The sequence below is a fragment of the Hemibagrus wyckioides genome, unplaced genomic scaffold (assembly GCF_019097595.1).
Source record: "Hemibagrus wyckioides isolate EC202008001 unplaced genomic scaffold, SWU_Hwy_1.0 Contig4, whole genome shotgun sequence".
NCBI lineage: Eukaryota > Metazoa > Chordata > Actinopteri > Siluriformes > Bagridae > Hemibagrus > Hemibagrus wyckioides.
In genome coordinates, this window is record NW_026690802.1 from 684,961 (window position 1) to 757,049 (window position 72,089).

General features: G+C 39.8%; 5 non-coding genes across 5 annotated transcripts; 1 reads left to right on the forward strand and 4 right to left on the reverse strand.

Annotated features, from left to right (window-relative positions):
* Nucleotides 1-4,779: 4,779 nt before the first annotated feature.
* trnap-ugg (transfer RNA proline (anticodon UGG)) lies at nt 4,780-4,851 on the forward strand. Its single transcript has one exon. It is a non-coding gene; the product is annotated as a tRNA-Pro (tRNA).
* Nucleotides 4,852-7,946: 3,095 nt separating this feature from the next.
* On the reverse strand, nt 7,947-8,028 carry trnas-gcu (transfer RNA serine (anticodon GCU)). Its single transcript has one exon. It is a non-coding gene; the product is annotated as a tRNA-Ser (tRNA).
* Nucleotides 8,029-8,350: 322 nt separating this feature from the next.
* Nucleotides 8,351-8,432, reverse strand: trnal-uag (transfer RNA leucine (anticodon UAG)). Its single transcript has one exon. It is a non-coding gene; the product is annotated as a tRNA-Leu (tRNA).
* Nucleotides 8,433-32,115: 23,683 nt separating this feature from the next.
* Nucleotides 32,116-32,188, reverse strand: trnav-aac (transfer RNA valine (anticodon AAC)). The gene has a single exon. It is a non-coding gene; the product is annotated as a tRNA-Val (tRNA).
* A 905-nt stretch (nt 32,189-33,093) lies between these two features.
* Nucleotides 33,094-33,166, reverse strand: trnav-aac (transfer RNA valine (anticodon AAC)). Its single transcript has one exon. It is a non-coding gene; the product is annotated as a tRNA-Val (tRNA).
* Between the last annotated feature and the right edge of the window lie 38,923 nt (nt 33,167-72,089).

The following is a 72,089-nucleotide window of genomic DNA, read 5'->3' on the forward strand; positions in this document are numbered from 1 at the left end:
TGGGGCGGCAGGAGGAAATGTACAGTACATCATCTTTTTTGGAGAACAGGACATGTTTAGGCTTACATCCTGCTTCGTGTTAAGGTGTAAATTAAGAAGCCATCTAGAACACCATAAGTGAATTACAGAGATTTTTTTGTTTTTTATGTTTTAACAGGATGCAGTTGGCGTACAGCTGGCCTCCGTGGCTCCGATTCGGTTCCTGAGGACTCCTTCTCATCGGGACTCCATCAAAGCAGAGCTCTCCGGGTCCTATGTAAGCTTATGAATGCCTGTGTAACATGACAGCTGTTTAAATCTGAAAGACTTTGATAATAGAGAACTCCATTAGGACTCCATTATGTAAAGTTAATTTCTTTTTGTAACTTTTCTGCTCTCTGCAGGCCTACCACTACAACCTCGTGGACGTGTTTTACGAGCTGCTTCTCTGCGGATACTTCACGAAGGGCTTAACGCCTCAGCTAGTAAGCGTCTTATCGGGAGATTTAAAAGCGATGCTTGAATGTAGTTTGAGAACAGGATCTATTTTATTTCATTTTGTTTTCGCATATTTTAAACCCTGGCATTAACAGAGCTTGTCGTCTCCCTTTCCTAAAGCTTCAGGGAGGACTCTCGGAGCGCCTGCTTGCGCTCATCAAGTGGGATGTAGACGTTCGGGAGCCTGGAGCAAAGATCTACTTCACAGTGCTTATTGTAAGTGTTCAAATATCTTCTGATGCCACGTTACACAAATGGTCAGCATTGTATCTCTAAGACAGTGACATTACACTGGATTTGTGTTTGTGTAATTTGTTGATAGGATCAGCTTACAGGCCTTTTTGTGGTACTGTTCTCTCAGCCCCTGGAGCTCTACACCGACCCGCCAGCTTTAGCCAGCACGGTTAGGCATCTCCTCGGGCAGCATGTCGAGAAGAAGATGGTGAAGACTTTGGAGAGGCTCTTGGCAATGTCCTTCCCTTACTTCTACACCTTCCCAGTACCCACCAACACAACACACACACACAAACACACAATTTATTGCACAAGTTCCCATTCCATACTTTGTTACAGTTCATATTTTGTCCCTACATTGCTCAAGCGCTCCACAGATGAGTATAAATTGATTTTGTAACATTTCAATTGTCACATTTTAAAATATCTCTCTTCTTTTTCCCCTTGACAGGTCTGCACAACGATCCCAGGACTTTAGGACCAGAATTGCACATTCTGCTTTATTGGTACAAACAATATCCTATAATTATATATCCTGTAATTTTTTTCCATTCATACATTTATTTATTCTTTCATGTGTTTATTATACCTGTGTGTATAAATGTATGTTACTTTACCAAATGTGAACTAAGATCCAGAACAAAATGTGAGCACTCCAGACCATAATTCCATTGTATAGTTACAAGTTAAAATGGATGAATAAGGAAAGTGTTAGTCAAATGTGCTTTCCTTTTATTGATCATAATGAAATTCATCAAGATTGAGTGAAAATGAAATGAAAATGGAAATTGTGTATTAACATTTGTATTTTCAGTTAAATGGATGTACAATGTCTGCCAAATTTTAAATGGATCAGCAAAAATCCATTCACAGTTGCATTTCCCAGGTCTTAAGTGTTACGACCCTGACCTGTGGAAACAGCACTTACTCTTCCCTGCACCACCTTCCATTCACAAACCTGTGCTCCACCTCAGTCCTGCCTCCACATATGGCTTTCATGGAGGAGGTGAGAGGAAGAAACCCTTTCTCTCCAAAAAAATGGCAGCATCTTAACAAATTCAGGAACAATATTTTTTTGTACTGATGGTTAATCATTATTCATAGTTTCATGTTTGGTGAAGGTCAAACAGAGTTTATCACAACAAACACCTCATACCAAGTGTCATGTTGGTGGAAGGGTGAGGATTTGGTTGTTTTGCAGCCACAGGCTCTAGAAAACTTTTAATCATTTGGACATTGATGATCTCCACTTTATATTAGAATATTCTTGAGACAAATGTAAGACTGTCCATGAGCTTATGTTGTGCTGAAACTGGGTCATATTAAAGGACAATAATCACAAGCACACCAGCAAATTTGTCTCTTTAAGGATGCTGAATCTGAGGACTTGTTTTTGTCTAGGTTAATGTCAGAAATACAGATAAAAAAGAAAAAGACGGGTTATTCTTGTGTTCTGATATGCTGAAATGCTGTAATGATTCCAAATGAATCTGTGAATTGAAACTGTGAACTATTCCCAGCGTGGTGAGCAATACTTTTGTTTTAAAATATATTGATGGTTCTTGATGTAAATAATGTATATGTCTATTTAAATTCAGCTCCTGCAGATGGCAGTACATGACATGAAAATACTCTAGAACTGAACCTGATTGGACCTGGACACAACAGAACCATGTGGAGTGTTAAAGTAGCCATGAACATTAAACCTGAACAAAGCTTCAGCACAGATACATGGTGTGTGGAGTGCAGTCCGACTGAAACACTTGAATTACTGCAGAATCTTGAGCTTAATACAAGATGCTTATGTATTTGTGCACATGCTCTCAAACACCACCTTGTTAGGGGTTTTATATTGTTATAATTTTATGGGGAATTTTTTAAAATCCTATCAATCACTACAGTACCTCTGATGTTTTGTTTAGACTTTAAGGGTGTACTATAAATCTGCTGAAGAATTTAATTTCACAATAAGAATTGTTTGTAATTGCAACAATATATTTTGTAGATTAGAAAAGGTTTAAGTTCATAGAAATAGGAAATACAGGAACTAAATATATGAATCTTTTGCTCATTAAATTCTTTTAGAACATGTGTGTGTATTTTACATAATGCGGCAAATCCTGCACTCTGATTGGTTAAAACAGAGGGAAGCTACAGTTGAGGCTTTGTACACAAGAAATGCTTAGATGCTTCACTGAAGACAGAGTAGAAGGAAACTTGACATTTACAATAACATAAAAAGGAAACTTTCAGAAGAACAGAGGAAATTAAAACATGATGGTTTTCTGTATGTTTCTGTTTTTTACCATGTTCATAGGTAAGCTTATATTTTATATATCCCCATATATCATGTTTAAATGTTTTATAACTAATAAAGAAATGTTTCCATGTGTGAGTGTTTTAGATTGTAAGCATGTACTGTATGTATACTGTATAATATAAAATGATAATATTCTGAAATAAATGTCCTCTTCAGGTGAGAGCACACAGGACAGCATTACTCCAACATCTTCTGCTGTCTATGGTAAAGAGGAGCAAGCAGTTACACTCTCCTGTGATTATAAATACACTGTTTCTATGAACAATCTACAGTGGTATGGACAATATTCCAATGCAGCACCAGAATTCCTCGTTCTGTTGACGGAATCGGGAGGGAATCAGACAGGTGATACTCCTCATCCTCATTTGTCTGCTAAAGTTCATAAGAGTCTGAAGCGTGTGGATTTGGAGATCTCGCCTGCTTCAGTATCAGACTCTGCACTGTACTACTGCGCCTTGCAGCCCACAGTGACAGGAAAGTCAACTTCACTGTCCAAAAATCTACAGAGACCTCAAACATGAAAGAGTTATTGATCCAGTAGAAATATATGTATATAACCATATATGAATACTTTATTTGAATTCAATAGACAAAACATTCTAAGTGAATCCAAATACTGATAGAAAAGTTAGGTGTGTGTTTGAAGAAGCCACATGTTCACTCCCTCTGCAGTATTAAGTGCAGTTCTCATAAACAATAGTGGCAGGTGTGATGGTTTATTTACTTAATGACAGTGTAAAGATCACATGCTGGAAAATTTGGATATTGTAAACTTTTTTGACAAGCAGCTGATTTGACTTTTTTTTTTTTTTTTAATTTATTTGTTTGTTTGTTTGCTTGTTTGTTTGTTTGTTTTACTGAGCATGAGATTTAATGTGTTCATCATGTGTGTCTTTGCAGGTTCTTTAATATATTTTTGAGAATTACAGGATACCTGAAAGTATGTATAACTAAGAATAAGAATTGTGGAAAATACAAACACAGTTTCCATCACACAATCAGGAAATAAATAAGCTCTACTGAAATAGTGCCCCATAATCAATTCTTGAGGTAGATGAGCTACAACAGCTAAAGACCACATGGGGTTTCATTCCTGTTCACCAAGAACAGAAATCTAAGACTACAGTAACAACCCTGTAAATGACATAAATCATACTAAAATATTTTTTAAAATCCATAGCTACCACATGGGACTCCATTACAGCTTCCTAGTGTCACCCTATCGAACAGATGAGACCTTGTCACAGTTACCAAACCATACCCCACCAGCCACCTGAGTTTCTTTAGCAACCAGCTAATTCAATTTTATTACCAACTGGAATCATTTTTAAACTTACTGCAAATATCACAGAAACTACTTGAAGCCTCATAATATTCACCAAGCTATACTGGAGCAACAGTACAGTTTCCAGCAAAGAAGCTACAATCCTGTAAACTTGACCTAAACTGAAACCTCCACCTGACACTAAAGCAAGCTTGTTCTACAAGAATTGATTTTGATCTTCATGTCCACCGAGATTAATGACATATTTGGCCCAATGGCAAGAGCTGCTTACTTGGTTCACACTTAGCATCTGCATTCCAAAAAGGTTCGAATCCCACAGGAGCCTCGCTTTATTGTTAACTTGACTTTGGGTAACCGAGTTCCTTTTACTCGGACCCCAGTCCATATGAACTGGAAGGTCACAGAGAGTTACAGAGTACAGTGAACCTCCATTGGCACACAGCAAGCTGAACAGGGACGACCTGGCTCGTTGGTCTAGGGGTATGATTCTCGCTTTGGGTGCGAGAGGTCCCGGGTTCAAATCCCGGACGAGCCCTGGTTTTACATGGAAGAGAGTGGGTGGGATAAAACTAATGGAAACTTGCACTGCCGGCTTGGTTCTCGCTTGGAAGCTTGTTTCTCCAGAGGTCCAAGGAGGTTCAAATCCCACTGTAATTACCTCTGAAAATTAAAGCTCCAACCTGGAGCCTATCTCTGGAATACAGGGAGCGGGATGGAGAGTGTCACACTTTGTGGAGACATGAACCTCTGAAATATTAATATAATAGAGTACAGAAAGACCTCAGAATATTGTCATTTTACTAACACCATTCATCATGTTCACTGTTATATTCATGTGTCTGTGGCTTTCATTAGGTAAGTTATCATTGATCTTTTCAGAAAGGAGGGTAAAAGGTAAATCCCTATGCCACCACGTCTGTCTGCTAAAGTTGATGATAAAACTAAACAAGTGGATCTGATCATCTCCTCGGCTGCTTTTAATGTTTGATAATATACAATTAGAAGGTAATTTATTCATAATCACACTCTCTGGTATCACCCAGATGAGGATGGGTTCACATTTGAGTCTTCCTCATATCGTCTCACAGAGTTTTTTCTTGCCGCTGTTGCCTCAGAGTTGCTCATTAGGGGTAAAGTTAATTTTCAACTTTGTAATTTCTATTCTGAATTTCTGTATTTCTGTAAAGCTGCTTTGAGACAATGTCCATTGTTAAAAGTGATGTACAAATAAAAATGAAGTGAACTGAATTGAATTGAACTGAATTTAATTACCTTTTGGTTATAGACACAGCAAATTTACTTATGAGAGATTTTGTTTAAATCTGGATCAGTTTCCTATGATTTTCCACAGCAAATTATCATAATTATTTATAAATGTACAAATAATTTAAAAACCACACAAACAGATAAAGGCTTATAGTATTGTATAGATGATGAATCTTGAAATACAACACCAGCCATAATGACTCTAGATTTCTGTCACTGACACTGTGTGAAGTGATCTGTCCAAAATAACACTAAAACTGCATCACTTCCTGGGTGTGTCCTTCTAGAGACGTGTAAAGTTCAGCACATACAGCACTATTATACAGAATCCTCACAGAGCTGTGTTCAGAAATGGATCAACTATACAACTTACTGTACATAGTGAGATACATACCACTGATTCTCACTCTAGTTACAGGTAATTCATTTTCATCAGTTTATCAATAGTTTTAACTATCACAATCATATTTAATCAGTTAATTAATTACATTAATTAATAACCATGTTTTTTTTTGGCGACGCTACCCATGCACTTGGAGGGTTGTGGGGCTGTGGTCAAGGGAGGCCTGCCAGGTCGGGAAAGAGAGGCACTCTGGCAGGCGGTCACAATGGTTGTACCACGCATGCTTCCATTACCAGACGTGATTCAAGATCCAAACCCAGGAAAGGTTTGAAAGGCTTAGGCTCTTGTTGACAAGGTTTGCTGATATGAACTTGCATCCCAGTCTGTTGCAATAAATTCAATTCAATTCAATTTTATTTGTATAGCGCTTTTAACAAAGAGCATTGTCTCAAAGCAGCTTTACATGAGAAACCACATCAAAAAACAACAAACATATGAACAGACAAACAGACAAACAGTCCTAGATGTTATCCCAAGTGAGCAAGCCTGAGGTGACTGAGGCGACTGTGGCAAGGAAAAACTCCCTTAGATGGTATGAGGAAGAAACCTTGAGAGGAACCAGACTCAAAAGGGAACCCATCCTCATTTGGGTGACAATTGTGTGATGTAGATACAGCATGTGTATAGTGTTATGTGAATCAATAAGGAGGTTGTTGTCCATGGCACTGCTTGAATATTCCAATCCTCACAAGCAGAACCCGGCTGGAGCTGGTCCATCTCCGGATGCCACTGGAGCCGGCACAGTCTCTGTATGCCTCGGGATGGGTAGAAGAAAGGAAACAATGGAACAGCATTAGCGTAGCTGCTGTTCATAATATTAGCAGTACTAGCTGAATGTGCATTTAATCAGATGTACTGGCGTGCAAGGTTATGGGAAGTGTTAGATGTATGCCTGGCTAAAGAGATAAGTCTTTAGTCTACTTTTAAACTGGGTGACTGTGTCTGAGCCCCGAACACAGTCAGGAAGACTATTCCAGAGTTTTGGAGCTAAATACGAAAACGCTCTACCTCCTTTTGTGGACTTTGATATTCTGGGAACTACTAGCAGTCCAGAATTTTGTGATCTTAAAGAGCGTGGTGGATTGTAATGTGTTAGAAGACTGGATAGATAGGTGGGAGCTAAACCATTTAGAGCCTTGTATGAGAGTAGAGCTAGTTTATAGTCAATTCTAAACTTAACAGGTAGCCAGTGCAGGGATGATAATATTGGGGTTATATGATCATATTTTCTTGATCTGTTAAGAACTCTGGCGGCTGCATTCTGGACTAACTGTAGCTTGTTTATTGAAGATGCAGGACAACCACCTAGTAATGCATTACAGTAGTCCAGTCTGGAGGTCATGAATGCATGAACTAGCTTTTCTGCATCAGATACAGATAAAATGTTCCTAAGCTTGGCAATATTTCTAAGATGGAAGAAGGCTGTTTTTGTGATATTGTAAATATGGTTTTCAAAGGATAAGTTGCTGTCTAATATTACACCCAGGTCTTTCACTGTTGAGCTAGTAGTAACAGTGCATCCTTCTAGGTGCAAGCTGAATTGTGAGAGCTTCTGTGTACTAGTTTTTGGGCCAATAAGTAATATCTCCGTTTTGTCAGAGTTTAATAATAGGAAATTTTCGGCCATCCAATTTCTAATATCTTTAACACACTCAGTTAATCTAGACTGAGTTTTAGATATCAATTTCAATTTCAATTAGATATTTCATCTGGTTTTGATGAGATATATAAAGGCGCACGATCTGGGCCGCTGACTTCGGGACTGTGCACTGCATTGATCTGCATGGATCTCCAGTGGCGACCCGTCAGCCTTACAGCATCTGTGTCCAACCAACATGGAAATACAGCCCACGGTTGCGAAACACCTAGACCCAGGGCTAGCTTTTCTTGATCCCCTCTAGCACTCCGATGCATTGCGCGTGCAAGAGTTGTGGTAAAGAGGAGATTAAAGGGCACACAAGCGACGAGGATGGGATTCGAACCCACGCGTGCAGAGCACAATGGATTAGCAGTCCATCGCCTTAACCACTCGGCCACCTCGTCAGATGCAGTTGTGGCACCCACGACCAAATGTCCACAGAGACCGCAACAATTCCGTAGAGGAGTGGTTGTTTGGACTTGCTGTTTGAAAAAGCAAGGTGTGAAACGAAGCAGCCAGCATTGACACCAGTTGCCAAACCCTGGGAGCTATTTCAGCACCTGGGTCTGGGGGCTCCGGTACAGTGTGAGCTCATTTTTTTTTTTGCAGCCAGACAGCCAGCTAATGGCAACTCTTAAGCACATTTGCAGAAGGCACAGGAGCCACAACCCCTGTAAAGCCTTTGTGGTGCCAGAGCCCACAACCACTGCCTTGAAAAGGCTCAGCTGGCAGCGGTGGGATTTGAACCCACGCCTCCGAAGAGACTGGAGCCTAAATCCAGCGCCTTAGACCACTCGGCCACACTACCCGAGGGCTCAGTACTTATAGACCTCTGTGGAGAGCACACTGACATACTGTCTGGGTGTGTGGTACACAGGCTGCACAGATGAGGACAGACAAACTGTGCAGAGGGTGAAAAACAGCTCAAAAAATCATCGGCTGCCCTCTGCCCTCCCTGGATGACATGTCCAGGTCCTGCTGCCTCAGCAAAATCAAGGCCATCACAGGAGACTCCTCACATCCTGCTCATCACTTGTTTGACCTGTTGCCATCTGGGAGGCACTTCAGGTCAACAAAGTCTCACACCACCAGACTTACAAACAGCTTCTTCCCCTGGGCCATTCGGACTGCAAACAATCACTGAACACACACACACATTCTACCTAATAAAATGTGCAATTCTACTGTGCACTTTAATCTGTCTGTGAATTGAGTACAAGTTATAACTTAATATTGGCTTTGCACAAATTAGATTTCAAGCAAATATATAACTGGGAACATTTTGTTGCAGCTTTATGAATGTTCTGCTTATATTGCAGTAGCCCTTTAAAAAAGGGTACAAGTATGCATATGTATGAAAGGAGAGTCCATAACCTGAGGTACTGAGATATTGAGAAGGGTTCAGTATTTATATTAACATATTTTTACATATGTTTCTTTATTGACATGCACAACCAGTTATTACAACATTATTACAACAATACTAATTCTAACAAAGTCCTGAATATGTACAATATGGCTATATTTGTGGACACCTAACCATCACACCAGTATGTGGGCATTCTCCAAACTGCTGCACAATTGTATAGGATGTTTTTATATTCTTACAAAAACATGTTCCAGCTCAATGAAGATGTTTATTACAAGTTTGGTGTGGAATAAAATGAGTTACCTGCACACAGCCCTGAACTCAAACCCACTCAACACTTTGGGATGAATTAGAATTCTGACTGCACCCCAAGCCACACATGCCTGATGTTTTATGGCTGTATGGACACATGGACATACAGTATCTCACAAAAGTAAGTACACCCCTCACGGTTTTGTAAATATTTTATTATATCATTTCATGTGACAACACTGAAGAAACGACACTCTGCTACAATGTAAAGTAGTGAGTGTACAGCCTGTATAACAGTGTAAATTTGCTGTCCCCTCAAAATAACTCAACACACAGCCATTAATGTCTAAACCGTTGGCAACAAAAGTGAATACACCCGTAAGTGGAAATGTCCAAATTGGGCCCAAAGTGTCAATATTTTGTGTGGCCACCATTATTTTCCAGCATTGCCTTAACCCTCTTGGGCATGGAGTTCACCAGAGCTACAGGTTGCCATATATTTACAAAAATGTGAGGGGTGTACTCACTTTTGTGAGATACTGTATATTGCCACTTACTGAACAATCATCTAATTTTTAATATTATTAGTGTATATTTTGCAACAAGTTTGAAGTAATATCTAAATAATGCTAGTCTTAGTAGATTGATTGATAATGTTAAATTGCCCCTAGGTGTGAATGGGTGAGCAAATGGCTGTGTGTGTGTGTGTGTGTGTGTGTGTGTGTGAAAGAGAGAGAGAGAAACAATTATTTTTTTTCAATTATATTTCTGCACATATTTGGTAAGTTCAAAAACAATTTTTCTGGTGTTAAGGTTTTTCTCTTCAGTGAACACAAGATGGCGCAGTCACTTATCTTAATGTTGGTCTAGAACTAGAGCACAACACAACCTGCTCACATTCTCTGAGACATAGAGTATACTTGTTCTTCTATCATACATACTGCTGATATAATATCCTAACCCCTGCCCTGGTTACTCTTAGTGCCTAAGCTAATTTCAGAGATACCATTCTGATTAAACAACACAACTGTCCACTTAACACTAAACTGTCATAAGAATGAATTCTCATCTAATGTCATTTCTTTGGCACCTGCTGTGTCAGAAACATTAAAAACTAGAAACTTATATGTGAATGTGCCTTTATTCTTCTTTCTCTTCTTCTGATGCTATTGTGAGTACAGGAACGTTTTATTTTTCAGATTTAACTGTTAGAGCTGAGAAATAAGGGATTAATTCAACCTTAATTACCAAGGGAAACTACTAATTTCTTCCTCATTCTGAAATAAATCATATTCTCTTCCACTTAGTGTTTCTAACATTAATCTGCCTGCTGGTGTTTACACAAACTTTCTCTAATTTAGAGATATCACTAACATATGTAAAATAACATAAATACATTATTTTCCTGCTTTCAGTATGTGTTTACTTAAATGTCCTCTGGACAGGTTTCCCATATGAGGCTGAATGTAAAGCCAGGATGTTTCAGTAAGAATCAACAATCTGACAACAACATTGGTGACACTGTCATGTGATGCTGTGGGGTGGAGCAATTTTGAAGCTTTATGGTGTTAACATATTAGATTACAGAAAGATCTCCACTATTTTCACTGAGCTAAGACCAGTCATCATGTTCACTGTTATATTCATGTATCTGTGGCTTTCACTAGGTGAGTTAACATTGACTTTTTGTTATTGCAGAAATATTAACTATATTATATTAAATATTAGTCTGTGTGGTGATGCAGTGTGAAAATGCAGAGTGTGGGTCTGACTTAAGTATTTCCTGTTGATTATTTAAAGTTTAAGAACATTATGTTCTCTTCTCTATGACAGGTGACTCCATGGCAGATTCAATAGAGCCAGATTTCCCTCATAAAGCTGTAGATGAAGGTGATGATGTTCTGTCCTGCAAATACAAACCAAGCTTTACTACAGGAAACTACCTGTACTGGTACAGGCAATATCCAAAATCTAAACCTGAGTTCCTTCTTATTGTTGACCAAAAAGGAGATCTAATTTCCAACACTGACCAAAGAATGTCTGCTAAAGTTGATGATAAAACTAAACAAGTGGATCTGATCATCTCCTCTGCTGCTGTATCAGACTCTGCTCTATACTACTGTGCTCTGGCGCCCACAGTGACAGGAAATCCAGCTGCACTGTACAAAAACTTTCACACAGTTTTGTTATATTGAAAGCAGTTCTGCTGATGATGTTGAGCTGCTATTTACATGCTATTTTTGGCGAATTCTGTCTCTCTTGCAATTTATAAAGGGTTCATAAATATATTATAGTTTGACAAATGTTGGATTATTAGGAGATAGCTAATTGTTTTTTAAGCTTCATTAACCACTTTATCCTGTTCAGAGATCTATAGCTTTTCTTGGCAACACTGGAAATGAGGGAAACCTGAGCTCAATCTCGAACTGGGGACCATGGAACTGTGAGGCAGCAATACTATCTGATGTCTTTGTCTGACAGTTCATCAGTGCCTGAAAAGTAAAAAATTAGTTAAATATTTTGCATTCATTAATGGTATAATATTTGGTTTAGAGAGGGATTATTAATATAACTTTTAAAAGTAGCTTTTCCTTATTTTGGTATTCAATCTTCTTGTGGATTTCTTTAGATGCTCTGATGAGTCTACATGCAGAAAGAAGAAGAAGAGGCTTAAAGCCATGTAAAAGCAACAATCCACAGGTTAAAAAAATACATGACTGTTGGCATCACAGTGATGACAGTTTTTATGGTGCATCACATAGAATCTTATCTGAGCCAGAAAATCCCAGAAGTGTCTCAATTTCATGTAGAGATAGGAGAGCAGACCCCTCTCTCCCATCCTCATCATTACATTCAGGGAAATATTGATAGCATCATGTGAAACTATTCAGCTGTTTAATATTAAACTGCACTCCGTGTCAGAGCAGAAGACTCTATGGAAGATAATGAAAACCACTAGAAAGATGATTAGGGTCTATCGATCCACCATTGAGGATCCTTACCAGAAAATATATACAACTTTGTGGATGTTGCCTCCGAGCCTCTTCCAGACACTTTACTCAGATAGTCAGGTATACATCTTTATACACTGATGATACTATTCCATATTCCTTGATAACCTGGAAATAAAAAGTAAAAGCTTGGTTCAATCATCACAGCAGAATTTTACAATATACAATATACCAGTATAGGCCGTGCATTTCAGACCTAGTCATTTGTATTGATGTGCTCTGTGTAGAAAAAAAGAGTAATGTAATTAACAAATGAATCAAATAGGAAAACGTTTTCATTATTTTCATTGTCTGTACCACTTATCCAATCTATCCTCAGGTCACAGGGAGCCTGTACCTAACTCAGGAATCAAGGCAGGATACACCCTGGATGGAGTGCCAGCCAATCGCAGGGCACACACACAACGGGCAATTTAGAGACTCCAATCAGCCTAGATAATAATAACTTTAGCTAGCTTAGTAAATGACAGTGTAAAGTTCACATGCCTGAAATACCCAAAAATGTTACACCATTCCATTTGATGAACAGTTATTTCTGTGTTTATTGTGCTTGAGATCTGACGTGTTTAACATATGTTTCTGTGCAGGTTTACTTTGGTCTTGAGTCTTGAATAATAAGAATGTCCACTAGTGTGATTTCCCAGTGTGTTTTTGACATTGATTGAATACTTCAGCACTTAATTGCTGTGGGTTTTGGGAATATGTCTGTTACCCTCTGAGACCCTGCATCTGTGGAACCTGTAAAAGAATGCAAGTCTGTTTAGGAAACTTCTAAGTGATATTTTTGTTTCAGGCCCCAAGACACAAATGAGCCTAATTATATTTGATAATAAATCTGTACTACTGTTAATAATTAGGGGTGAATCAATACTACACTGTGAACTCACAAACATTGCCCCAATGTATATATATTAAATTTACAAAAACATAACATTTAATTATTATTTAATGTTTATAGAATAGATTGATTGTTTTCATTAATAAAAATGATATGCTGTCAGTATTTGTTTACTATGTGCTTAGGACAGGTTCCTCATTCAAGGTTGACTAGAACTCATTCATTATTACAGTGCTTTTTTCTATTGTTTTGCACAGTGTTCAGTTTTGGCAAAATAAATAAAAACAGTAAAGCTGGCAAAATAAGTAAAAACAGTAAAGCTGCTTACAGACTTGGAAACCTTGCTATCTGAGGCAGAACACAAACTACAAGAATTAATCACTGACCCTTTCATTCTACACAATTCTACACATCTGACCACTTAAGACTAAACTGTAATAAAAATAAATACAAATCTAATGTCATTTCTGTGACAATCAAAAGCACCTGCTGTGTCAGAAACACTGAACTCATCTGAAACTCTGCCTTTATTGTTCTTTCACTTCTGATGCTATCTTGAGTACAGGAACATTTTATTTTTTCTATTTAACTCCCTGTAACATTGTGTGTTTGTTAGGACTGAGCATTAAGGGGTTAATTAAAGTAAAAACAAATACTTCTTCCTTATTCTCAAGTATAGTGGTTCTAACAATAAGCTCCCTTCTGCTGCACACATGACACACAGAGGAAGGAAAACAGACAAAACCAATTTCAACACAAAACCAATAAATACCACTGCAACATTTAATTCATTAAAACTATCTTAGATAGAATTTTACAGAATGATCAAGAAATGGAAAATGTAGGAACAAGCAAACTTTCACACAGTTTTGTTATATTGAAAGCAGCTTTACCAATGCTTTAGAGAAAGTTCAAGTTGTGCTTTTGTGGGATTCTCTCTTTCTCTCTTCTGGTGATTGTCATGTTTTTTGGAGGTGATGCAAAACTGCACACAAACTGACAGTGACCTGAACTCATCATCAAACTGGGGATCCTGAAGCTGTGATGCAGCAACACGACCTGCTGTGTCACTGTGCTATCACACTGTTAAAATCCTTCTGCTTAAAGTGTTTTCTTGTAGTGTGGTGTTGTGTCATTGTTATTATAAAGAAAGATTTCTACCCTCATGGTATAATTCCATATTGACTGATAACAAGTACACTAAAGACAAGGCTCAGGTCAATCCTCATAGCAGAATTCCACAGTGCCAGTGGACTCATGATCCTCTCTGTTCTGACTGGAGTAATTACACTGCAGATGAAGGGCATTTTATTGTCTAAGTGTCGTAACTTCACATATATAATAGTCAAACTAATCAGTAAACCAATTCCTTGTATTTTTAAACAAGTAACTAGAACCGTCTTATTCTTTAGTGCATTGTTGTCTTCTGCTCTTTTGCAGTGTTCAGTGTGAGAAAATGTGAAGAAGAGAAATGTTTCATAAAAGAATGTTAGTTTAAAATATAATGTTGTGATTCATGATCAAGCATAAGAAAATTTATCTAAAGGGAATTCTGTGTGTTGTGAATACAATTAAATTCTAAGGTCAAATATAAAAATATTAATCCAGAGCATACATGTGTGACTATATGACCTGTTTGCAGGGTTTTATTTATTTATTAGTGTGTTATGTTTTTTCTCTTCAGTGAACACAAGATGGCGCAGTCACTTATCTTATTGTGCCTCAACAACTAGAGCACCACACAACCTGCTCACATTATTTGAGATGATGAAAGCTACTTTTCACAGTAAAACCTTTCTGACATTCTTCAATCATACAAAAATCAACAAAAGTACCTGCTGTGTGAGAAACACTGAAAACTGGAAACTTATCTGTAAATCTGCCTTTACTCTTCTTTCTCTTCTTCTCTTGATATCATAAGTACAGGAAAGTTTTATTTTTTTAGATTTAACTGTTAGAGCTGAGCATTAAGGGAATACATTAATTTCCTGCTTTCAGTATGTGTTTACTTAAATGTGCTCTGGACAGGTTCTCCATATGAGGCTGAATGTAAAGCCAGGATGTTTCAGTAAGAATCAACAATCTGACAACAACATTGGTGACACTGTCATGTGATGCTGTGGGGTGGAGCAATTTTGAAGCTTTATGGTGTTAACATATTAGATTACAGAAAGATCTCCACTATTTTCACTGAGCTAAGACCAGTCATCATGTTCACTGTTATATTCATGTATCTGTGGCTTTCACTAGGTGAGTTAACATTGACTTTTTGTTATTGCAGAAATATTAACTATATTATATTAAATATTAGTCTGTGTGGTGATGCAGTGTGAAAATGCAGAGTGTGGGTCTGACTTAAGTATTTCCTGATGATTATTTAAAGGTTAAAAACATTATGTTCTCTTCTCTATGACAGGTGACTCCATGGCAGATTCAATAGAGTCAGATTTCCCTCATAAAGCTGTAGATGAAGGTGATGATGTTACTCTGTCCTGCACATATAAAAAAAGTGGTGTAACACACTACCTGTTCTGGTACAGACAATATCCAAAATCTAAACCTGAGTTCCTTCTTAATGTTGACCAAAAAGGAGATCTAATTTCCAACACTGACCCAAGAATGACTGCTAACGTTAAAGATGAACGAGTGGATCTGATCATCTCCTCTGTTGCTGTATCAGACTCTGCTCTATACTACTGTGCTCTGACGCCCACAGTGACAGGAAATCCAGCTGCACTGTACAAAAACTTCCACACAGTTTAACTACACTGAAGGCAAACATACTACTGTTTTTTCTTCTGTCGGCTGATCCTGTTAGGGTTTGCCACAGTGGATCATTGATCTGCATATTTTGATTTGATGCAGGTTTTACAGTGGATGACCTTCTTGATGCAACCCTCTGTGGAAAATATTTTTATCCAATACTTTAACGCTCTATTTAATACTACTCAATTAATCCTTTGCTATTATCTGTCTCCAGCTCCACATTGACCTGACAGTTCAGTCAAGCAAGGCTCTAACTAAAAAACGCCAAGCTGCCCAGACTGGATGAATGCAGATACAAGGTTTTATTTGCAATCAGCGCAGGTTACAAGAATTGAGCTGCTCACAAATGAACATCCCAACAACCTCCGAAATAATCATCACAAAACATAGTCTTTTTATTCTTTTCTCTTATCTTTTCATAATATTCAGACCAAACCTTCTTTGCTGAGAAAGTCACTCCTGAAATATCAGGTTCTTTTTTGGACACCATTATCTCTTACTTTTTAACTCTTTCACAATTCATTATAATCGGACTTCCGAGGTCAGTTATGAAAAATAGTGGACATCTGTGCATTTATCAATAGGACTTTTCCAGCTTGTTTTCACCAAACAGTTCATTTTGACCTCCGAGGACAGCATGGGTAAGTTTCAGGGCCACTGCTCTGTCTTTGATTGCTTAGTTTTAATTCATTGCAAACAATGTTTTCTTTCATTTCTACACCTGCTGTAGTTTTAATCACAGTTTCCCTCCAATTATTCCTAGCTCTATCTCCTGCTACCCTTGACTTCCTACGACGTGCTGCGCTTCTGCTCAGGACCTTGGGCACAGCTCCAACCCCAGCCATACCAAGACTTAAACTCCATCCAAGTTTCATCTACTGTCAACAAAGTTTGCCAGATAGACATTACTCCTACTGCTACTGATTCTACACAGGCCGTACAATCTCGCACCCAAACCTCGTAGTGTTAAACCCTTCATTGTTAAAACTGTAAATAGAGGTGCCCAATAAATGCTGTGTCTCCAGATTTAAACTCACACTCAGTAAAACTCTTCTTACTGGTTCCTCAATTCCTTTTTATTAGTCTACTTTAAACTAAAAATCTAAATAAAACCTCCAAAATTCAAAAGACCATCCTGTAAATGTAGCACAGACACACCACCTCAGACATTTCTCTCACACGCTTAACTTATTGTATGTTATGAACAATAATTAAATAATTTTGGTCTTTTATTTCTTACTATCAGCACCTTCAAAGTAGAATAGATATTTACTTCTCCTCCTAAACTGTGAACACACAGGTATATAAAGGGATTGTTTTGGATTTTTAGCAACTATGTCAATTTTGAGTACCAATATTTTATTACTTACCTTTGAAGAAAGGCTATATAAATTTAAAGATTAATCAATGATAGTAATTGTGAAAAAGCAATGACATGAAATTATTATTTAGATATAATTACACTAATCAGCTTTCCTAAACTTACCTATTGGGCAAATGTATGTGTAAAGAGAGATTTTGTACGAATCTGGTTCTGTTGTTCTATGATCATTATTATAAAAAGTTTGCATTTACTTTTCATACAAATATCTTGATGTAGTGGCCAATGAGCCTATTTATCACATTTACAGATTAACAGCAAAATATCATAATTGTTTATAGTTTTCAAATAATGTAAACACCAAAAAAAACAAGTAAAGGCTTATAGTATTGTATAGATGATAAATCTTAAAATACAACACAGCTACATTAATGACTCTATTTTCTGTCACTGAAACTGTGTGAAGTGATGATCTGTACAAAGTTACACTACTACAGCATCACTTCCTGGGTGTGTCCTTCTAGAGACGTGTAAAGTTCAGCACATACAGCACTATTATACAGAATCCTCACAGAGCTGTGTTCAGAAATGGATCAACTATACAACTTACTGTACATAGTGAGATACATACCACTGATTCTCACTCTAGTTACAGGTCATTCATTTTTATCACTTTGTATTATTTTAATATTTATGTTTTTAGAGTATATAGTAATTTTCTAATTTTCAGGTCAATATCTGTTTTTGTAAAATGCCTTACAGTTTTTTTCTTAATGTTCTTTACAACAGGTAGTTTTGCAGATAAAATTTGGCCAACAAATGAAGATACCATCATTAGGAAGGAAACAGAGACTGTTACTATGAAATGTTCATATGAGTCAAGCAGTGAATATATTCAGCTTTACTGGTACAAACAATATCCTAACAGCGCACCACAGTTTTTACTGTATAAAGGCGCAAGGTCAGTTAGTTTTACGAGCACTCCTACTGACACTCGATTAAAGACACAAACAAGCAGAGACTCTACTGAACTTACTATCAGAGGACTAAAGCTGTCAGATTCTGCACTCTATCTTTGTGCTCTAAGAGTAACAGCACAGTGATACAGAGTCACTGAAAGGCTTTACAAAAACGTATAAACCAGTATAAATGAAGATTCTAAAACCACATCAAAGATCCTTCCTTTACCAACCTGTTATCAGATAACCACAGACACAAACAATGTTTGTGGTAATTCTGTGGTATAAATGAATAAATAAAAAAGTAAGCACGCTAACAAACTAATATTTAAAATAAAATGTGTTTAAAAACCACATAAGCCGCACATTCATCACATTAAAGTCACAAATCTACATTGTTATGAACAAACAGTATTTTATAGACACAGATCCATTGTTTTGGATGTTTGGGTGCATATGACATGAAATTAAATTTATTGATCTTTTCTTTCCAGTTTTGTCCATGATTCACTGTAATTAATAGTCATTTGAAATCATCAAACAAACAAACAAACAAACAAACAAATAAATAAAATGGTAGATTCATTTATTCCTTCAGTCTTGTGTGTTTTATGTTTGTACAGATCACTGTTACTTTGTTGGATGTGAGCTAGAGCAATGACCTTTTACAAACCCCTCAGAACAGATGTGAGTTTGATTGTAGAACAATGAGATTCATTGTACAGATACAGTTGTACAAATGAAATGGATAAATAAAGAAACTCCTATAGAGAATAGAAAGTTCAGTAGAAAGTTCATTGTCACATTAACTGCATGTACATTTGATTAATAAAGCTTAATGTGTCTTTTACTGTATATATACTAAAACATGACTGTGGGATTATGGATGTCTCTGACATTTGAGTTAACTCTATTCTGTTCCCACTAGAACTGTGACATTCAGGATTTCCTGAACAGATTCTTATCAGCCAGTATTTGTTATGTTGCAGCTGCAGGACACTAAGCACCTGTTTATGATGTTTAGAAGGTAAAGTGGGTTTATATGTGATTATATAATATGTTTATGTAGTTCAGAAATGGATCAACTATACAACTTACTGTACATAGTGAGATACATACCACTGATTCTCACTCTAGTTACAGGTCATTTATTTTTATCTGTTTATTCATTTTTGATGATATTATGATATTTTTTCAGCTTTGTTAATGGTTTGCTCAACTTATTGCTGGCTATATATCATCATATTGTGTAACTTTAGTATGTACCTTGTTTTGTTTGTTTGTAATTGAAGCAAGAATTAAAAATATAATAATAATAATAATAATAATAATAATAATAATAATAATAATAATAATAATAATAATAATAATAATTGCTTTTCTCTATAAACAACAGTTTGTTGATTTGGGAAAAATATTGTTGTTTTAAAAGATACTGTATTTCCCTAGTTTACTCAGTTACATTAGACAGAAAGTTTTTCAGAAAAGTCCACAGAGCCAATTCTGAATTTAATGAAAGCAGCTGAAGCTCTGTACAGAAGTTCAGAAATTACTATTTGTTGTTCTAATTTGTGAATTTAAAGAAAAAAGATTTGTTTGTTAAAGTTTTTCTCTTTTCTCCAGAAGATGGCGTAGTGAGTTATCTTACTGTGGGCCAAATACAAGGACCCTGCTCACATCCCCAAGAATGTAGACTTCTGTGATTATAAATACTTCTTTGCAAAATAATATCGACTCTATCTGTTGTTTAATCCTACATACACAGTACTAGGCCTATAGGTACAGTAGACCTATACGTACAATTTCATTAAAAATGTGTGACCTACACTGATCAGGCATAACATTATGACCACCTGCGTACTATCGTGTTGGACCTCCTTTTTCTGCCAGAAAAGCCCATCATGCACTGTGTATTCTGACACCTTTCTATCAGAATCAGTATTAACTTCTTCAGCAACTTGAGTAACAGCAGCTCATCTGTTGGATCGGATCACACGGGCCAGACTTCGCTCCCCACGCGCATCAATAAGCCTTGGCCGCCTATGACACTGTCGCCAGTTTACCAACACTGCAGACCGGGAACACCCCACAAGAGCTGCAGTTTTGGAGATGCTCTAATCCAGTCGTCCAGCCATCACAATTTTCCTAACGCTTGCCCATTTTTCCTGCTTCTAACATATTAACTTGTTCAAAATGTTCACTTGGGGCCTAATATATCCAACCCACTAACAGGTGCCATGATGAGGAGATCATCAGTGACATTCTCTTCACCTGTCACTGGTCATAATGTTATGCCTGATTGGTGTAAATTAATATTATATTTTTATTATTATTACATCATATTACAGCTGCATTGAATAAAATGGGATCTGGACAGATTCTCTTATCATAGGATAAGGTAAATACTCCACCCTTTCTTTATAAACACAGTTTCATGTTTAAATGACCAATCAGCAGATATGAGATGAAGTCAACTAGTTTTACAAAGTGGTTTTATTAAGCAATGAGTTAAATGGCAATAAAGAATAATAGATAAGAGAAAGAAAAGAGGCTGGTTTGTTCCACACCTCATGAAATACCACCTCATGAAATGTAATTCTATTCAATAAACATGCTTTATCACAACAATCAAGTACCCTAATATCCAAATACCACTTATAAAATATATATATATTTAAAAAACAAAAATATTTACTCATTTTAATTATTACAACATTTTTATTAAGTAGAATTTTTTCCTGCTGTCAGTTTTTGTTTGTTTATTATGTAAAGAGTTTCAGCACAGTTTCCCAAACAAGACTTAATGTAAAGCCAGGATGTTTCACTGTCATCAACACTGGAGACACTGTCATGTGATGCTGGGGGGTGGAGCTTCCTGAACATTTATCATGGTAATATATTAGAGTACAGAAAGAGCTTTTTCATTCAGCTAAAACCAGTCATTATGTTCACTGTTATATTCATGTGTCTGTGGCTTTCACTAGGTGAGTTAACACCTTTTGTTAGTTTAGATATTATGTATTGTTTATTAATTGTCTGGTGTTATAGAAAGCATGATTTCTGTGTGTAATTCTGGCTTGATTGTGTAAAACTTTATGTTCTCTTCTCTATAACAGGTGACTCCATGGCAGATTCAATAAAGCCACTTTCCACTCAGAATGTTGTAGATGAAGGTGATGATGTTACTCTGTCCTGTGAATATGAAACAAGTGATACAAGATTCTCCCTGCACTGGTACAGACAATATCCAAAATCTAAACCTGAGTTCCTTCTTTATATTTACAAAACTGGAGATCTAAGTGAAAACCGTCCCCCAAGAATGAATGCTACACTTAAAGATAAGAAAGTGGATATGATCATCTCCTCTGCTGCTGTATCAGACTCTGCACTATATTACTGTGCTCTGGCGCCCACAGTGACAGGAAATCCAGCTGCACTGTACAAAAACATTGACACAGTTTTGTTATACTCAAGGCAGTTCTGCTGGTGACATTCCTTTACTCCTAAGTGCAATTTGTAATTAAATTAGAAGTGCATTAACGACAAGGCATGGCTCCACATTTATCACCTTGAACTGTATATATCATCTAACACCAATCACACAGACCAGCAACGAGGTAATGAGAAAAACCTCCAGAACTAAGGAATGAGTTTTAGGCTTCACAGGAAATAAGAATTAGACCTCACATGCTTTGTCACCTCTGCTGTGATGGAGTATATCTGAAATTTAACACTGCGATGTGTGTGATTTAAAGTTTTGTTGCTTCATTTTATGTGTGTACTTTAATCTGTTTGTGTTAAAGCATTACACAGGAAACCTGCTCTCCACATAGCATTATCTCTACAGATGGTATAACCACTACAGAACAATTCCTGGTATTTTTACACAAGTGACTAGAACTGCCTTATTTATTAGTGCATCATTAGTTTTCTGATCTTTTGCACAGTGTTCAGTGTGAGAAACATCAATTCAATTCAATCTGAACTCTGAACACTGTTCCAAACACAGAGACCACAGATTATCAGATATGCTCTTGTCATGTAATGGAGTGCAAGCAGAGACTCTGGTAAAAAGTGTGGAGTAAAGACAGAATTATCTTTTAAATGTTTTGAATGGTTTAAAGTAATATAAATTCTCAAAATAGACCTACACAAAGCAGAAAGAAAGAATAATAACATCAATAACATCAAATCCCCCAAACTGTTATTGTACAATAAAATAAAACTGAATTCTTAAAAAAGTTTTTCGTGTGCTAATGAGACAGGAGGAGCGCAGAAAGTCACGTGACACTTCCGCATGTCCTAATTAGCATATCACAACAATGACGGATTCTTATAGAAGAAAAAAGTCAGTGAAAAAGAGTCTTTGTTACATGACAGTTGTCTTCAAGCTACTTTGTTTCTGCTCACTCCCAATTTAAACTCACATGACACTGCATAATTGTTCATTTACTGAAAGCTTAATGCAGGCTAATTTATTCCAAATCAGAGTAACTGGTATGCATTGCATGCTCTGGTGTCTGCAAACACGGGTAGCTGCAAACGAGACCATATCACACCAATGTTACGCTCCCTGCACTGGCTGCCAGTCTGATATCGAATTGATTACAAAATTCTGTTATTTGTCTATAAAGCTCTTAACAACTTAGCTCCAAGATATCTCTCCGATTTACTCACCACTTACAATCCTGCTCGGTCACTTAGATCCCAAGATGGTCATCTTTTGTGAATACCATGGTCTCGCCTGTAACGCAGGGGAGACAGAGCCTTCGCAGTAGCTGGTCCTAAGCTGTGGAACAGCCTGCCATCACCCATTAGAACTGCTTCCACGTTAGCTGAATTCAAATCTATGTTAAAAACGCATCTCTTTTCTTCTGCTGTTAATTGTTTGTAATGTGTATGTGTTTTCCTGCTTTCATCCTTTTTATTTTTATTCCCTTTATTTTTGTACAGCACTTTGGCAAACTAAGGTTGAATTGAAATGTGCTTTAGAAATAAAATTGAATTGAAAATTGAATTAAATTGATGTATACAGATGTCGGCGCTTTGGTATTTAAATGCATGTGTTGTACTTCACAGAATGTCCACCAGGTGGCACATGGTACACCTCTGGCCTGAGCACATTATACAGTATAATCACTCAAAGTTTGCTATGTAGTCTTCATACTCTTGTTAAATACGCTTGTAATTTATCACGTTACATTAAAAAGTGTCCAGTAAATTTGTTAACTGCACATGTAATGTAGTGATTGTGAGAAAACATCCACAATAAATTCTGAAAGACATAAACACAGTTTCTAAAGTATATATTTTAATACTTTAATGCATATATAATAATATTTACATTTTAAATGAATATATATAAATTTACCCGTGACTGTGTGAGTGTAAAGCTGCGAAGTATTTTATGTGCTTTGTAAATACTTAATTGCGCTGGTGTTGTCCTGCCATTTGCACAGAACTTGTTTTTGTTCAACTTTAAAGATGCCTGTGCAAAGATAAAAATTAAAATGGAAAACCTCTTCAGATTAAAGTCATTATAATGCAAAATTTAACTGGTAGTTATTCCAGAAAAAAAGTCAAACTAAATAAAATTGTGACAAAGTAGTAATATTTCGCAAATAAAGTTAACACTATGAGAATAACGTAAAAATCACAAGATTCGTAGCAATACGGGATTAAATTCGTGATATTTTGAGAATAATGGCCTATTTGTGTGTAGTGAAATTAAGGTATGAATAAAACGACTTATGCATATGCATAAAAGTGCATAAAAATGAAACTTGACTCATTGCATGCACATCCATCTGTTTTAATAATAAGGTAGGTATAACTTATCTGCTTCGAACATTACTCCAAACACGTTGATGTATATGGCCTTATAAATAAAACATTACAACTTAATCCCTACAGTATATTGCATGAGTTTAATACTGTTGCATGAAGTCAAACACATTAAATGATGTGCTTGGAAACGGAATTTCTCTCAGAAGCAGATTAAAACAAGCAACAAAGAAAGTAAACGTGTGGAATTCATATTTAACATTTTCAGCTGTGAGTTTTCAATGTCATAACTTCATGGTTAAAAAGTTTAAAAAGTTAGTATGAAAGGTTAAAGTATTGTAAGTTATTGTGTCTTTTGAGACACAGCCCTGACCTCTAACTCCAAAAGATATGTTTAAGAGGTGAAGTCAGATGCACTGATTCTCACTCTAGTTACAGGTAATTCATTTTAATCAGTTTACCAAAAGTTTTAATTCTTACAATCATATTTAATGAGTTAATTAGTTGCATTAATTAATAACCATGTTTTTTATTATTCATCCAGTCATTTCTTTATTTCTTAAGTCAATATTAATAAAACGTATAAACCAGTATAAATGAAGATTCTAAAACCACATCAAAGATCCTTCCTTTACCAACCTGTTATCAGAAAACCACAGACACAAACAATGTTTGTGGTAATTCTGTGGCATAAATCAATAAATAAAAAAGTAGTAAAGTATATATATATATATATAATTACTTAAATGGTTTGAGGAAATCGATGGTCTTAAATGGTTTGAGTTGACAGAACACAAACTGATAAAGTTAGTCTTGATTAATTTGAGTTCAGTCAACTCAAACCATTTAAGGCAATCGGTTTCCTCAAACCATTTGTGTAGCTAAAAAGTTATTTGGACTTAATTACATCTGTTACCTGAACACAAACAGATTTAAAGACTAAGCAAAATCTAACTTTCCTTGGTTGCAGGAACCAAAAAAAAAAAAGTCAGCTTCTTGGGGTAGCTGATATGAAGGGCATAAAGCAGCCCAAAAAGCAGCATCAGAGCACTGACCCAGGATTTTGAAGACATCACCTTGTCATCTTCAAGGACAATCAAGACATACAAACAAAAAAACAAAGAGGCAAAACAAAATTAATACCAGTGGTTCCCATTAGAATGAACTAAACCTTATAATTACAACATAACAAGCCTCTGCAAATAGTGCAGATCATGTTCATGACTTTGGAGTATGAGCTTTACATATGACAATGATATAAACATACAGAAAACAATGCACATCAAATTTAGATATTATATTTAGATAATGTGTTTAATGTGTGTGTTGAACCATGTTAATATTTTAGTAAAGTCTAAATCAAAGTAATTTTTGAAGCTTGAAAATACAGATTGCCTTTAATTGGACAGACAAAAGGAGAGAAAAAGATTTAAACGTACCTTTAACAAAAATCTAATGGAATTACACGAGGGTGAGTAAATGAATTATATAATCATCATTTGAGTAAACCTTTCCTTTAAGATTACTGAAATGATCACCTGTACAGCTACTCTAGCTGTATTTTTTTCGATGTCGACAAAAAGATCAAAATGTTTCAGAAAGTAGTCCTGATGAGCCTTACCGTGTGTGTCTTGAAAACATCTGACGAGTCTTCCTTCAAGTAAAGCGGCAGTCCAGCCAGGACAAGAGTTCCAATGACACTGATGTCATCCTGATCCTTAAAGACAAAACAAAAAATGACCATACTTTTAATTCCCAACTAAGCAACATTTTGAATTTATTAACATGATTAATGATGAGACAACATTCTAACACTGCAAACCTAGCTACAACATGTAACAGCACTAGTTATTACCTGGCACTTTCTTACTAATCCACATAACAGGCAAATTCCTTTAGGCAGTTTAATAACAGCACAAGCACATTTTAAGGATTAGTTCATCCACACACAAAAATTGTCATCATTCACTTACTTGCATGTTATTCTACACTACTTTGTGTAATTTATTTATTTTGTTTGTATAGACTACTGTTTTAGAATGCCTTCATGTTTTTGTCTTTTCTGGCAACTGAAAACATTCATCATTATTATATTTAACTGATTTTATTTATTGATAATGTTTTTAACCTGTACAGCCCTTGAGTATGTTCAATGGGAATTCCACTTACTTGTTCATGATAGTCTTTTAATATTTTAGCCATCTGGTTGCCAATGGTACCATCCTTCGATGCCTTAGCTCTGAAAAGTGTCAGGAGTTGTGGAGTGTGCTTGTCCAGGGAAATGTAAAAGGTTTGCTGCGAATTACAGGACTTGGTTACAGATGTATGTTATCTAGCTAGCGAACCTCGCTAATCATTTCATTTACACAATATCATATAGAGTGTAAAGCTTGCTGAACTCGGGTGAAGGTTTTAATAATTATTCCGTATAATATTTAGATTTCGGATGATGGACTGGGACAGGAGGTTTTTGAGACTTTAATCAGTCACCGTGTACGGTGAATTTACACAAGCTAATGCTAATGCTAGATACTGCTAACTAATGCTAATATTTGTCTGTTTATTCTCAGCTTAACTAGTTTACAAACTCATAGGTTCATTAACGTTTCGGCGTTAAAAAAGAAATTTTTGTATTTTTATGTCTCCCTTTTTTTTAAATATCCTCTATTTCTGGGTGTGGGTGAAAAAAACACTGGTTTATCTACACTGTTAGCAAGCCTGGATAATTAACTTGGTAGCATCATTAAGATAAATATCGTAATGAGTAATGCAAACCTTTTAACCCGTAAACAAACCTTTCCTTTATTTTACTCAAGCTGTTTTTACTGTAAGGAACGTGACAGAATGTTAGATGTGTTATTATGAAACTGCGATGAGAAGAAGCACTTATGATGGGGCGGCGGGAGGAAATGTACAGTACATCATCTTTTTTGGAGAACAGGACATGTTTAGGCTTACATCCTGCTTCGTGTTAAGGTGTAAATTAAGTAGCCATCTAGAACACCATAAGTGAATTACAGAGATTTTTTTGTTTTTTACGTTTTTAACAGGATGCAGTTGGCGTACAGCTGGCCTCCGTGGCTCCGATTCGGTTCCTGAGGACTCCTTCTCATCGGGACTCCATCAAAGCAGAGCTCTCTGGGTCCTATGTAAGCTTATGAATGCCTGTGTAACATGACAGCTGTTTAAATCTGAAAGACTTTGATAATAGAGAACTCCATTAGGACTCCATTATGTAAAGTTAATTTCTTTTTGTAACTTTTCTGCTCTCTGCAGGCCTACCACTACAAAAGAGTTATTGATCCAATAGAAATGTATGTATATAACCATATATGAATACTTTATTTGAAGTGAATAGACAAAACATTCTAAGTGAATCCAAATACAGATAGAAAAGTTAGGTGTGTGTTTGAAGAAGCCACATGTTCACTCCCTCTGCAGTATTAAGTGCAGTTCTCATAAACAATAGTGGCAGGTTTGATGGTTTATTTACTTAATGACAGTGTAAAGATCACATGCTGGAAAATGTGGATATTGTAAACTCTTTTGACAAGCAGCTGATTTGTTTTATTTTTATTTATTTATTTGTTTGTTTGTTTGCTTGTTTGTTTGTTTATTTTACTGAGCATGAGATTTAATGTGTTCATCATGTGTGTCTTTGCAGGATCTTTAATATATTTTTGAGAATTACAGGATACCTGAAAGTATGTATAACTAAGAATAAGAACTCTGGAAAATAAAAACACAGTTTCCATCACACAATCAGGAAATAAATAAGCTCTACTGAAATAGTGCTCCATAATCAATTCTTGAGGTAGATGAGCTCCAACAGCTAAAGACCACATGGGGTTTCATTCCTGTTCACCAAGAACAGAAATCTAAGACTACAGTAACAACCCTGTAAATGACATAAATCATACTAAAATATTTTTTTAAAATCCATAGCAACCACATGGGACTCCATTACAGCTTCCTAGTGTCACCCTATCGAACAGATGAGACCTTGTAACAGTTACCAAACCATACCCCACCAGCCACCTGAGTTTCTTTAGCAACCAGCTAATTCAATTTTATTACCAACTGGAATCATTTTTAAACTTACTGCAAATATCACAGAAACTACTTGAAGCCTCATAATATTCACCAAGCTATACTGGAGCAACAGTACAGTTTCCAGCAAAGAAGCTACAATCCTGTAAACTTGACCTATACTGAAACCTCCACCTGACACTAAAGCAAGCTTGTTCTACAAGAATTGATTTTGATCTTCATGTCCACCGAGATTAATGACATATTTGGCCCAATGGCAAGAGCTGCTTACTTGGTTCACACTTAGCGTCTGCATTCCAAAACGGTTCAAATCCCACAGGAGCCCTCGCTTTATTGTTAACTTGACTTTGTGTAACCGAGTTCCTTTTACTCGGACCCCAGTCCATATGAACTGGAAGGTCATACAGTTACAGAGTACAGTGAACCTCCATTGGCACACAGCAAGCTGACTGGGACGACCTGGCTCGTTGGTCTAGGGGTATGATTCTTGCTTCGGGTGCGAGAGGTCCGGGGTTCAAATCCTGGATGAGCCCTGGTTTTACATGGAATAGAGTGGGTGGGACAAAACTAATGGAAACTTGCACTGCCGGCTTGGTTCTCGCTTGGAAGCTTGTTTCTCCAGAGGTCCAAGGAGGTTCAAATCCCACTGTAATTACCTCTGAAAATTAAAGCTCCAACCTGGAGCCTCTCTCTGGAATACAGGGAGTGGGATGTAGAATGTCACACTTTGTGGAGACATGAACCTCTGAAATATTAATATAATAGAGTACAGAAAGACCTCAGAATATTGTCATTTTACTAACACCATTCATCATGTTCACTGTTATATTCATGTGTCTGTGGCTTTCATTAGGTAAGTTAACATTGATCTTTTCAGAAAGGAGATAATAAATTAATGATTAATTAGCCTGTGTGATGTTAAGAAAAAATAGAATATGAGTTATATAACTCAAAACTAAAAAATTATTATGTTCTCTTCTCTATAACAGGTGACTCCATGGCAGATTTATTAGAACCACTTTTCACTCATAAAGTTGTAGATGAAGGTGATGATGTTACTCTGTCCTGCAGCAACAAAGACAGTGGTTCAGTAAACAGCCTACAATGGTACAAACAACATCCAAAATCTAAACCTGAGTTCCTTTTTTTCATCACTCCATGTGGAGGTAAATCCCTATGCCACCACGTCTGTCTGCTAAAGTTGATGATAAAACTAAAAAGTGGATCTGATCATCTCCTCTGCTGCTTTTAATGTTTGATAATATACAATTAGAAGGTAATTTATTCATAATCACACTCTCTGGTATCACCCAGATGAGGATGGGTTCACATTTGAGTCTTCCTCATATCGTCTCACAGAGTTTTTTCTTGCCGCTGTTGCCTCAGAGTTGCTCATTAGGGGTAAAGTTAATTTTCAACTTTGTAATTTCTATTCTGAATTTCTGTATTTCTGTAAAGCTGCTTTGAGACAATGTCCATTGTTAAAAGTGCTGTACAAATAAAAATGAAGTGAACTGAATTGAATTGAACTGAATTTAATTACCTTTTGGTTATAGACACAGCAAATTTACTTATGAGAGATTTTGTTTAAATCTGGATCAGTTTCCTATGATTTTCCACAGCAAATTATCATAATTATTTATAAATGTACAAATAATTTAAAAACCACACAAACAGATAAAGGCTTATAGTATTGTATAGATGATGAATCTTGAAATACGACACCAGCCATAATGACTCTAGATTTCTGTCACTGACACTGTGTGAAGTGATCTGTACAAAATAACACTAAAACTGCATCACTTCCTGGGTGTGTCCTTCTAGAGACGTGTAAAGTTCAGCACATACAGCACTATTATACAGAATCCTCACAGAGCTGTGTTCAGAAATGGATCAACTATACAACTTACTGTACATAGTGAGATACATACCACTGATTCTCACTCTAGTTACAGGTAATTCATTTTCATCAGTTTATCAATAGTTTTAACTATCACAATCATATTTAATCAGTTAATTAATTACATTAATTAATAACCATGTTTTTTTTGGCGACGCTACCCATGCACTTGGAGGGTTGTGGGGCTGTGGTCAAGGGAGGCCTGCCAGGTCTGGAACGAGAGGCACTCTGGCAGGCGGTCGCAATGGTTGTACCACGCATGCTTCCATTACCAGACGTGATTCAAAATCCAAACCCAGGAAAGGTTTGAAAGGCTTAAGCTCTTGTTGACAAGGTTTGCTGATATGAACTTGCATCCCAGTCTGTTGCAATAAATTCAATTCAATTCAATTTTATTTGTATAGCGCTTTTAACAAAGAGCATTGTCTCAAAGCAGCTTTACATGAGAAACCACATAAGAAAACAACAAACATATGAACAGACAAACAGACAAACAGTCCTAGATGTTATCCCAAGTGAGCAAGCCTGAGGTGACTGAGGCGACTGTGGCAAGGAAAACTCCCTTAGATGGTATGAGGAAGAAACCTTGAGAGGAACCAGACTCAAAAGGGAACCCATCCTCATTTGTGTGACAATTGTGTGATGTAGATACAGCATGTGTATAGTGTTATGTGAATCAATGAGGAGGTTGTTGTCCATGGCGCTGCTTGAATATCCCAATCCTCACAAGCAGAACCCGGCTGGAGCTGGTCCATCTCCGGATGCCACTGGAGCCGGCACAGTCTCTGGATGGGTAGAAGAAAGGAAACAATGGAACAGCATTAGCGTAGCTGCTGTTCATAATATTAGCAGTACTAGCTGAATGTGCATTTAATCAGATGTACTGGAGCACAAGGTTATGGGAAGTGTTAGATGTATGCCTGGCTAAAGAGATAAGTCTTTAGTCTATATTTAAACTGGGAGACTGTGTCTGAGCCCCGAACACAGTCAGGAAGACTATTCCAGAGTTTTGGAGCTAAATACGAAACGCTCTACCTCCTTTTGTGGATTTTGATATTTTGGGAACTACTAGAAGTCCAGAATTTTGTGATCTTAAAGAGCGTGGTGGATTGTAATGTGTTAGAAGACTGGATAGATAGGTGGGAGCTAAACCATTTAGAGCCTTGTATGTGAGTAGAGCTAGTTTATAGTCAATTCTAAACTTAACAGGTAGCCAGTGCAGGGATGATAATATTGGGGTTATATGATCATATTTTCTTGATCTGGTAAGAACTCTGGCGGCTGCATTCTGGACTAACTGTAGCTTGTTTATTGAAGATGCAGGACAACCACCTAGTAATGCATTACAGTAGTCCAGTCTGGAGGTCATGAATGCATGAACTAGCTTTTCTGCATCAGATACAGATAAAATGTTCCTAAGCTTGGCAATATTTCTAAGATGGAAGAAGGCTGTTTTTGTGATATTGTAAATATGGTTTTCAAAGGATAAGTTGCTGTCTAATATTACACCCAGGTCTTTCACTGTTGAGCTAGTAGTAAAAGTGCATCCTTCTAGGTGCAAGCTGAATTGTGAGAGCTTCTGTGTACTAGTTTTTGGGCCAATAAGTAATATCTCTGTTTTGTCAGAATTTAATAATAGGAAATTATCGGTCATCCAATCTCTAATATCTTTAACACACTCAGTTAATCTAGACCAATTAGATATTTCACCTGGTTTTGATGAGATATATAAAGGTGCACGATCCGGGCCGCTGTCTTCGGGACTGTGCACTGCATTGATCTGCATGGATCTCCAGTGGCGACCCGTCAGCCTTACAGCATCTGTGTCCAACCAACATGGAAATACAGCCCACGGTTGTGAAAAACATAGACCCAGGGCTAGCTTTTCTCGATCCCCTCTAGCACTCCGAAGCATTCCGCATGCAAGAGTTGTGGTAAAGAGGAGGTTAAAGGGCACACAAGCAATGAGGATGGGATTTGAACCCACACGTGCAGAGCACAATGGAATAGCAGTCCATCGCCTTAACCTCTCAGCCACCTCGTCAGGCGCAAGTGTGGCACCCATGACCAAATGTCCACAGAGAGCGCTGCTTGATTTGAAGTATACACTTGTTCATTTTCTATGCACTAAAGGGCATTTCAAACTAGGCATCCCATTGTGGAGAAACTGCTCCAGTCACCTTCAGGGTGCCGATTAGGACGAGTGGACGCATACTGAAGCAAAGCTCAAAAGCCTTGGGTTGTTTCTGCCCGGTTTCGAACCGGGGGCCTTTCGCGTGTTAGGCGAACGTGATAACCACTACACTACAGAAACTACAAAGAAGCTATTCGGGCTCTCATCTTCAAAATAAATCAATTAAACCAAAAAAGAAAACAAAAAAAAGACAATATCAAGACTTTTGTTCGCCAGTGCAAATGAGCAGACAACGTGAAAACAGTCACGCTACAGAAACTATGTGGTAGTGGGGCCGGATCTCAGTTTCAGCTTGTTCCCAAGGCACGGGTGCTACAGAGCGCAAAACTCGAGTCTAATTCGATTCCCGGCCAACGCACTACATTTAAGCCGCATGTTGGAGCGTGGCAAATGTACGAGGGCCGCCCTTGAAAAGGCAAACGGAACAGGAAAGTCCGCCAGCTGCGTTTAACAGGCTTTGGCAAGAGTGTGACGAAGGCTTCTCTGCTTGTGAGAGGTCTTTCCACAAGTGATTTCCACTTGTGTTCTAAGTGGTTGCTTGCTGCCTGAGGCCAAAAAAAAACAGCCCTACTTGTTGCTCGACTCGAACAAGCAAACACTTGTTCATACACTAAAGCCCATTTGAAGCTAGGCACCACATAGTGGAGAAACTGCTCTAGTCACCTTCAGGGTCCTGATTAGGACAAGTGGGCTCTTACTGGAGCAAAGCTCAAGGCTTGTTTCTGCCCGGTCTCGAAAGTCAAAACGGAACGGCAAAGTCCACCAGTTGCATTTGACAGGCTTTGGCCAGAGTTCTTTGGTGAGAGCTCTTTCCGATTTCCAAATGCGGTGTAAGTGATGGCTTGCGGCCTGCAGCAAAAGCCCCTAAGCGCTGCTTGATTTGAAGTATACACTTGTTCATTTTCTACGCACTAAAGCGCATTTCAAACTAGGCATCCCATTGTGGAGAAACTGCTCCAGTCACCTTCAGGGTGCCGATTAGGACGAGTGGACGCATACTGAAGCAAAGCTCAAAAGCCTTGGGTTGTTTCTGCCCGGTTTCGAACCGGGGGCCTTTCGCGTGTTAGGCGAACGTGATAACCACTACACTACAGAAATTACAAAGAAGCTATTCGGGCTCTCATCTTCAAAATAAATCAATTAAACCAAAAAAGAAAACAAAAAAAAGACAATATCAAGACTTTTGTTCGCCAGTGCAAATGAGCAGACAACGTGAAAACAGTCACGCTACAGAAACTATGTGGGAGTGGGGCCGGATCTCAGTTTCAGCTTGTTCCCAAGGCACGGGTGCTACAGAGCGCAAAACTCGAGTCTAATTCGATTCCCGGCCAACGCACTACATTTAAGCCGCATGTTGGAGCGTGGCAAATGTACGAGGGCCGCCCTTGAAAAGGCAAACGGAACAGGAAAGTCCGCCAGCTGCGTTTAACAGGCTTTGGCAAGAGTGTGACGAAGGCTTCTCTGCTTGTGAGAGGTCTTTCCACAAGTGATTTCCACTTGTGTTCTAAGTGGTTGCTTGCTGCCTGAGGCCAAAAAAAAACAGCCCTACTTGTTGCTCGACTCGAACAAGCAAACACTTGTTCATACACTAAAGCCCATTTGAAGCTAGGCACCACATAGTGGAGAAACTGCTCTAGTCACCTTCAGGGTCCTGATTAGGACAAGTGGGCTCTTACTGGAGCAAAGCTCAAGGCTTGTTTCTGCCCGGTCTCGAAAGTCAAAACGGAACGGCAAAGTCCACCAGTTGCATTTGACAGGCTTTGGCCAGAGTTCTTTGGTGAGAGCTCTTTCCGATTTCCAATTGCGGTGTAAGTGATGGCTTGCGGCCTGCAGCAAAAGCCCCTAAGCGCTGCTTGATTTGAAGTATACACTTGTTCATTTTCTACGCACTAAAGCGCATTTCAAACTAGGCATCCCATTGACAGGACTGGACACATGAGAAGAGACTGCCCACATATGTATCAGCCCCAGATAGGCCCGGGACTGGGGCCCGCACCAAATTGGAGTTGAAACGGCCCTGAGAAGCCAGAGGGGGAGAATATGCAGTATGCCACTACACTGCATCCGCAACAGGAACCAACTGTCATGGTAACACTCAATAATGAGCGTCCTTTTCCATTCATGATCGAAATGGGTGCCACATATTCATGTATAGGGCGCGAAGGCTCGAATCTCCCTCTAGCTCGGAAGACCATCAAAACAACAGGCTTCTCAGGGATCTCACAGATCTTACATTTCACAGAGCCTCAGATACTAACATTAGAAGACACCACCATTGTGGCACCACTTTTGTATTCACCCTCCACACCAGTCAATTTATTGGGACGAGATCTTTTGTGTAAATTTAAGGCTAGAATTCAGTGCAGCCCTACAGGCCTCTGGGTAACATTCCCAGACAGAACCACAGCAGAACAATATCTCATGGCTGGGACGCAGGCAGACACAGAGTGTAGCACAGTGTATTGGCTACAGAACGACAATCCCTCATTATCAGAGTTGCAGGCCAGCTATTTACAGTGGAAGCCATGGATACAGGCTATGCGGCCGGATTACACCGAACCTAAGAGCCCGTTGCACTGTACTATGTGTTTTGACCCTGACAGCACCAATGAAGAATATGCAACACTATGGTCAGACATGTTGGAAGGAAAACTGTTTGATGTGGTGACAACAGACATCTTCGTGGGCCCTCAAGGAGTGGCAGCGGCAGTTCAGTTACCCAATAACTTAAAGAGCTGGTACCAGATTACAAACTCAATACCACACATCACACTGATGGTAGCAGGGGGATATGAATCGAAAGACCTGGGACCAATGCTCAAAGAAACTAGCCAGGTGCTGGAATGGAAGCCAACCATCAATCAGTACATGCACACCTCACCGGATGGAAAATTTATGCGCATTTCTCAAAAAGGCACAGACACTTTAAGAGCCACACAAACCTTGATAGAAAAGAAAATGTCGCCTATCTATCAGTTACCACTTTCAGACGACAAAGACATCGCACCAGATAAACAATCGGATACAGAAACTGAAGGGCTGTTAGCCACCATCCCAAGTGTGCTCTGGACTCAGCACTCTACGGACGTAGGACTCATAAAGTCAGCAGGACAGGTTTTGATAAAACTTAAACCTAATGTCAGGTACCCGTATCAGAAACAATATCCACTAACACCACAGGCTCAGGCAGGGATAGGGCCTACACTCGAGGGGTTATTGGAGGCAGGGGTTTTAATACCAACACATAGCCGCTGCAACACTCCAATATTCCCAGTTAGAAAACCAAACTCAGATAAGTGGCGACTTGTGCATGATTTACGTGCCATTAACCATATAGTTGAGGCAGAAGCGCCCATAGTCCCAGATCCACATACGTTACTCTCCAACATCCCAGGCAATACTAAATGGTACACGGTTATTGATTTGTGTTCAGCATTTTTCAGTATTCCACTGCATCCAGATTCACAACATTTGTTTGCGTTCACGTATAACGGCCAACAGTACACATACACGAGATTGCCCCAGGGCTATTGTGAAAGCCCATCAATTTTCAATCGCATTGTGGCTAGGGATCTAGCTTCATTGGATATTGATAGTCTTCTCCTGACATATGTTGATGACATCTTGATTTGTAGCCCAACTAAAGAACAGTGCCAGGCAGACTCCCTAAAAGTATTGAGACTCTTAGCAGAAAACGGACACAAGGTGAGCAAGGAAAAGTTACAGTTCTGCAAACAGGAAGTAGAGTATCTAGGAAGAGTTTTGCATGGCACTAGTCGTAAGCTGTCGCCTACGCATCTAGAGGCGGTCCGTAAAGCCCCGAAACCGCAAACGGTTGGGCAGATGTTGTCTTTCTTGGGTATGGTGGGTTATAGCAGACAGTGGATAGTAGATTTTGCATTGAAGGTAGCTCCACTACGTGCGTTGATAAAAGCAGCTGATCAAAAGAAAGCTGCATTGGTTTGGACGACGGAGGCCATTGCAGCTTTCGAAATGCTGAAGGAGGATCTTTGTACAGCACCAGTGCTAGCGAGTCCTGATTATGGTAAGCCATTCTTCCTGTATGTATCAGAGAAACGAGGCTTCGCTAATGCCGTGTTAACTCAGCAACAGGGACCAGGCAAGCAGCCTGTTGCTTACTTTAGCTGCAGGCTAGACAACATTGAGAGTGGTATGCCGCCATGTTATCGTGGATTAGCAGCAGCAGCCTTTGCGTATCAAAAGGCGTCAACCATTACAATGGGCCATCCTACTATATTGTACACTACACATGCGTTACATGCCCTGCTTACCAGTCCGACATTTGTGATAACTCATGCGCGGAAGACGGGTTACGACGTAATTCTCTCTTCACCAGAATTGACTATTCAAAGATGCCAGACAGTTAATCCAGCTGATAGAATGATGACCCCATTGGATGGTGAACCGCACGATTGTCAGCAAGTTTCAGCCACATACTCTAAAGCGCGTCAAGACCTTGAAAATCAACCTTTGCCACATTCGGATGTAACCTTTTTTGTTGACGGCTCGTGCTTTAGAGGCCTAGACGGGAACTTGGCGGGTTACGCCATAGTAGCGCCCAGTAATGATTTGACTAGCTTTGTTACTGTTCAGTCTATGGCTGTTTCTCAACCATGTTCCGCACAATTGGCTGAGTTAAAAGCGCTTGCCGCAGCTTGTAAGCTAGCTGCAGGGAAATCTTGTACTATTTTCACGGATTCTCAGTATGCTTATGGTGTGTGTCATTACTTCGGCCCTACATGGGCCCAGAGAGGGTTATTGAGAGCAGATGGCTCTCCTGTGACGCATGGAATGGCCATAACTGATTTGTTACATGCTATTACTCTGCCAGCTAAACTAGCCATCGTCAAATGTTTAGCGCATAAAACAGATGGCTCTTTTGTTACCAGTGGAAACACTACAGCAGATGAGGCAGCAAAATCAGCAGCTTTAGGACATACCAACATTATGCTTGTGACCGACTCTGAAGGCGATGACTACCCAGAAACGGACTTAACCTCCTTAGCCGCAGCGCAAAACTCGGCCTCAGTGTATGAGATATCTAAGTGGATAAAAAGGGGGGCGGTTAAGAATGCACGGACAAGCGTATGGCGGGGTCCTCAGGGACATTTTGTGGCTCCTCTCTCAGTTCTCACATCGTTGATTAATGATGCGCATGGCTTGAGCCATTGCGCAAGGGGGGAAGTGATCAAACAGATTCAAAGAGCATGGTGGTCTCCGTATTTAGCTCAGATGGTTGATCACAGGTTAGCACATTGTGAAATATGCGCAGAATACAACAACAGGAAAAGTTTTACTGCCCCAATAGGTCACATACCAGAGCCAGACGGACCATTCAGGCATCTGATCATTGACTTCATGGATATGGCTGAGGTGAAGGAGAAGAAAAGGTATGTTTTGGTGGTGGAGGATAGGTTTAGTAGATGGGTGGAGGCGCACCCAACAGCTAAAGCAGATGCAGATTCAGTGGCTAAATTTTTGTGTCGTGAGGTGATTCCAAGGTTTGGTATTCCTGATAAGATCAGCTCAGACAGCGGTACTCACTTTGTGAACAATGTGATTCGAAGAGTGTTCCAGTATTTAAGAATACGACACAGATTGGGCTGTGTCTATCACCCACAGTCGCAGGGAATGGTGGAAAGGGCCAATGGAACATTAAAAGCGAAGCTGGCAAAAATTTGTGAAGCTGGAAAAATGAATTGGGTGCAAGCTTTGCCATTAGCACTGATGAGCATGAGAATGCAAACTAACCGAATGACGCATCTAACCCCACATGAAATGCTTACAGGACGACCTATGCCTGTGCCTTATCTACGAGGGCCCTATAAGGGCCCTTCGCTGGAGCAGCTTGAAAGTGAGCTTGGCAATTATGTGAAGCACTTGACTGAAATACACCGAGCTATATTCCAACAGGTGAAAGGTGCTACGGAGGGAAGGACGAGCGAAATTGACGAGGAGCTGAGGACTGTGAAACCAGGAGACTGGGTGTATGTCAAGGTCTTCAAGAGAAGATGGAATGAGCCCAGACGAGTTGTACCACTAAAAGTTGTCTTAGCTACTCCAACAGCCGTAAAGGTCGAAGGTAAGACTGCTTGGTTTCATCTAAATCACTGTTGCAGAGCACCAGATCCAGGGGCTGGAGCGAGACGTGAAAGAGCGCAGGAGCAGGATCCACTGATAAGGGAATTCGAGACGCGAAGGCGTGATCCAGCTGTTCCCGCCTCACAACCCCCTTCGGTACAAGCGCCCCACCCGCAGAGCCAGGAGTATCAACCGTGGGAGAGTCCAGCAGAACAAGAAGAAGAAGACCCAAGGGAAGGGCCTTCACAACACAATGTGGGAGATACAGGACCTGCCTATAGAACTAGAGCCCGTGCACTGCGAGAACACTGAAAGAGAAGGGAGAGAGAGGAACGATGAGCAAGAAATAAATGAAGAGGAGGGAAACGGTGATCGAATCAACAGAACGGACTGGGGCTTATTGGTACTTGTAATAATAGCACTGCTGTGTATAGGACTATGGACATACACACTTATGCGAGTCTTTGGTGATGATGAACAAATGAATGATGAAACTAGGGGAATATATTATATTGAGCAATCACCAACAACACTGCCCAGAGTACGCAGAGACACTGCACAGTCAATGAGCCTTATGAGTAGATTAGATCAGGAGTTGTGGACAAACAACTTGTTTTACCAATGGCTAAGTTACACAGCACACGAAGCAGGAAACACCTCGTGCATAGTGTGCCATGACAGGACATCGCGAGCTCCCAGGGTTTTTCCAACGAGAGGACCAGAAGGTTGTAACAGCACCAAGCACAACCTACGCCACCTATGCCCATTCGTTTGTCTTATGCATTCTATCTCATGTGCTTACGGCCCAACCAGGTTGAAGAAGTTGAATAGCACCTGTGAGTATGAGGAGATCGGGACTGAGGGACATCCGCCCATCAGAGTGAGTGAGCGTCAGGGACAGAGATACCCATTCTGTGTATGTTCAAACGGATCACAGGTGTTCGTCGGCAACATTTCTAAAGACTGTGACATGACGGCAGATACAAAAGGATTGAAGATTAACGTGTGGAGACAGTGGAAAAAGGACTATATTGATCTGAACCAGCCTGACCTATCTAATGGGACTAGGCCGCTGGCTGATGTATTCTGGTATTGTGGATATAGTGTTGCTAGGCAGACCCTGCCACCCGGATGGGGAGGATGCTGTGCAACAGTGGTGCTGACAGGAAAACTAACTGTGCTGCAAGAAAAGAAGATTAATGCATCAGGTTGACGAATTAAGCTCGACCTGGGACGATTTGACAGGAGCAGTGGGGTTTATGTGGATTGGAGAGGGGTTCCGGTGGGAGTCCCTGATGAACATGCTGCCATTGGTCGACCAGGAGCAGGAGCACTGACCTTTTTCTTGCCATGGGCACAGATTGGTAAAAACGTGAGATGGATTAACTACATTTGGTACAATCAACAAAGGTTCATGAACTACACAATACAAGCATTGGATTTGATTCAAGAACAACTACATGCAACATCTACCATGGCCTTACAGAACAGGCTTATCCTGGACACCATGAGAGCCCCGGAAGAAGGAGTGTGTACCATTTTTGGAGACCAATGTTGTACTTACATTCCAATGCACACTGGTCCAGAGGGTTACCTGAGTAAAATATTGAGGCAGATGAAAGATCTTAGAGATGAGCACATAGAAAACACATATAAACCAACAAATGATTGGCTGGCATGGTTGTTCTCCTCAAATTGGAGAGCCGTCATACTTAGGATAGGAACAGTTGTGGGTGTGGTTTTGGTGATACTTGCAGTTCTGTTGTGTTGTGTAGTTCCACTACTGCGTTCCATGATTACACAGATGACGCACACATTGTTTGGCCAATATGTTCAGATGACACATGAGATTGAGTCTCCGTCTAAACCCAGCAATGGCAGTGATGAATTGGACTTAATAAAGATGATTGCATAATGGAGGGGGATTGGAGGCATATATGGAGGTATTTATGGGGTAGGTTGTTGAAAAACGATTTGGGGGAGTGGGAGCCAAATGTAGGATTACTAGAGTACCCTTTTATAGACAGACGTACATCGGTGAGGGAGATTTACGCAGACAGGATATACATCACAGAGATACAAACATTCGCATACACTCCGAGGCAGACAGCGCAGTTACCTATTGTGGGAGAACATGCACATTATAGTGTAGAACGGTTACTTAATCTAGCGTACAGGAGGAAGAGAAGGTTCGGAATATGGATAGGCGTTCCTCTTAGAAAGAGAATAGAGGTCATTACAGTCAAGTTAGGAGAAGATGTATTGTGGACCAATGTTCCTAGATGAATGATGGAGCTGCTGAGATCCTTGCCGTTCCAATCATCGGGCGGGGGCTAAGTGATGTGCTAGTAACCTCTCCTTAGCCCCCCAATGGCCCCTCTACGTGGCACAAAGTCACATGGGCAGAAGAACAACAGGGGACATCATGAAAGGATGTGGGATGTGTTATGTTGGCGTGTCATATTATATTGTGTTTTAAGTCACTAATGTTTATGCATGCAACACTATTATCATTTACGTGTGTTTTGAAATACTACTGATGAAAAAGCGTAATCAGCTTCTTATATGCATCTATCCGTATGCCGAGTGTCAAATGTGCCGGGATCACTGGAGAAGTCTTATAATGACTACTGAATGATTGAATGTTACTCATTTATGCATCTTAATGACAACTGCTGATTTATGGTTAAAGGGAATAATGATTCAGGCTTATTGGTCGTGTGGGAACGAGTGGTAGACATTACTGAATGTGTTATAAACATAGAGTTAGTTGATACTTAATGTTTGCACACTTGAAGCTCTCTGCAGGTACAGTGGCTGGGTAGGTAAGGTGATGAGATCTCGAGAGTGACTGAGGACAGAGTGACTGAGGTTCCAATCTGGCTCATGGTACAGATCCCAATAATGCCCTACTGAAGAATCAAGAGAAGACAGACCAGCAACACAAAAGCCGCACCAGAGTCAGAGGTGTTGGGCAACGGGAAAGCTGCTACCCAAAAAAAACAGGGGGCAGCCGGTGACCAGAGAAGAAGGCCAGTTAGCCAAAGACGGGTAAGGTCTCACTGGGTGGGACAACCTAAGGCAGGCACGGTCGTGCTGCTGGTCACCGGGCGTGAAACGGAAACAACGGAGATTGCGTGTAACCAGGGGAATACCTGGTGAGTAGGGTTGGGATCCAGGTAGGTATGAAATTGACTGGCAAATGTGAGAGAACGGGTGAGGTGGGCGATAGCAAGACTGAGAAGAACTACATGCAGTGGTACCTGCACAGAGCTTGGAGTACTTATTACATTCCTTAACGAGTATATAATTCAAATGCAATTGTTTACTAGCACCATGATAGTAGTGAAACACTGAAAACGAATCATACGAGTATATAATCCTTGTGCTGATTTATGTACGTGTATAAGGCATGTATGCATAGCGTCTGAACAAGTTGAGTGTGTTGTGACTTGAGTCACAAAAGGGGGGAATGTGGGAGATAATTTTGTAAATGAGGATATATGTATGCGGTGTGTGATTGATGTAGTGTGAAATAATCGGGGGACAGCAGGAGTGAGTTCTCAGGTAAGGTTTATTCGTTAGGTCGTTTGAGCTTAAGAACAATATAAGGTTTAACACGGCATGTTGGCCTGTCACGGGCCTTGCACACAGGCTGCAAGGGCTTTGAAGAACAAATAGTTGTATGAATGATGTCAGTCTGGCAGGCCTTCTCTGCGGTACCAGGCTTTCCAAACTTGGACCAATCAATGGCAGAGATGCACCCTAGATTATTATGGTCAATCTTCGCTCCGCTGGTACCTAGAGCGGCAGTGATCTCATCATGAAGTAAACGCAGCGCGTGCTGGATGGCAATGGTGGTACCAGGCGAAATATCTAGAGTACATATGTAGAAGACAGTGGATAAATCAGAAAAGCCGTGAAGTGTAGAGTGTAATAAAAGAAAGGGTGTTGGCCCCTGAAGGACTGAGAACTTACCCATGCTGTCTCCTGAAGAAGAATGAGGTGTTGGCAAGAGTGAGGCCGAAGACAATCCCACTGGTGGGGGCGGAAACGCCCAATTTGTTAATATAATGATGTAGGGAAGTTTTAATTATAATGGTATTTGAAAAGTTGTAAATTCAAAGATAATGGTGTAAAAAAGAGTCTAAAAGGTCTAAAAAAGAAAGATGGGTGGGATTGTCTAGGCAAAGAACCAGTGACGTGTTGCATTGGGAAGATAAGGGAAATGTATATAAAGGCTGTAGTTGGAGTTCCCCGAAGAGAGGTTGTTGGGACATTCATGCGTGAGCATCTCAATTCTTGTGTCAGCGCTGATTACAAAATAAAATCTCTTATCTGCATTCATCTAGTCTGTTTGATTGGCTTATTTAGTTTTGAGGCCTTACTAACTATGAGTCTCACTTAGACTGAGCTGTCGGGTCAGTGTGGAGCTGGAGTCAGATTTTAGTAGTGAGTACAGTAGAATTTTTATTCCACAGTAGCTACAACCTGTATTCTCTAATGAGTTAAAGTCATAAAGTTTCTTCCTCATGTCATCTCAAAGGTTTCCTCCATGTAACTGTTTCCTTTCGGTTACTCATGATTGATTTAAATCAACAATTGCAAAGTATTTCATTAAATTAAAGTTTCTGACTCTGTTCACGTTCATTACATTAAAGTATCTATAATTATGTTATGAACCTGTTTACCCAAATACGTAGCTAAAAAAATTTAACAACCATGAAACCAGGACAACAGAGAAAGTAGTTTCACCAAGAAAAGATAACATGGGACATGCCAAAGAAATGAACAAGTGGGCCAGAAATAAAACCAGACCAAAAAACACATTTCCTCTTGAATCCGTTCATTTATCAGCATCTACATACTATATTCTGATTGTACACATGGATATATCGCCAACATACTGCATAATCTATTGAAAGACATACTGCAAAGAAATATACATTTTTAAGTGCTTATATATTTTTTTCACATTTTGTACTGTTACAACCTGGACCTGAAATGAACTTAACTGGGATTACACAGTATATCATGATTATATATATAATACTGTATATTAAATCATGTTTGTTGACTTATTTTGCCACCTATTGGGATAATAGAGATAAGATAGTGTTTTTCCCCCTGAATGTTTTCATCCAATTACTTTCAGAAATGATCATGATTTATAACAAAATTAATTTTTGTGGGCCATATTAGCCAATATCAAGCTATGAACATGGACTTCGAGCAGTGACAGACTGTAAAATTACATCCAAATTCTAACAGCAACATACTGTTTTTCCAAACAGTACGATACAGTAACATACTTGTAAAATCTTAAGCAGGTTACCATAGAATTTAACAGTAATATACAGTATTTTCTTTTTGTGGTATAGACCAGTCAAACACATGCACTGTAAAAAGTAATTGTTGAATCTACTCAAGAAAAACTTGTAAATTTAACTGACTTTAGAAAATTTGTTGATTTAAATTGATTAGACTGTGTAGTGTGAACTAAACTTAAGAGTACTTAAGAGTATTTATTTATTTATTTATAGGTTCTGGGTCTTTTTCCCCTTTGCGCTATAAAATAACCTGGAAACCAGTAAGATTTAAGCTTATTGCCAATCAGCTGCTGCTACATCACAATCCACCATATTTGTATGAACAGAGCTTGATATATTTACTGGCCTTTGGTTAAGTTTCAGCATAGGACGAAACAATTACTATTACAATTATTATTACTATCACAGTTAGAATTACTCTTCTAATTTCTTAAACACGCTTTTGTCTCATGCATGCGCAATGTGACAGAACACAGGTGTTTGGAGAAGACATTGACGAAGAAGAACTCAAAGAACAGCACGTTTTAGGGATGTAGTAGAATGACTAGGTATGCTCACAATGATCTGTTTATAAACATCAGTGTCTCTTACAACTTAAATACAATTTTATTTGCTAGTTGTGTGGAAAGAGGAAAAGACATAAAAAGGCACACTGAAGTAGTTTTATGTCAAATGCGACCAGTGCTACGTTGCAAAAATTGACTTTTACTGAACACTTGTTTTATTACATTTCTAAGCTATTTTAATCGGTTGTAAGTTCATGGTTTATCATTAATGATATGTAAAAACCTGTGCGGCCTTTATGAACATTCTTTCTAGAACGTTTGATCTGCACGTGTGGTTCACATGGAAATGAACAACATGATGCCTGAATTAAGATAGCTTAATTAACAAGCATGTACCATATTTTGTGTTTTTTATTTAGTGTGTGCTTATTTTGGGGACTTAAATTCATGCAGTGGAAGTGTAGGTTTTGCTTGTTTTCGTGTGAAAAGTGGGCTCAGCTGTTGAAACACTACAGAATAAAACATGGAAGCTACACTAGAAGTACTCCAATTCCATGTCTCTACACAGATTGTCTGTGCTCATTCAAATCATTTAATGCAATAAGTGTACACTTAACAAAACATCATTCACATCAGGCACATGGTAGCCTATCCAGTCCATGTGATAACATCCCTTTGATATTTCACTGCCCACTTTGCAGTTTTGAGGCGCCCTGCACAGAGTCTATTTTTTTTCTCATTTGCGGCAGCATCTCAAAAATCATAGAACTGTGCAGTTTCCCTACAACAATTGCAATTTTGAGAGCAATATCTACTCTACATTTAATTCCCATAAATGTAGAGAGCATGGAGCATTTGATCAGAGGCAGTTAAAATCTGACGTTCTCTTGTATGTTGCTACACACAGTGTAGATAATGTGCAACAAGAATAGCCCTTGAGCGCTGATCCTGTAGATGAACTTTTGGAGATAAATGATATAGAGATTGAAAACTTTGATGAATTGCGTCCTCAGTTGGAGCCTCACTCTTTCTCAAATTATAGCCTCACTCTCTCAAAATGCAGGTGATTTTGCATGTTTCTGATTTGGCTGCACAGGAAATAATTCAACATATAAATCAAATTTTACTTCTTTCATCTTGACAATGACCAAAGATGGTGAGCCTCTTTCCACAATAAGCAGAGGAGCATCATATTTTCAGAGTGAATTTCTGATTGCCATGCCAGTTGAATACAAGCTTGATTCAGAGTCAGTCTCTTATGTGCCAGTTCTGCAAATGTTGCAGAAAATGCTAAACTGGGCTGACATTCTATATAGGGTTCTTTGCAATGATCGATTAGTTAATGAATTTAAGACTTACAGAGATGGCACTCAAGATTCAAGATTCAAGAAGCTTTATTGTCATTTCAACCACATATAGCTGACGCAGTACATAGTGAAATGAAATAACGTTTCACCAGGACCTGGTGCTACAGAAACATACAACATAAAGATCAAACACAAAAAAAACACAGAGCTAGGACAGAAGTTTGTCTTAGCCACATAAAGTGCACAGTGTGCAGCTAGGTGCAAACAGATCGAAGACAAGACAGTGCAAAAATAATAAATACAAACAAAAGGCAACACAAAAACACAGGACACTTAGTGCCGAAAAGAAAGAAAAGAACATGTGTAATGGAATATAAGTGAAATAAAATAAGATAAAAAGAAATGATGTAAAAAATATTGTGCAAAATAAATTCAACAGCAGCAGTTGAGGTAGTGCAAATAGAAATAAACATAAGTATAACTATAGCAGCGTATGACAGGTAGTGGTAGTGCCACAAGTAATGAACAATTTAAATTATGTGTGTGTGTATGTGTGTGTGTGAGTGTATCCATCCAGGTGAGAGAGAGAGAGTGTGTGTGTGTGTGTATGTGTGTGAGACAGACAGAGAGTTTTGTACAGTTCAGTCTTGAGTGTGTGTGTGTGTTTATGTGTGTGTGTGAGAGAGAGTTGTTCTACAGTTCAGTCCTGGGTGTTGAGGAGGCTGATGGCTTGAGGAAAGAAACTGTTCAACAGTCTGGTTGTGAGGGCCCGAATGCTCCGGTACCTCTTTCCAGATGGCAGGAGGGTGAAGAGTGTGTGTGAGGGGTGTGTGGGGTCATCCACAATGCAGTTAGCTTTGCAGATGCAGCGTGTGGTGTAAATGTCCGTGATAGAGGGGAGAGAGATTCCGATGATCTTCTCAGCTGTCCTTACTATCCGCTGAAGGGTCTTGCGATCCGAGACGGTGCAGTTCCCAAACCAGGCAGTGATGCAGCTGCTCAGGACGCTCTCGATGGTCCCTCTGTAGAACACAGTCAGGATGAGGGGAGGGAGATGGGCTTAACTCAGCCTCCTCAGGAAGTAGAGGCGCTGCTGGGCTTTCTTGGTGATGGAGCTGGTGTTGAGTGACCAGGTGAAGTTCTCTGCCAGATGAACACCAAGGAATTTGGTGCTCTTGACGATCTCCACCGAGGATCCATCGATGAACAGCGAAGAATGGTCACTCTGTGCTCTCCTGAAGTCAACCACCATCTCTTTAGTCTTGTCAACGTTCAGGGAGAGGTTATTGGCTCTGCACCAGGCTGTTAGATGTTGCACCTCCTCTCTGTAAGCAGACTCATTGCTCTTACTGATGAGACCCACCACAGTTGTGTCATCGGCGAACTTGACAGTGTGGTTGGATCTGTGCATTGCTGCACAGTCGTGAGTCAGCAGAGTGAACAGCAGTGGACTGAGCACACAGCCCTGAGGAGCTCCAGTGCTCAGTGTGGTGGTGCTGGAGATGCTGTTCCTGATCCGGACAGACTGAGGTCTCCCAGTCAGGAAATCCAGGATCCAGTTGCAGAGAGAGGTGTTCAGGCCCAGCAGGCTCAGCTTCTCAATCAGCCACTGAGGGATGATTGTGTTGAATGCTGAACTGAAATTTATGAACAGCATTCGAACGTAGGAGTCTTTACAGTCCAGGTGTGTGAGGGCAAGATGGAGGGTTGTGGTGATGGTGTCATCCGTGGAGCGGTTAGGACGATACGCAAACTGCAAGGGGTCCAGTGAGGGTGGTAGCTGTGACTTGATGTGCCTCAGGACGAGCCTCTCGAAGCATTTCATCACAATTGGTGTGAGTGCGACGGGATGATAGTCATTGAGGCAGGAAACCGTAGACTTCTTAGGCACAGGGACGATGGTCGTTGTCTTGAGGCACATTGGGATGATGGAGCTGCTCAGCAAGATGTTGAAGATGTCAGTGAAGACATATGCCAGCTGCTCCTCACACTCCCTCAGCACTCTGCCAGGAATGTTGTCTGGTCCAGCAGACTTCCGTGGGTTAACTCTGCATAGAGTTCTCTTCACATCAGCTGTGGTGAGACAGAGCACCTGGTCGTTTGGAGGAGGGATGGTCTTCCTCGCTGTTGTGTTGTTCTGTGCCTCAAACCGAGCGTAGAAGTCGTTCAGCGCATCTGGAAGGGAGTCGTCACTGTCACAGGCAGGTGGTGATGTTCTGTAGTTGGTGATCGCCTGGATGCCCTGCCACATGTGCCGGGAGTCTCCGCTGTTCTGGAAGTGGCCATGGATTCTCTCAGTATCAAGAAAATGACTTTTTCAACACTGAGACCTTCAGGATTGTCCTAGGTCTTTATTTTGATGAATTTGAGCTTGCCAATCCCCTTGGCACTTCTCAAAAGAAACATAAAATATTTGCTCTCTATTGGGTTCTAGCCAACCTTTCCTCAAAAGATCTTTCATCACTTCAGTCAATTCAGCTAGCATTTTTATGCAGAGCTAGTGCAATTTAACATCATGGTTACAAAGACATCTTGCACCCACTTGTTAGGGACCTTGAAACTCTTGAAAAGCATGGTGTATATATTGAACAGTTAGGAGACTGTTTGAAAGGAAGTTTGCTTTTTGTTTCATCTGATAATCTGGGTGCACATTCTTTTGCAGGACTACAGGAGAGTTTCAGTGTTGAGCACCCATGTCGGTTCTGCTTTGCAAAGAGGAGTGAAATCCAGGAGAAGGAGGTCTGGTCGGGAACATGGTGTGAAAGGTGGCTGTGTGTTAAGTGAAAGGTTGGAACATTTTCACACAGTTGGTGGTTTTCCACCTGACATAATGCACAACCTTATGGAGGGTGTCATCCCTATTGAAATGTCCTTGTGCATTAATGATTTGGTATCAAGGAAATTAATATCTCTTGAATCCCTGACTCAAGCTATCAAGCAGTTACCTTACAAATTCTCAGACAAAGTTTATCAGCCTCAGATCATCCCAGGCACATTTGCCTCATAAGGTACCACTGGGGGTAATGCCCATGAGAATTGGGCATTTATTAGACTTCTGCCCCTCATGGTGGCCCTTGATATTCTGTCCTCACAGCATCATCTGTGAGCAATGATGGAATCAAGTATAATCCAGATATGGTTGTATCTGTTGGTACTTTTCCAGGCCTGTCTGATTTCAGACAGTTTTTTCAAAATTCTTGTCATCAACAGTGCTGTTCTGTTTGTGTGTAAAGATCTGACATGTTGGTACATTCAGCACCTGCGTTCTTTTGAACTTTGCTGTCATGTGCTATCACTGACAATCACCAAACTCTCAGAACTCTTATAAACTTCGGGGAAGGACCTGTGTTACACTCCAACATTATATCATATGCTGAATGAATGATAATTCAGGCTTAAAGAGACTTGAAATTATTGAAAAATTATTTACTCTCATTCTTACTTGGAAGACAAAAAGGCTTATTTTTGAAATGATTTCTGATTGCTGATGTCTGACTACTATGTAAGAAGATAGCAAGCATTGCTTCTCAAACTTCAGGAGGACACAAAAGCATCATATAATTTCATTCAACTTCAAGTGTTTGAATAGTATCAATGGGTTTATTAAGAAACAAACTGAAATGTAATTCATTTTCTTTAAATGGTCATATCCTGCATGCACTCCTGAGAGAGCAGCAGTTAAATGCTATTCTATGTGAAGGGTTGATCCAGTGAAATGGATTATATATTGAAGTTGATTTCTCAACAAACCAATTAATTTGCCTTAAATGCTTGGACTGTATGGCAGATGTCACATTAAATTATTAATTATTTTGTGTACTTTTTAAAGTACATTTAAACAAGGGTGAGTGAAACTTTTCAAATCATTTTTTTCAAAGGATGGGTTTAGAATTATGCAATTGGACAACTGTTTTTCTGTTGAAGCTATTACTTTAATTTAAGAAAACCAACCCAATTCTTTAACCTTTGTAGAGAGAATAAATATGGAGACAAGGACTGTACTCTGAGTTATAGTTTGTGTAAATGACATCAGAAAAATCATACTTCCTGCGAAACCACAGACAGTTGACTCCCTGATGGAGCAACTTGAAGAAAAGCTTCAGTATGAAGATCCAGAATTCAGCAATTCCCTTGTGAATCTTACCTACATTGCTGACTTGCCAGATAAGCCCACCCAACCCCTAACACAGCTGACACTGAAGTCCTGTCTGTGGCTTCTGATGATCATTCATCTCATAGTCTATGGACTGCATGGCCAGAATATTTTGAGATCCCTACTTTTCCTGTTGAATACAGATTACATCAGGGAAATCTACAATACATGCGAGATAAAACATATCTACAAGTGTCAGGAGAGCTCATCTAAGGGGCGGAATAGGTGGTATGATAGCCTAAGATGGAAAATGGGTAACTACCACTCAAAACTGCATCAAGCTGGATGTTTGGAGATATCCATAAATGGTTGGAAAAGAAGGGGACAGCAGCCTCAGAGAAACATCACAAGTCCCAAGAGGTTTGAAATCAACTTTCTACCGAACTTCCCTGATGGTGAAGATGAAGCCAGCATGGAGTCTAAAAGGAAGGAGATGGTGGAAGACATGAAGAAACGTCATGTTAATTCTGCACTAGCCCAGAACATGAATTCTACATTTGCCTTGTGTAGAAAGGAACTGATAGAGAAGGAACCTGCAGTGAAGAATACAGTGGAAAGGTGGCCAGCCCTTTTCACACAGAGTCAGGTGAATAAATATTCTTGGTTTTATGGATCATTAAAGAAATAGTTCTACTGTCTAATAGTAAACTGTCATTTACTCAGATAGTTTCAAACCTGTATAAATGTTTTAGTTCTGCTGAACACAAAAGAACGTATTTGTAAGAATTTCAGTAACCAAACAGATCTCATCCCCCATTTACTTCCATAGTATTTATTTTTCCTATTATGGTAGTAAATGGGAGATGAGATCTGTTTGGTTACTGACATTCTCACAAACATCTTCCTTTGCGTTCGGCTGGACAAAGACATTTATACAGGTTTGGAAAAACCAGAGGGCAAGTGAATGATGACAGAATTTTATCCAAACTTAAGAAGATTTTGCACCAGATTAAAAATGATGTAAGCTCCTCACACACATCACAATTTTTTTTTATATTAAAACAACTGTTGCTTTTGCTGTTGTTCTTTGCTTTGTGTTGTGTTAGTGCCATGAGCGCTATTAAATAATAATTTTCATAACTTTGCAGAAATCCAACATCAACGTGAGACGAACCACCGTTCTCTATGGATTACCATTCCTTCTTGGAGAGGACCCCACCGATTTTTACAAGACCTGTTTTGTAAGTAGTTTCGACAGGCAAACTGCTCTTTAAACAGTTTTGAGATCTAAACAGTACGGAAACTGAAACACAGAAGGGGTAGAGCAGGGGTAGGTCCTAGAGAGCCGCAATCCTGCAGAGTTCAGCTCCAACCCTAATCAAACACATCTGAACAAGCTAATCAAGGTTTTCAGGATTACTAAGGCTACAGGCAAGCAAATCTTTTTTTCAGGGTTGGAGCTGAAATCTGCAGGACTGCTCTCTAGGACCGAACTTGCCTACACCTGGGGTAGAGAAAAGAAAGCAAAGATAAATTAAGAAAAAAAGACAGTAAGAAGACATTTTATAATACATAAAGAAAAGAAAGAAAAACAATAGTAAGAAGGACAATAAACAGGAGGTTGGAAATTTAGACAGGTAGGAAGAATAAAGGACAGATGCAACAGAGATGAAGTCAGTAAAAGAGGTAAGAAAGTACAGTAAAATAAATATAAAATACAGAAAGGAGATTAGATTGAAAGAAAGAAAAATTTTTTAAAAATTCAGTCAATTCTCCTCCATAATTATGTATTTTGATAACTTTTCAAATATCAAACTGTGAGTTTTAGAATAGGTTTTAGTTTATATAGCTGGCCTTCCGTTTGATTTATTGTCTTTTCATGCAGTGGTTTGAATGTCTGTATTCATTCCTGCATCCACTGCTGTGTCCTGATTGAAAAGGCCTGTACATTTAGACATATTGTAGTGTTATTAATTTTGTTTCACATTTTACTGTGAGTATATGCTCTTAAAAGATGTTTTGTGTCTTACTTTGACCTTATTTTTGCTATATGCCCTGTTTTTAGGACTGTGATGACAATGAAGAAATGTCCGAAATTGCAATTGGAATTTTGACTGGTGATTCCCGAGCACTCTGCAACTGCAACATTACCCTACTCCCTGCATCTTGATGCCAAAACAACAGCTATTATTTTGGAAGGTACCATGGTTGTGGATGATGTGGAAAATCTTCCACAAGCAATGTGTCTGCTCTTTGGACTGATTTATGATCTAAACTTAGAGTATCCTGCAGCTCTGAAGAGCACATTTGATTTCATACAGAGAGTGATTTTGTCTCTTGGCCACAAGTCACTCAAACCTAAAATCCAATCACTAAAAAATCGCCTGATGCAGTAATAGTAAAATCATTGCTATGATGTGATTTTTTCCCCCATGGTAAACCATTCCTGAGTTGAGGTAGAATAAATAGAGCTGTCTTTAAGAGAACTCTAAAGGAATTTTTTCAGTACTACATTGATAGTTCAGTGATTTCCAATTGTTGAAAAAGAAAAATATCTATAAGGATGTTTTGAACAATGTCAAGTTTACCTAATGTTAAATTGGTCTTAGAATAGTTTTATTAGAAGACAATTTTAAAGAGAACTGAATTAGGAAAGCTGTACTAAACTTACAGACAATGTTCAGTGTTTGCAAGCTCTGCTTTTGACCACTTTGTAAAGAATTTTATTGTCCTTTATTTTATGAGTGCAGTATGTGCTTTTATTGTCTAAAATGTTTTAACTATGAGAGATATTAAACAATATAAAAACAAAAGGGAATGCTGTTATATCAGCACCCTGAGATCTGGTCGGAGGTAATCACAGCCGATATGTGTTTTGAGCAGAGTTGTGGTAAAAAATCTTGGTTTTAAATGTTTGATTTTATAGTGGAAAATTTATGGGAAGTAGCTAAGTAGAGTTTGGTCACATTATACCATTATACTCCCAAAGCAACTGCACTGTAAAAAATACAACGTTGACTCAACTTAAAATTTTAAGGCAACTTGCTGCACAGCATTTTTGAGTTAACTCAACTTTTAACCCAAGTAGTTGACTTAACTCAATTTACTAAGTAAGGTCACAGGTCTCCTAACTAATATTCTTTTGTTAAGTTGATAGAGTTTTGATAGTTTAAAAGGTTTAGTAATTTAATAAATGTGAACTTATGTTTTTTGACATCCCTGATTTAAAAAATGTATTTGGATTTACTGAAGCAGGTACTTTGTTTTTAATTAACATTTAACATAAGGTTATGAAAAAAGCTATAACTGCATGCTTGAAAATTTGAAAATTTCAGCTCAGTGGCTAGCTAAGACCTGAAGCAACAGATTTGATCAGATTCACCAGCTTTAGCATGATTAACTGTATACATTAAAAAATGCTGGGTTATTTTTTCTACCCAAATGCTGGGTTGCCTCTGTTGGGTCATTTTTCTGGGTTATTTACAGAGAATTGGGTACTTTTTGTGTAACCCAGCCGCTGGGTTTGGGTTGGGTTAGCTAGTGACTGCTGACACATCACAGACAAGACCGCCCCTCCCCCAAAGTTCAGCGGTGTATTCAACAGCTGTGTCAACTTCGTGTCTTCTCTTTTGGGCTCCAACACCGCTGACGGTTCATCTCCCTCATGCATTTAAGCGAAAATAATGCTAAATACAAGGTCTGTATACACATTTTCTCCCACTTAAGTCACATATGACAGAAAAAATTATCATTGTGTTTGTAACATTTATTACTGTTACCGTGTTAACGTTACACTCGAACTTTCAGCCTGGTCTGAGCTATATAGCTTGATAGTTTAGCTGACTCTAGCTGACAATAGCTATTAACGTTACCCTCTCCCCATTTACTCCGTGATCAAAATTCTCCTGCATTTCTCCCGAGTTATGACAATATTATTATAACTATTATTATTATTATTATTATTATTAATATAACTAGCTTCCATGATTTTAATGTTGACAAGATGTCTTTGTGTTCTGTGTCGTTTTGTCTTTCAGATCAGGCAATAGATGAAGAAAGCTTTCTGCTTTTAGATGAGGGGACCATCAACTGCATAATCCCAAAAATTGGCCCAAGGCTAAAGTTCATGAAATACTTCAGAGAATTTGTAAGTAGTTACGGTCACTGCAGATGGAAAGGGCTTAATTTTCCCCACTTTTTGCACTATTATTTTAGCAGATCATTTTTTAAACGTTCCCAAGGCATATGTTTGCTTTTGGTGTAAAAGGCAAATTCCTGGGGATGTCAGGAGTATCTTTAAACATTTACAAGCAGTACACCATATAAACAGTTCATCAACATATTTCCAATGTAGTGAAAATGGTTGTGGCAGAACTTTTTCTTACATCAGGTCTTACAGAAGACACCTAGTGAGCAGCATGAAAACCAAGTTGAACAGATTCTTGATGAGCCTCTCGAACAGCTGGCCCAGCCTGATGATGAACTTAATGCCGAAGAGGAGTTAGGACAGGAAGTTGAGGATGAATGGGATGAACTACAGCAAGAGGACATTATCGAATGGGTGACCCTTTTTTTTTTTAGCTAATCTGAAGTCTAGATCTGCCCAGACATTTTCTAACTTAAACTTTGTGGTACAACAGACCTCTAGTTTAATCTTCGATATTGTGAGCAGACTACAATTGCAGACTATGTCGTTATTTAGTCAGTTTGGTCTTGATCAAAGCCCAAAAGTAGAAGAGCTCATGCTCTTGCAGCTGAGCCTTTCAGAGAACTGGAAACAGACTATAAACAGATGCAGTATTTTGCTAAATCAGGAAACTTTATTCAGCCAGTTGAGGAGTTTTTGCCTGGGGTTTCCTATGTACAGCAATGGGATTCCACCACTGGCACTGTCCGACAATTTGCAGTTCCTGATTCCTATCAGCGTATTCCACTACAGTGCCTTCTTGTCAAGCTACTTGAAATTCCTGGTATTTTGAAGGCCATGATAGAATGGCAGCAGAGAGAGGGTGATGCACTTCAGGATGTCTTTGATGGGAAGTTTTGTAAAACGTATCCACTATTCTTGAGGTTTCAGTTCTGCTACTGCTGTATAGTGATGACTGTGAAACTGTCAATCCCCTTGGATCGAAGACTGGGATTCACAAGTTAGGATTTATATATTTCATCATGAAGAGCTTGCCACCAGACCTGCTATCAAGTTTACGGTCACACTTCCTTCTAGCAGTTTTCAAATCAGATAATGCAATTCAACCTATGGTCTTGATGCAGTGCTGTGCCCTATTGTTGAAGAGATCATGTGTCTTGAGAGGGATGGCATCACTGTTGATACCCCCGAATTTCATGGTGTTGTTAAGTTCACAGTTGTCCAGGTAGTCGGAGACAATCTGGGCTTGAATGCCATTCTTGGCTAAACTGAAAGCTTCCATGGAAATTATGTATGTCGGTGGTGCAGAGCAAATAAAGATGTCTTGAGGGTGCAGACACAGGAAGATACTAGATTATTACATGATGTCCATAGTCACAAAGCAGATTTGCATACAGCCAACCCCTCCAAGACAGGCTTGAAAAGAGACAGCATCCTGAACAGCTTGTCTTTTTTTCATGTAACACACAACATTGCACCAGACATCATGAACAATATCCTGGAAGGAGTGGGGCCATATGAAGTTAAGCTTGTGTTGAATTCACTGATTGAGCAAAAGCAACTCACACTTGACAAGCTCAACTACAGAATCACAAGCTTTGATTGTTTTTTGTCATAAAGGTAACAAACAAAGGGGTCCATGCGTCAATCAGCAGCTCAGATGTGGTGCCTACTTCAGTTACTGCCGACAATGATAGGTGACCTGGTCCCTGTGGAAAACAAGGACTAGAAATTTCTCCTACTCTTACTGTTGTGCATGGAGTTCATCTTCTCTCCATCTCTTACTATAGCTGCAACTCTGTACTTGAGTAAAATCATTGAAGAGCATCACTCCCTCTTCCTGGAGCTCTATCCTCATCTACGTTTACAACTTGGACCCTTGATGCAGTTCTGGGCAGTGCGTTTTGAGGCTAAACATGGACTCTTCAAACAGGTCAGTCATGTCGCATGCAACTTCCGAAACATTTGCAAAACCATGGCTTTTCAGCATCAGATAATGCAGTGTTACAATTTTATGTGTGGCTCTGTGTTAAGCCACAATGCAGAAGTTGGTCCAGGGCACACTACCTTTCTTGGCAACTTTGAGGGGGTTAAAGAGATCCAAAGTGGTCTAACAGGTGTTCCCCTTTTCAGTGAAGTGTTTGTGTTGGCCCGGGTTACCTTTCAGGGCACTTCATATAGAGCAGGCATGACAATATTCATGTCCTATGACCCAGATGGAGAGCCCTAATTTGGGCTCATAAAAACCATTTTCATTCTGGGACAAACACACACACCAACAATAAAGCTTGTGGTACAGAAGTGGGAAACAAAAGGGTTTGAGAGGCATTTCTTTGCATAGAGTGTGAGCCCCACTCAAGTTTGGGCAGCTGTTGATGTGAGAGAGCTGCGTGATCATCATCCACTACATGCAGTCAAGTCATACAGAGAGCATGATGACAATTTCTACATTTCTCTGCGCTGTAGACATTTTTAAACTACATCAGCTGAGCCCCCAGCAAATCCATGTATATATGAATACTGTTTTTTCAGTTTGACATATCGGTATAAAGGTCTTGCTTGACAAAACATGCTTACAACTTGAAATAATTGTCTTGTTTAGTCGATAGTCATTTATTTTGTATAAATAGTCATTCTGTCTAAAATGCATGAGGATGCTCAGTATTTCTTCAGTATTGGACTAATTGGATGGGATAAATTGGACTGTAAGTATTTATACATAATTTTGCTTTTATTTCTTCTAATATGTGTATAAGCTCAATATGTGTTATACTAACTTGGCTTTTCTGCTTGGACTCGAAATGCTGTGCTACCTTCTACATCACATACAAGCTCTGATGCCCCACCAACTGCCATGCCTCCATTCCCTGTGGAGGAACAAACTGCACCAGTGGGTCTGATAATGCCTAGTGTTAGGGTTTGTGTACTACATCTAGTTCCAGAATTTGTAAGTTCCATTTTTAAAGACATATGGTTCACTTTGTTTTTCAGCATTGAACAGTAACAAAACTTTATTATCAAATTGTGTATTTTTTTACAGGATGTCCACCAGATTCTCACAGCCCCAAATGATGGCAGGGCAATTCTTGAAAGCCTTTATGAGGATGGTATGATCACAATCAAGCAGAGATGTTGCCTGGTTCGAATTTTGGTGTCACACCTCATGTCCAATTTGGGTTGTTTTTAACCCAGTATTTTTTAGTGTGTAGAAATTTAGAAATTTCATGTTTTCCAGAACTTTGCAGTTGATTAAAAAAGTCTCAGCATAGTTTACAGTTTTAACACCCACAATTAATCTCACTCCCCTGAATCCCAAAGTGTGTGTTATGAAGTTTCAAATTAGAACTCATCAGCAGTCCTAATGAGAAAATCTGTAATGTCTCTGTTACATGACTGTGATCACATGACCACCGAAAACATTCTGAAACATTCTAAATCTACTCAAAAATTCCAATCTATTATTCAGTTCTGGTCCCTGCACATTGCACTTCTAATGAGGCAGGGATAAAACATTAACTAATTTGTTTGTTTGTTTTGTTTTGTTTGTTTCTAGCACCCAAGCTTGCTTTATTTCACCTTATTCATTTTAAATTTTAGATATTCAGTGAATTTCTACTGTAACAGTTAAACTATCTTCTACTTCTTCTTCTTCATCTTCTACTTCTTTCAACTTTTCCCTTCAGCGGTCCCCACAGCGAATCATCTCTCTCCACCTATCCCTATCTTTTGCATCCTCAACACTTGCACCCACTAGCTTCATATCCTCATTTATTACATCCATATACCTCCTCTTTGGCCTTCCTCTTTGCCTCCTGCCTGGCAGCTCCATGTCCAACATTCTTCTACAAATATACTCACTCTCCCTCCTCTGAACATGTCCAAACCATCTTAATCTGGCCTCCCTAACTCTGTCCCCCCAAACGTCCAACATGAGCTGTCCCTCTGATGTACTCGTTCCTAATCCTGTCCAACTGTGTCACTCCGAAAGAGAACCTCAACATCTTCAGCTTTGCTACCTCCAGCTCTCACTCCTGTCTCTGTCTCAGTGATACTGTCTCTAAACCATACAGCATGGCTCATCACAGTTTTGTACACCTTCCCCTTGATTCACGCTGATATTTTTCTATCACACAGAAATCGTGACACCTTTCTCCACCCATTCTAACCTGCCTGCACTCGCTTTCTTACCTCTTTCCAAAACTCTCCATTACTCTGGACTGTTGACCCCAAATGGATGAAAGCAGATGGAAAATTCAATCAGGGAGCTGGGCAGAATAATGAGCAGAAATAGGCAAACAAAAATACAAACCTAAGAAACTGTCCGAAGTGGGGCGCAAACCAGGGAGATTCAGTGCCACACTGGACTGCCCAACGCACTACACTATTGTGCTGTATAACCTAAACAGGAATTGGTGTATTACAGATGCCACAAGGCGAGGGGGCGAGCCTGCTTGTCATGGCAAGCTTTGGCCGTTTAAGCAGTTCCCTCACCGAGTAGGGGTCTGGCTTAATAAATAGGAAGTGGGCTGATTCTCAGCTTGCAACACCAGTAAATAACTTTCTATATGTTCTTTAGATTAATAAATATCGCTAGCAACAACTTTTGAGGAGTGTAACTCTAATCACCAAATTACCTCTCGGCGCCTATTGCCTCCGATACCTGCCACAGATTCTATGTCCACATGCCGAGTGAGTACCTTATAGTAATGGTAGAAATCATTTTGGCATCAACAGCAATTGGCCTTCTATGGTGTAGGAAGAAAGGGGGGATGAGTCACTCAGATCAGCTATTGTTTTAGCAGATGTATCACCTAAACATAGATTAAAGGCCCTTAGGTGTCCAATATAATGGAATTTGTGCTTCTTGCATAGGAAGACCACATGATCATTTACAAGGAGCATTTACTCAGATACAAAATAATCACCATTTATTTAGTTTTGTTCAAATTTGTACAGAAATGTACTCTTCAGTTAGGGTGAATAGGCTCAGACTGAATAGCGCAGATGCTAAAGCTAACGTAAGGATATGTTGCCGCATTGTGTGTCGGTGTCACAAACGAGAACAGATGGGGATGAAGTGAAGGAAGTGTTCTTAAATAGGGGAGTGGAGTTGATTAGCTAATGAGGTGCAGGTGATCTAAATCAATACTCGGGAGAATGAGTGCGCTGGCAAGGTGTCGGGTCCGGCGTGCCTGTGACAGAACCCCCCTCCACGGTCTGATCCTGAGGACTGAGGTCCTCGGCGTTGTGGTGGACGGCCTCTAGCTTGCAGAGCGGGGTATTCTGGGTGATGGGTGTGGAACTCTGTGAGGAGGTTGGGATCCAAGATGTCGTTGTGTGGGATCCACGACCTTTCCTCTGGACCATACCCCTCCCAGTAAACCAGGTATTCGAGGTGACCACCACGATGCCGGGACCTCAGAATCTCCTCCACCGTGTAGACTGAGGCGTCCTCGACCACTGGAGGGAGAGGGGGATCTATGGCATCACTGGACTCTGTGGAGGCAGAAGGAAAAACAGGTGAGATATATACGGTTTGATCAAAGAAACATGAAATGTAGGGTGGATTTTGTAATGTGATGGGAGCTGGAGTTCCACGGTGACGGGGTTGATGAGCCGGGAGATGGGAAATGGACCGATGTATTTGGGGCTGAGCTTTTTACATGGGAGATGTAGCCGGATGTCCCTGGTAGAGAGCCACACCTTTTGCCCGGGTTGGTATTTGGGCGACTCCATCCTCCGGGTGTCCGCTGCCCTCTTATGGTGCCTGATGGCCTGTTGCAGTCGCTGATGTGCGGAGTTCCAGACTCTCTCACTTTCTTGGAACCAGTGCTGCATCGAAGGGACTGATGAGGGTTTGTCTGACCATGGGAACAACGGGGGTTGGTAACCAAGTATGCACTGAAATGGGGTGAGGCCGGTAGTCGACTGGCGCAAGGAGTTCTGTGCATACTCAGCCCATGGGAGGTAATGGTGCCAGGGGTGTTGCTGGTGGTGGCAGAAGGTACAAAGATAGCGACTAATCTCCTGGATCTTACGTTCAGTTTGCCCAATGGATTGAGGGTGGTAACCAGATGTCAGGCTAACTGTCACACCTAGGCGACAGAAGAAGGCCTTCCAGACACAGGACACAAATTGAAGACCTCTATCGGACACAATGTCTTCTGGAATGCCAAAGTTCCAAAAGAGGTGTTGGAACAGGCCTTCAGCGGTCTCCAAGGCTGTGGGGAGGCCCTTGAGAGGGATGAGACGACAGGCCTTGGAGAACCAGTCCACTGCCACAAAGATGCATGTGTAACCTTCTGAGGTAGGCAGGTCGGTGATAAAATCCACTCCTAGGTGTGACCAGGGGTGCTGAGGAGTGGGCAATGGAACCAACTTGCCAGCTGGGAGATGTTGGGGAATCTTGGTCATAGCGCACTCCTGACAACCCCTGACATACCTTCTGACATCTGAGGCTAGACTGGGCCACCAGTAATGCTCCTGCAGGAGTGAGAGAGTCTGGTTGATACCGGGATGCCCAGTGCCCAGGGAGGAGTGAGCCGACTGAATGAGGCGTTGATGTAGAGATGGCGGGACATATGTGCAGCCTGACAGACACTCTGGTGGAGTCGTCTCTGGCTGATCTGAGGTCGTCGTGATCCAGGCTCCATTGGATGGGTGAGACCAATAGGTTGGGCGGCAGTATAGGTCCGGGCTGTTTGGAGGGAGCGTTGGGGAAATGTAGCCAGGATAGAGCACCTTGCCATTCTTGGACCCCGGTCGGTAGGTGACTTTGAAGTTAAACCTCGTGAAGAATAGAGCCCAACGGACTTGGCGGGGGTTGAGGTGTTTGGTGTCCCTGATGTACTGGAGATTCTTATGATCAGTGATAACCATAAATGGGTGATGCACTCCATCCAGGCAGTGTCTCCAATCTTCCAGGTCGGGCTTGATGGCCAGTAACTCCCTGTTCCCCACGTTGTAATTTTGTTCACACTGGGTAAGTTTCTTAGAAAAATAGGCACAAGGGTGGAGTCATGCCGGACTACCATGCTCTTGTGACAGAACTGCCCCCATTCCGGTGGTGGACACATCTACTTCCACAGTGAATGGAAGGTTGGGGTCAGGATGTGTCAGTAGGGGCGCTGACATGAATCGCTGCTTTAAGAGGTTGAAGGCTCAGTCGGCTTTGGGGCTCTACTGCAGAGTCCTAGGTCTTTTCTTGAGGAGGTTTGTGAGAGGGGTGACGATGGAGCTGTAACCCCCAATAAACCTCCTGTAGAAGTTCGCAAAGCCCAAGAATCGTTGCAACTCCTTAATCGTGGTGGGGACTGGCCAGGCCGTGATGGCGTCCACCTTACCATCTTCCATCTTTACACCACTGGGGCTGATGACGTATCCAAGAAAGTTGGTGGAGGTCAGATGAAATGAGCACTTCTCAGCTTTAAGGAAGAGGTGGTGTTCACAGAGTTTTTGGAGGACGGTTCTGACATGTCGTACGTGCTCCGTTTCGTTCCTAGAATACACCAGGATGTCATCTATGTAAACGATAATGAAACGATGGAGGTACTCCCGGAACAACTCGTTCATGTACCCCTGTAATACTGATGGTGCGTTTACCAGGCCATATGGCATTACGAGATATTTGTAATGGCTGGTATGGGTCACAAATGCCGTCTTCCACTTATCCCCCTCACGGATCCGGATCAGGTTATAGGCACTGCGGAGGTCCAGCTTGGTGAAGATCCGGGCGTCTCTGAGATGCACGAGGGTGGCTGGGACGAGTGGAAGGGGATAATGGTACTTGATCTGGTGATCTGGTTTAGAGCATGGTAGTCTATGCAGGGACGTAGTCCTCCATCCATCTTGGCCACGAAGAAGAAACTGGAGGCTGATGGAGATTTGGAAGGGCGGATGTAGCCTTGTTTCGGAGTATCTTCCATGGCCTGGTGTTCAGAAGTGCATGTCCCGGTTGGCCGCAGTAGAGGCAAAGACCCTGGGTCAGCCAGCGTTGTCTCTCGGAGCGGGACAATCTACTGTGATCCATCTGCATGGGCTCTGACTCTGGTTCTAGAGAGGGGGCCACGGAACTGTGATGGAGGTTGGGTGGAGATGGTGTCCCCAGGTCCGCCAGGCAGTGCTTCCTGCGCTCAGAGACTCAAATGGCCGTCTGAATGAACGTTTCCAGATCAATGGAGTCATCTACGGTTGCCAGCTGCAGACGGACCCCCGATTCGAGTCCCTGATGGTAGGTAGTAAGCAGGGCGTGCTCGTCCCACCCACTGGCAGCAGCTAGGGTGCAAAACTGCAAGGTGTAGTCATGAACAATGTGTTTACCTTGTTTGCTTGTGTCAGCCCAGCGGAGCACTTTCCCAGTAAGAAGAGAAATGATGAAAGCAATCTTAGCTCTGTCAGTGGTAAACCGGTGAGGTTGCATCTCCATCGCGAGTTGACATTGCAGCAGGAAACCACTGCAATCCTCTGCCAAACCAGCGTAGAGGGAGGGAGTGACCGTCGGGCCAACGGGAGTCGTCACTTCCAGGTTTGGTGGAGGAGGCACAGCCGCGGTGGATTCAGCAGCGGCAGCAGGCTGAGATGCGGTGGGTTCCTGCAGCGCGGGGAGCACCCTTTGCAGCGCGCCGATCAGCTGTTGGATGGCGTCAGCGGTGGATGGCTCCATTCTGTTTTCGGTCTGGTCTTCTGTCATAAAAACACCAGAAGCGAACAGACAATAGAGCATCAAAACCCCGGAAGGGGTGTGTTTATTGAGGCTGAATGCGGGTAGAGAGAGGAGAGAGGAGGATACTCAGCTGTAGGAGTGGTGATCTGGAAATCGGAGCTGAGGGGAGTAAGATGATGCCGTGCACGGAGGTAAATGGTAACAGGAAGAGCAGCAATAGGGCTGAATATGAGGAGAAGGGAAAAAAGGCAGTTAGGGTGAATAGGCTCAGACTGAATAGCGCGGAGGCTAAAACTAACATAAGGATACGTTGCCATGAATCGGTGTCACAAACAAGACCAGACGGGGATGAAGTGAAGGTGTACTTAAATAGGGGAGTGGAGCAGATTAGCTAATGAGGTGCAGGTGATCTAAATCAATACTCGGGAGAATGAGTGCGCTGGCGAGGTGTCGGGTCCAGTGTGAAAAAAAATAATGAAATGAACACTGTCAAATTAAACCTGTTACTCATTATAAGTCCTTTGTGAAACGGTGTGACACAGAACAATTTTTTTTTTCTCTCACAGCAGCAGATCTCAGGATAACCACCTTACAATTTCTCATTACCTAAAACATTATTTATTTTCTAAATTGTGTGTGGCTGCACACTTCTGAAGGGGTCTATCAGCTAGAATTGCACCTAGAGGGCGCTCGAGAGCAGAAACTCCACAAACTCAAATGTTTTTTGCTACCCTGTGGGCCAAGAAAGAAAAAAAGAAAGAAAAAAAGCATGAGGCATATCGGGGTGACTCCTGAGCTTGTTTAAACAGGGTAGGGTCCAGCATTTTGAGAGCTCATACCTTTTTTTCGAGTCTCCTGTAAAGTTTGACGTGTTTGCAGGGTTTTATTTAGTGTGTTAAGGTTTTTCTTTTTGTTGAACAGAAGATGGCGCAGTCACTTATCTTATTGTGGGTCAAGTACTAGAACACCACACAACTGCTCTGAGATGATGGCTGCTACTTTTCACAGTAAAACCTTTGTGACAGAGTATACTTGTTCTTCTACCATACATACTGCTGATATAATATCCTAACCCCTGTCCTGGTTACTCTTAGTGCCTAAGCTAATTTCAGAGATACCATTCTGATTAAACAATGCAACTGTCCACTTAAGACTAAACTGTCATAAGAATAATAAAAAAAAAAAACTGCTGTCAGCAACACTGAAAACTGGAAACTTTCCTATAAATCTGCCTTTACTCTTCATTCTCTTCTAACGCAATCATGACTACAGGAATGTTTTATTTTTAGAATTAAATTAAAACTTGATTTCCTGCTTTCAGTATGTTTTTGCTTACATGTGCTCTGGACAGGTTCACCATATGAGGCTGAATGTAAAGCCAGGATGTTTCAGTAAGAATCAACAATCTGACAACAACATTGGTGACACTGTCATGTGATGCTGTGGGGTGGAGCAATTTTGAAGCTTTATGGTGTTAACATATTAGATTACAGAAAGATCTCCACTATTTTCACTGAACTAAGACCAGTCATCATGTTCACTGTTATATTCATGTATCTGTGGCTTTCACTAGGTGAGTTAATATTGACTTTTTGTTATATTAACTATAGAAAAATTAACTATATTATGTTAAATATTAGTCTGTGTGGTGATGCAGTGCGAAAATGCAGAGTGTGGGTTTGGGTCTTATGTATTTCCTATTGATTATTTAAAGATTAAAAACATTATGTTCTCTTCTCTATGACAGGTGACTCCATGGCAGATTCAATAGAGCTACGTTTCACTCATAAAGCTGTAGATGAAGGTGACAATGTTACTCTGTCCTGCAGCTACAAATAAAGTAGTACATTAGACTACTTGTACTGGTACAGGCAATATCCAAAATCTACACCTGAGTTCCTTCTTTATATTATTCAAACTGGAACTCTAAAGTCTGACAATCCCTCAGGAATGTCTGTCAAAGTTGATGATAAACAAGTGGATCTGATCATCTCCTCTGCTGCTGTATCAGACTCTGCTCTATACTACTGTGCTCTGCAGCCCACAGTGACAGGAAATCCAGCTGCACTGTACAAAAACTATGACATAGTTTTGTTATATTGAAACAAGTTTTACAGATAATTTTGAGTAATTTACATGCTTTTTCTATGCTATTATCTATGCTTGTGGATACTGCTGGAAGTTGTAAATTTCCCATTGGTATGAATAAAGTATCTATCTATCTATCTATCTATCTATCTATCTATCTATCTATCTATCTATCTATCTATCTATCTATCTATCTATCTATCTATCTCTGAGGAATTCTGTTTCTCTTGCAATTTATACAAAATACATAAATATATTATAGTTTGACAAATGGTGGATTATTAGAAGGCAGCTTATTGGTTTTTTTAGCTTCATTAACCACTTTATTCTGCTCAGAGTTCTATAGATTTTCTGGTGAAAACTGGGAATGAGGGAGGAATGTGAGAAAACCAGAAAAGCCAGAGAAAGCCCATGGACATACAGAGAGACACTGCACAGACAGTAACCTGAGCTCAATTTCAAACTGGGGTCCATGGAACTGAGGCAGTCTTGTTCTGACAGCTCAACAGTCCCTGAAAAGTTTTGTAATTAAATAAGAAGTGCATTAAAGAAATATATATAGGCTTTGCAGGACATAGGAATTAGACATGCTTTATCGCTTCTGATAGGATGGAGAATATTTGTGAAATTTAACACATGCAATGTGTGTGATTTTTTTTGCTTCATGTGTGTATTTTAATTTGTTTGTGTTGAAGCTGCTCTCCACATAACATTATCTCTACAGATGTTATAACCACTACAAACTAATTCCTGTTATTTTTACACAATTTATTAGTGCATCATGTTTTCTGCTCTTTTGCACAGAGTCCAGTGTGAGGAACATAAATGTAATTTGAACACTAAACACTGTTACAAACACAGAGAACACAGATTATTAGATATGTCCTTATTATGTAATGGCGTGGAAGCAGAGACTCTGGCAAAAGTGTGGAAAAGAAAAAGTGTGAAGCAAAGACAATCATCTCTGAAAAGTTTTGAATGGTTTAAAATATTCTGTTGTAATTCACGATCAAGCATTTAAGTGATTTCATCTAAAGAGAATTTGTGTGCTTAATCCCCTCATAGGACAGAATTTGTCAGGTGAATTACCAGATTTCTCAACAGCCAATACAGTTTAGTTGTTGAGGTTTACGACTGTTTTCAACAACTGTTTCCTGTTAGTATTTACCTTCTGTTATACATTTAGAAATGTTATTGTTTTTATACAAAAACTATACAAAAAAACTATACAAACTCCGCAGCATTTGAGATAGAAATTCATTGGGATTTATAAATCCATTACACACTAGCCAGTGCTGTAAGTGCAATTTAAATATAAGATCTAATTTTAAATGATTAATACAGAACAATTGTGTGGATGTACAGAAAAAAATGAACAAAAATGTCTTGTACGTCATATATACATATACATACACCGATCAGCCATAGCATTATGACCACCTGCCTAATATTTTGTTGGTCTCCTTTTTGCTGCCAAAACAGCCCTGACTCATTGAGGCATGGCCTTCACTAGATTCCTAAAGGTGTGCTGTCGTATTTGGCACCAAGACGTTAGCAGCAGATCCTTTAAGTCATGTAAGTTGCGAGGTGGGGCCTTCATGGATTGGACATGTTTGTCCCACAGATCCCACAGATGCTCGATTGGATTGAGATCTGACAAATTTGGAGGCCAAGTCAACATCTCAAACTTGTTGTTATGCTCATCAGACCATTCCTAAACCATTTTTGGTTTGTGCCATGGTGCATTATCCTGCTGAAAGAGGCCACAGCCATCAGGGAATACAAATGCAAATGCTTGTACATGATCTGCAACAATGCTTAGGTAGGTGTTATGTGTCAAAGTAACATCCACATGGATGGCAGGACCCAAGGTTTCCCAGCAGAACATTGCCCAAAGCATGACACTGCCTCCGTTGGCTTGCCTTCTTCCCATAGTGCATCCTGGTGCTATTAGTTCCCCAGTTAAGGTCCAGTTCTGATGCTCACCTGCCCACTGTTGCCGCTTTTGGAGGTGCACAGGGGTCAGCATGGGCACACTGACTGGTCTGCAGCTATGCAGCCCTTTTACACAACAAACTGCGATGCACTGTGTATTATGGCACCTTTTTATCAGTACCATTATCAAAACTGCTGAAGTTCTTCAGAGCTCATCTGTTGGATCGGATCACATGGGCCAGCCTTCGCTACCCATGTGCATCAATGAGCCTTGGTCGCCCATGACCCTGTCGTTGGTTCACTACTGTTCCTTCCTTGGACCACTTTTGATAGATACTGACCACTGCAGACCGGAAACAACCCTCAAGAGCTGCAGTTTTGGAGATGCTCTGATCCAGTGGTCTAGCCATCTGGCCCTTGTCAAATTCACTCAAATCCTTACGCTTGCCCATTTTTCCTGCTTCTACCACATCAACTTTGAGGACAAAATGTTGACTTACTGCCTAATATATCCCACCCACTAACAGGTGCCATGATGAGGAGATAATCAGTGTTACTCACTTCACCTGTCAGTCAATTTTATCAGTCTGTCAACGTTTGTCAATTTTATTGTTGATTGGTATATAAATATGTATAGGGATGTAGTTTATTTACAGTTTCTTATGATTCTTTTTAACAAATGTTTATTCATCTATTTAGATATTCACAGTTGCATGTTATGACATGGGCTTGATTGTATAAATAGATGAAATGGATGAAAAAGGCTGTCAGTGGAATTTGCTTTCCTTTGTTTTATGATCATATTTGACCTGATTATACTACTAGCACTCATACTTTGTTGAAAACATCGTTTTCATCATCCAACATTTTAAGCTGCAGTTGCAGGGCACAAAGCAGCTGCTTGTATTGTTTGAGGTAGAGAGAGTTTGTGTGTGATTATACATACATAGGTATAACTGCTGTTGGTAGGTCATTTATATTTATTTATATTTATTATTTATATTATATTTATCATTATTTTATTTTCATATTAAACAAAATGTTTCTTTGCAGTGGTGAATGTAGATATAAATCTGTCATTTACATAAGAGAGCTCACAAGCTGACAAAACAATGTTACTTAACCACCCTGTTATACCAGCTGTTATTAATATCAATTAGTCTACATTAACATGGCATTCTAATGTCTATTTGAATGTTTTTCATATGTAAACAAGATACAGATTAATACAAATGCATTTAAATAGATACAGATAAACAGTTTAATAATGCAAGCTATGAGGAAGCATTCTACAGAATATATGAGCACTTGTATGATAAAGAATTAAAAGTTTAATAGACAAACGTAATTAGTCATGGCTGTTAACTGATGTGTATATTCATGTTGTATTATTTGACTGCAAATGAGTGAGAAAAGGACAATAATAATTCCCAATGTGGTTTTTATATATGTTAAGCTACAACAGCATCACTTCCTGGGTGTGTCCTTCTAGAGACGTGTAAAGTTCAGCACATACAACACTATTATACAGAATCCTCACAGAGCTGTGTTCAGAAATGGCTCAACTATACAACTTACTGTACATAGTGAGATACATACCACTGATTCTCACTCTAGTTACAGGTAATTTTCTTATTTTTTTATTTTTTTATTAACTGATACTCTTTACTTTGAATTAAAAATAATGCTTTATTATTGTTTTTATATCTGTATTATATATTTATAAATATTTTCTGTACACAGACGGTTTAGCAGATAAAATTTGGCCGAAGGAGGAAGATGTCAATATTATGAGGAAGGAAATGGACACTTTTAATCTGAGATGTTCATATGAATCAACCAGTAATAACGTTATTCTTTACTGGTACAAACAAAATCCCAACAGCGCACCACAGTTTTTACTGTTTAAAGGCGCAAAGTCAAGATCTGATGGTTACAACCCCTCTGGCTCTCGATTCAATGCAGAAACAACCCCAGACTCTACTGAACTCACTATCAAAGATCTGCAGATCTCATATTCTGCACTCTATCACTGTGCCCTTATAGTAGTAGCACAGTGATACAGAGTCACTGAGAGACTGTACAAAAACCTATGAAATAATTCATTTGAAGTTCAACGTTTAATATCAAAGATACTTCCTTTACCAACTTATCTCTTAACCACAGAAACAAAAAACATTTGTGGTAACATATGCAGCTGAAGTAACAGAAAAAAATTAAAGAGGCACTGTGTCACTTGTTGCTGGTGTGCACTGTTAAATTAAATTTATTGTACCTGCTGGTCAGTTTTTCCAAGGATTCAGTAAAATTAATTTTTGTGGAACTTGTTTGTGGATATATCGGCAACAGTTCACAACCTTCAGAAGTGTCTAAATCAAGAGGTGTAGTATAATCTAGTGAAGGAGAATATTTTTTTAAGTTATCATAAAGTAACACTGTCAATCTTGCAGAAAATCGTTCATTGTGGTGCACTAATTAAAACTACAAAACCCTGGCATCACTCTGCCCACTGGTGACACATATTCTGATCAACAGTGTCAGCTGCAGGAAGGGTGGAGCTCCACAGGTTATGACAGTAAACTCCACTCCTTCAGCTTTATCTTTCAGCAACTTATCATCTCTATCATGCTGCTCTTTAATCCTTGTCTGTTAATGCTTCTTCTAGGTATGTTCATCTTATGTTATCATCTTAAGTCTAGGGGTGGAATGTGAGAAGTATGAGAAATGGCACAGGTTTGTATATATATATATATATATATATATATATATATATATATATATATATATATATATATATATATACATGTATATATATATATATATACATAGAGAAGGTAGAACAGAACATGTATGTGATATGTGATGCCCCAGAGTTAACAGGAATCGCACAACACAGCAGTGAATTAAAGTGATATATTGTTATAAAGTGATATGTACAGCACAGTGAAGACTTCACTGGGGGGAAGACTTCAGGGTGGACCAACATCAAAATAACAAAACAAACACATTGAGATTAGCTATCTGACCTAAACAAAAAAAGAAATGAACATCAAAGTCAAAGTCAAAAGTCAAAGAAGCTTTATTGTCACTTCAACCATATATAGCTAATGCTGTACACAGTGAAGTGAAACAACGTTCCTCCTAGACCAGAGGTGCTACACATACAAAGACAAAGTACAGTGACACAGATAAACATAGAGCTAAACATAGAGATAAAGACTAAACTATACTTAAGGTGCAATAAATAATCTAGACATACAACAGAAGCGCACAAGATGACAAGACAAGACAGTGCAGACAAACAACATATAGACCGACTTTTGTGTGGATAGCAGTGTATACAGTGAGTGCAAATAAGAAATTGACATTTTGTGCAAAGAACAGTGTATACAGTGAATGCAAATATTAAAGTGACACATGTAAACAGGATTAATATAAAAAAATGTAAAGTGAAATGTAAAGTGACATGTGTGTGCAAACAGGACAATTTAGTGTTTGTGTGTGTGTGTCTGTGTCCAGCACAGTTCAGTTCTTCTTGGAACACAGTTCTCAGCTTTTGTGCATGTGTGTTATGTATGTGTGTGTGAGTACGTGTCCAGCACAATTCAGTTCTCCTGTTGAGATCAGATCTTGGATGTGTGTGTGTGTGTGTGATCAGTTCAGCTCAGTTCTCTGTTGAGATACCTGATTGCCTGAGGGAAGAAACTGTTTAACAGTCTGGTTGTGCAGGTCCGAATGCTTCGGTACCTCTTTCTGGATGGCAGAAGGGTGAAGAGTGTGTGTGAGGGGTGTGTGGGATTATCCACAATACTGTTAGCTTTGCGGATGCAGCGTGTGGAGTAAATGTAATAGAGGGAAGAGAGACTCCGATGATCTTCTCAGCTGTCCTCACTACCCTCACTGAAGGGTCTTGCGATCCGAGACGGTGCAATTCCCATACCAGGCAGTGATGCAGCTGCTCAGGATGCTCTCGATGGTCCCTCTGTAGAAGGTGGTCAGGATGGGAGGTGGAAGATGAGCCTTCTTCAGCCTTCGCAGGAAGTAGAGACGCTGCTGGACCTTTCTGGTGATGGAGCTGGTGTTGAGTGACCAGGTGAGGTCCTCCGCCAGGTGAACACCAAGGAATTTGGTGCTCTTGACGATCTCCACGATGGACCCATCGATGTTCAGTGGAGAATGGTCAGTCTTTGTTCTCCTCAAGTCAACAACCATCTCTTTAGTCTTATCGACGTTCAGAGACAGGTTATTAACTTTACACCAGGCTGCTAGTTGTTGCACCTCCTCTCTATATGCTGACTCGTCGTTCTTGCTGATGAGACCCACCACGGTCGTGTCATCGGCGAACTTGATGATGTGGTTGGAGCTGTGCATTGCTGCACGGTCATGAGTCAGCAGAGTGAACAGCAGTGGACTGAGCACACAGCCCTGAGGAGCTCCAGTGTTTAGTGTGGTGGTGCTGGAGATGCTGTTCCTGATCCGGACTGACTGAGGTCTCCCAGTCAGGAAATCCAGCATCCAATTGCAGAGGGAGGCGTTGATGCCCAGCAGACTCAGCTTCTCGATCAGGCGCTGAGGAATGATCGTGTTGAATGCTGAACTGAAGTCAATGAACAGCATTCGTAGGTCAATTATTAAGTGTCATTATTGTCCAGGTGTATGAGGGCCAGATGGAGGGTTGTGGTGATGGCATTGTCTGTGGAGTGGTTTGGATGATACGCAAACTGCATGGGGTCGAGTGAAGGTGGCAGCAGGTTCTTAATGTGTCTCATGACGAGCCTCTCGCAGCAGTTCATGATGATGGGTGTAAGTGCAACAGGACGGTAGTCATTGAGACAGGACACTGGAGACTTCTTCGGCACGGGGATGATGGTGGTCGACTTTAGGCACGTTGCAGATCCGCGTCTCACGATTTGCGACTTCATTAATCCACGAAATTTTCATTAGAGCCTAACTAATTTGCATCTGCAAATTTTTTGCAGACCTGCGAAATCCTTGCAAAATACTGCAAAAGTGTTTACGGCTAATTTTGTGGAAATTTATACATTGTTATGCTTTTTAATGCAAAATTATTAAGAAAAATTTAGTTTATTAATTTAGTAAAATAAATATAAACAAATGAAAAAATATATTTTAAAATATATATAAATTAACAATGTCATCTCTGAGCTCTGGAGGAGCAAGGAGGCGCAGGCTCGAGGGGACAGAGGGGACCAACCTAAAGGACTAAACACATAAGACAGAACATGCAACACAACCTCACTTGGTTGTAACACTTAAAATTAGGTCTAAGCTGTTTGCGTATTACTTTCATTTATAGAAGAAAATTCTCTTTTTTTCCACAGGAAGCAAACGACTGAGCATCTTACATAGATTTTGGTGAGAGACTTCATGTGGATTAGGGGGAAAAACGACAAACACAAGATCTGGTAGAAACTGTTTTTAAACCACTGACTGTAACTAGTGAGGAAACTCACAGAAATGTCAGAACAGACACATGAATCATGTTCATATACTCAGCTGTGCGTTTCTATTGTATTCTGTGTAAATAATACTTTACTTTGGATAAAATCAGCCATCAAATTAAAGAAAACTGCAATTTACTAATGCATGAGTTATGTTGTTGTATATGTACTACATGTGTGGCTGCTGAGAAAATCCATCAGACATTACTGTGGCTAATAAACTCTGGAAAACACAAACATTATGAAAAAGATTGTGCTTGATAAAGACCCATATTAACAAATCTAGCAGTAAATACAGTCAGTCTGCCTAAAGATGTCTATAACCTGGTTAGTTATGCTGCATTTCTTCAGTAAAGACTTTATCCTGATCAGGGTCACGGTGGCTCCAG